Source organism: Abramis brama, assembly GCF_963993115.1.
Source record: "Abramis brama genome assembly, chromosome: 23".
NCBI lineage: Eukaryota > Metazoa > Chordata > Actinopteri > Cypriniformes > Leuciscidae > Abramis > Abramis brama.
Genome location: NC_139985.1, coordinates 4,129,708 through 4,192,894, shown reverse-complemented (window position 1 = coordinate 4,192,894; position 63,187 = coordinate 4,129,708). Strand labels below are relative to the sequence as shown.

At 37.3% G+C, this 63,187-nt stretch overlaps 5 protein-coding genes and 1 long non-coding RNA gene across 9 annotated transcripts; 2 read left to right on the top strand and 4 right to left on the bottom strand.

The window, feature by feature from the left end:
* Window positions 1-1,632: 1,632 nt before the first annotated feature.
* cldn19 (claudin 19) lies at window positions 1,633-13,702 on the bottom strand. Of its 2 annotated transcripts, none has more exons than XM_084100971.1 (5): window positions 13,010-13,702; window positions 8,468-8,632; window positions 7,915-7,999; window positions 6,986-7,129; window positions 1,633-3,016 (listed from the first exon to the last, which is right to left on the bottom strand). In XM_084100971.1, the coding sequence occupies exons 1-5, from the start codon at window positions 13,230-13,232 to the stop codon at window positions 2,980-2,982; spliced, it is 654 nt and encodes a 217-aa protein (XP_083957097.1). In that variant the 5' UTR covers window positions 13,233-13,702; the 3' UTR covers window positions 1,633-2,979. The 2 variants fall into 2 exon arrangements, with proteins under 2 accessions (XP_083957097.1, XP_083957096.1); XM_084100970.1 differs by having other exon boundaries at window positions 1,633-2,583; window positions 13,010-13,666.
* Window positions 13,703-21,240: 7,538 nt separating this feature from the next.
* Window positions 21,241-24,032, bottom strand: LOC311074403. The gene is made up of 3 exons (XR_014604292.1): window positions 23,956-24,032; window positions 22,538-22,687; window positions 21,241-21,363 (listed from the first exon to the last, which is right to left on the bottom strand). It is a non-coding gene; the product is annotated as an uncharacterized lncRNA (long non-coding RNA).
* A 3,720-nt stretch (window positions 24,033-27,752) lies between these two features.
* On the bottom strand, window positions 27,753-37,383 carry p3h1 (prolyl 3-hydroxylase 1). The gene is made up of 15 exons (XM_084100627.1): window positions 36,819-37,383; window positions 35,827-35,979; window positions 34,570-34,759; window positions 34,211-34,342; window positions 32,917-33,056; window positions 32,656-32,745; window positions 32,510-32,562; window positions 32,077-32,198; window positions 31,838-31,995; window positions 31,650-31,742; window positions 30,804-30,942; window positions 30,613-30,703; window positions 30,454-30,529; window positions 29,406-29,546; window positions 27,753-28,775 (listed from the first exon to the last, which is right to left on the bottom strand). The coding sequence occupies exons 1-15, from the start codon at window positions 37,272-37,274 to the stop codon at window positions 28,269-28,271; spliced, it is 2,541 nt and encodes an 846-aa protein (XP_083956753.1). The 5' UTR covers window positions 37,275-37,383; the 3' UTR covers window positions 27,753-28,268.
* Window positions 37,384-37,732: 349 nt separating this feature from the next.
* cUnh1orf50 (chromosome Un C1orf50 homolog) lies at window positions 37,733-41,625 on the top strand. Its single transcript, XM_084100548.1, has 5 exons — window positions 37,733-38,685; window positions 39,574-39,689; window positions 39,778-39,864; window positions 40,756-40,887; window positions 41,162-41,625. Exons 1-5 carry the CDS (start codon window positions 38,637-38,639, stop codon window positions 41,345-41,347), a joined length of 570 nt encoding a protein of 189 aa, XP_083956674.1. The 5' UTR covers window positions 37,733-38,636; the 3' UTR covers window positions 41,348-41,625.
* Window positions 41,626-41,698: 73 nt separating this feature from the next.
* ap5b1 (adaptor related protein complex 5 subunit beta 1) lies at window positions 41,699-45,377 on the bottom strand. Of its 2 annotated transcripts, none has more exons than XM_084100546.1 (3): window positions 45,258-45,377; window positions 44,969-45,130; window positions 41,699-44,494 (listed from the first exon to the last, which is right to left on the bottom strand). In XM_084100546.1, the coding sequence occupies exons 2-3, from the start codon at window positions 45,110-45,112 to the stop codon at window positions 41,834-41,836; spliced, it is 2,805 nt and encodes a 934-aa protein (XP_083956672.1). In that variant the 5' UTR covers window positions 45,113-45,130; window positions 45,258-45,377; the 3' UTR covers window positions 41,699-41,833. The 2 variants fall into 2 exon arrangements, with proteins under 2 accessions (XP_083956672.1, XP_083956673.1); XM_084100547.1 differs by having other exon boundaries at window positions 44,969-45,124; window positions 45,258-45,372.
* Window positions 45,378-46,357: 980 nt separating this feature from the next.
* Window positions 46,358-57,986, top strand: cdc42 (cell division cycle 42). Of its 2 annotated transcripts, none has more exons than XM_084100196.1 (6): window positions 46,358-46,432; window positions 52,168-52,310; window positions 52,461-52,533; window positions 52,937-53,046; window positions 53,319-53,516; window positions 56,605-57,986. In XM_084100196.1, the coding sequence occupies exons 2-6, from the start codon at window positions 52,206-52,208 to the stop codon at window positions 56,692-56,694; spliced, it is 576 nt and encodes a 191-aa protein (XP_083956322.1). In that variant the 5' UTR covers window positions 46,358-46,432; window positions 52,168-52,205; the 3' UTR covers window positions 56,695-57,986. The 2 variants fall into 2 exon arrangements, with proteins under 2 accessions (XP_083956322.1, XP_083956323.1); XM_084100197.1 differs by having other exon boundaries at window positions 54,599-57,986.
* The last annotated feature ends 5,201 nt before the right edge of the window (window positions 57,987-63,187 follow it).

Below are 63,187 nucleotides of genomic sequence, written 5' to 3'. Positions count from 1 at the left end.
ACCGTTCGTTTCCTGTGCATGTTGACAAACAAAAGTGTTATCACAACACTTCAGTAAAGTATGTGCACATTCAAGTGCACGCTCTTATTATTTCGGTCAAAATGAAATGGATACATTGGACAATTTCATATTTATATCTCCCTGTTTAAATGTTTAGCATATTGCAACAAAAGAAAGAGTAATGGGTACCAGTGTTGGGTAAGTTACTCTAAAAAAAGTAATTACTAGTTACTAATTACATCTTTAAAAATTTGTTCACTCTACTCTTTAAAAAGTGTTGGATTACCAATAACTAATTAATTTCTAAATCCCATATCAACCTCGACCAGTTGAACAATACAAGGACAGACATGAAACTGCACTGTTGATTCTTTCAAATAAATAATATAGCCCAATTGTGCATACATTATTCTTGAACTGAACAAAGTGTGTAAAGGGAGAAAGGTTACTTTAAAAACATACATTTTAACATTACATTTTGATGTTAAATCCATTATTGTTTTCTATAGAATTGTTGTATAGTCTATAGTATTTAATGCAATTACATCAGTAGTAAACTGTAATCAAATTAAGAGTAATTCCTTTACTTTTCAAAGAAAATTTAATTAAATTATTTAGTAATTAATTACACTGAAAACTGATGGTTAGGTGTGTAAAGGATATTTTATCTGTATTTTGCCACCGCAGAGATTATTGCCTCATAAACCGACACAATGTGTATGTAGTATTTTGACAAGCTTTTTTGCTATTCTTCATCAGCATGAAAATGCATACAAAATAAACATTCCCCATTACAACTTAGTGAATAACCACAAATAATTTCCACTATGAATCTTTAATTGATGCCTCCAATTTGGAGTTTTTGGAGTTTCCCAATCCTAATTATAACATTGCGGTAGCATTCGTGCATGCATCATCTCATAAATGTTATTTATATGACTATTTATATTTATAGACTATATGTAATGCTGTTGTCGGGATGCTTTTGTCAGTTCCTACTAAACAAACGCAAGACTCTAGCATGACACTATCATAAATGAGACTGGCAAAAGCATTAACCATCATCCAAACACCAGTCCGCAAGATTACATTAATGACTTCAAAATCAGGCCAAGCCAGTCCAAACAAAACAGACAGTCTTTTGCTCAAACTGAGCACCGTCAGGGGTCCAGACGCTCGGTCAAGCACGGGATTCATGAGGAAACGATCATCCAGGTGTAAAAAACAGGTCTGAATCGTGGTGAGATACTGAGATGGGGGTGAGACGTACACAGACATTCTCAGGGCTGATTTATCGTCTGGCTACACTCAGTTTGAGCTAGTCTAATTGTTAATCTGGTTTTATATGCCCCATTTAATTGATGAAGTGAAGTCAGTGAGTTTGGCCTTTTTTGTGATAATGGAGACGGTACAGGAACTTTTAAAGAAGACAGGATTGATGCAAGCACTAACCTCGGGACATTTTCAAAAAGAAACATGCATGAAAATACAAATTTGTAAAAGGGTTTGCATTTTGACTGTCCTGGTCAAAACAGAATGTGGCTAGTCATGTGACTTACAGTAGTCATGTGACAGCTAACACAGGTGTACAGACAAACAGCACTTTCCCCAAGTGACACACACACAAAAATATATCTTTGTATTGTTTATTTTATTTTAAAACAGATAAACAGAAAGCTTGATACATCATATGAGATGATACATACTTCAATATTAAGTAACATAACTGGTGGAACGTGAACTAAAATATTTCTAATGACAACCTACACACTCCGCGCCCACTTTAAAGACATTATTTGTGATAAATAGTGCCTTTTCAATGCAGGTTGAATACAATTCACCAAGACACATCATAAGTGCACTAGAGAGTTTCGAAGAGATTTAATTGGATCTGTGTTGCATCTGGGTCTCTTAAAACTAGATCAAAAGCGACAATCCCCTCATGGTTTATGGACTATACATTTTATGGAAAAAAAAGGGGGAAAAAAGAAAAACAATTGATTTTACCACAGGTAAAAGATCCATCTCAAATACGGCAAGATAGAATATAAACTATTAGCAAACTAAACGAGATTTGTGAGTCAAAACACAGTTATAGCTCAAAGTATATTACACTGCACATGTCGAAGATTTGCATAATTATTTAAATGCATTATAATGTACCCTGAATCAATGCTCTCCAGATGAGTGAAATAGTTTTTCGGCAAGTACAACAAAGTCCAACTGTAACAAAAACCGACTCATTCGTCAAACACTATGCGGTAATGCTGTTGTGGCTCACTCCTTATCAAATTTCTGACATTTATTTGTATGCTACAGTACAAAGTCATGTTGTTTGGAAATGCATAGCTTGGCTTAATGAACCTCTGCATTGTCTGTATTACAGGGAAACATATCAGCTGGATTTCTGTTTTTGACTAGAATAACTTCTATACAGTTTTTAATGTAGTTCTTCGCTTTTTTACCGAAAGAGAGTGTCTTGTCTGTTGCCAAAATCTAACAGCTTGTGACCCACGAAGTCGCCCTCTCACAAACTACAAGTACTGCTCGCCTTTCTCTGGTGGAGAACTTTTAACATTTGCTCTGCAATTTAAAAGAAAAACAAAACATGTTTGAGTTACAAAGGAAACGGAAATCGGGTCATCCACCGCATTGCAATGAAACAGTCCATGCTTTTAGGGTGTAGTCATTTACATTTTGCAATAATACATATTTACAAAGGCAGTTTATGGGGTCACAAACAAAGAGGGGTTTTGGGGGGAACGCACACAACAGATATGGGGAGACAATTTTTCGAACACGTTTATTGATCATATGTTGGAAAAAAAGGCACATGGATTTTAAGTATGTAGGGTGTAGAAGGGACTTTTGTCCAGTCATACAGACAAGTGTCCAAATTTGGATTCTAGGTGGGAGTGAGGGACACAGATACAGAGAGTGGAGCTCGGACAGTCCTCGAATAAAGGCAGGGAGGGTTGGTCAGTCAGGGAAACTAGTCTCACTCAACAACTCATCCCTGAATTAGAGAAGAGAAGAAGACAGTCAGAGAAGAACAGCATTAGAGGAACCTGGGATAGAGACAATTCACAAGAGCCTCTCGGAAAATTGGATGTTAGTACGTTAAGTGGCACCACATAAACGTTTGCTGTTTGTTAACATGGAAATGTTAGGAAAAATGGACGACGAAAAGTGCACAGACAGCTTGTTTGAAATGCCAACAATTTGAGAGAAAGGAAAGAGTCTTGAATTACATGTCATTTGCATGCATGAGAGATGACAATGAGCAGTAAAGCATTTGTTAATTAAGGGGTGTTAACTTTTTACCAGGTCCAAAAACTAGCACCTCATTGATTTTGGAGACAGGAGACAAAACTTAAACATGACTTCATTTTTACTTCAGTTGGCCCAATTACAGAGAATTTGAATCTAAAAAGGTGTGGGAACAAATTCACTAAATGGTTGCACATGTTATTCCGGCCAGAGTCCTGTACGTGGACGGGTGAACCGCTAATATTTGATGTGATGGATGGAATAATATTTACGTTGTCATTTGTGGTGCTGGAGCAGGCCAGGAATCAATAGGCACACAATAGACTGCGGATCCAATAACCAAGACTATTTCGACTCAATTCTGTACATGCTGATAGGCAGCTGCTTCCAAACGATCCTGTATTTGTGTTCACGCTCTGAAGACAATCAAAGGTTTCTATTTACGTTGCATTGAGCATTATAGCCAACAGCGCTGAACTGACGTTTTTGACAGCTTCAGTGATTATATAGGGATTTCTCTTTGCTAGCTTTCTGCATGTAAAAGATATGCAAAGTTACAAAGCTCATAGTCTCCCACAGAAGGGATTTATTCTGTCTAACAGAGAACACTGCTCCAGACCTGCCTAAAACACATTAATCAAAGTCAAAATATTACTTCTGCAAACGTATATGCATAATGTCAGCCCAAAGGTATAATCAAAGAAAGAAGGCAAGGCTTCAGTGAATTGTAGCATTGTATCCATGTCGTGGAGACGCTGTGTGTTTCGATGCGAAAGCTAAATCCCTTTCGATCTGCTTGATCATCTGCATTTTTAGAATCTGACATGATATGACAAAACTGACGACATTAATAACTGTTTGTGTTTACAATTGCTTTAGAAACCGTGGAAGCTGAAATGATTGTTACATTTCCAACACATGCATGAGGTGTTTGGCCAATCACAATGCACTGGGTCAGCTGGCCAGTCAGAGCACTCTTGGCTTTTCGGAAGGAGGGGATTTGTAGATACCGGAACTCAATCAGAGCGTTTCAGGCAGACTGGGAATAGAGGTGCTGCAATCATATACAGTAATTAAAAAATGATGTGTTTTTGAACATTAAAGCATGTCAACCCATTGACTATAAAAAAAAAGATGGACGACGTGTCTCCACTTGCTTCCACTGTAAAAAAAAAATGAAGCGAAAATATCCTAGAAATAGTCGTTGGTGATTACGTCATTCGGAGCCAGTCTGTGCAGTAGTGATCCTGAGGTGGAGCTGCGGTATCAAGGTCCTGCCCATATTCCCACTCCCGCAGACTCGATCGCAAGCACAGCTGTCAATCATAACATTATGGGCCCTATTTTACGATCTAAGCGCAAGTTCTAAAGCGCAGGGCGCAATTGCACTTAGGGCGTGTCCAAATCCACTTTTGCTAGTTTAACGACGGGAAAAATGGTCGCATGGTCTAAAAGGGTTGTCCCTATTCTCTTAATGAGTAATGGGTGTGTTTTGGGCGTAACATGAAATAAACCAACTAGAGTCTCATCTCCCATTCCCTTTAAAAGCCAGTTGTGCTTGCGCCTTGGCGGATTCGCTATTTACATGACGTAATTTGCAAGCGGAAAGACTGAACGTGTCTCCAGAGAGCAAACGGATCTGCTCGTGCGCAAGGTTAAAGCACCATAATTCCACCATAATTCCACCATATCTTTATGTACACAATATTAATCTTTTACATTGTAATCCTTTCATTTTTAATATTTGGCTAGTTTGTGTGCTGCTGCGCATCCCTGTGTTTTTAATAAGCAGAGTGTACGCGCGTTGTGGATTCACCTATAGGCGTACATTACTAACATGCTCTTTAAATAACAAAAAAATACTGCACCATTGACTTTAGACCAGGTTTCAGTTGGTCAATGGCGCAGTATATTTCAGTTGCCTCAAAATAACAATGTGCCTGAACACACCTCGTTTTCAGACCAGCACGCCCATGGGCGCATAAAAACGCCCATGGGCGCCACGCTTGGCGCTGCATTGCGCCGGGTGTATGATAGGGCCCTACATCTCATTTTATAGCATCAAATAACTAACTAAAACCTAACTTATTGGAAAAATAGTATCTGTAATAGTAGTAATAGATGGTATCTGTCCATTTACTTTGGCTCGGGTCCTACTTAATTGCATTGAGAGGGCAAGGATTATGACATATACTGAAGCCAGCCACCAGGGGGTGATCGAAATGTTTTGGCTTCACTTTTCAGGACATTGTGCGTCACACTTGTGTTGACCTATTCTAGTACACCCAGTAAACAAAACAATGACCTTTAAAAAAAAGAACATATGGCCTCTTTAATCGATGCTTACATTTTCTGATGATAGTGGTAGTAATTGTTGCCCAGAATTTCTTTTTTTTTTAATATAGTGTGTAAGTAAACGGCAGGATCAGTGTCATAACTCATCCTTAGTGAATTCCCCCATAGTATTTTAAACTCTGCTGGTGAGGTGTTTAAAAATGCCCAAAACACCACATACTTTAGTCTAAAACCAGCGTTGGACTTTCCCTCAAAAGTGCTGCTGTGTCTAAATAGCATGTTTACAGCTTGTGCTGGAAGTTTTTGACTCAAGTCAGCCAAATCCCAGTTCCCACACTGGAGCGCTGGAACTCAATGGTTTTACATAATGGTTCTAGTGGAATTCCCTGTACTTCAGCGGACAGTGGAAGTGTTGTAACTCCTGGTCTCCTCAATGTGGTGTAGTGTGACCATGGCTGACAGGAACACACATAGCTGGCACACAGAGCTCCCACCAGCCAATCAGAACAGCATGACACGTTTCTAATCTATAGGCTATGTTCGGAATGAAATACTAGTCTACTACTTGCTATATACTGTATAATGGTTATTTTACATTTATAATTTAATTTTGTACAAAATAAAAGTCTTAACATTTGGTGTCTGATTGAATAAGTGATGAAAGAGATGTTTAAAATCCTCCCAAGCTCATTGCATTGTGGGATACTGTATCTCTTTTATACTATATGTTTTGGAAAATGTAGTAGTCATCAATGTATTCCATGCATGCGGTTCACAGTATACTGCAGAAATCAGAAGAGTAGTATGCTAGTCTGAACATAGCCGCTGTATCCCACACTGAATCTTTCTATTTATTTCTCCTTTGACTTTATTTGCCTTTTAGTTTGCTATCAGTTAGACTTTGTGGTTATAAAGTATTTCCATTCACAAAACAGTTTGAGTGTACATGGAAGTTTTCCCTGAAACCTATGTAAATTAATAAAATAAAAAAACATGTCCAGTGTAAATGCTCTTTTACTGTGTAACTTCTTAGGGATTTCAGCTTCAAATTGGTTTATAAAAAAAGTCTCTTTTTGGCAAAAATATTCTTGATCAAAAAGCTTATTAAGGCATGTCGGGAATGCCGTTCATATCAATAAAGTACAGAATTTCCATTCTTCATTAAAATGAATAGTAAAATACATGCTTGTACAGTATCTCTGAAAAAAGTACACAAACCTCCTTGACCGTAGGCCTAGACAATGTAAGTGTTTGTCCATGTAATTGTTTAGTTTGTGTGTTTTGGACCTGGAGTAACGCTCAGTGCGAGTGAGAAGGTGTACTCATGGTGGGAAGAGCTCTGTCTCTTGTACCCGCTGCTCTTTACATTTACAGTTTCTCCTTTTCTGCTGTGCTTTTATTTTTTTGTATTTACACGTACTCCCTGGCTGTAGAGGGTTGAGATTGCCGGTAGAGCTGTCCTCTTCTCTCCTCATTTACGCAGGAGCAGCAGAGGAACGAGCCGCCCAACATCATCAAGATGGCAGCCGCCCACCCTATAAAGAGGGCGGGGCCAAACTCATACCTGAAAGACAGAGGCCACGCCTATATTTTAAAACAGGTATATATAATAATACTATATAAACAGGTATAAAACCAATATATATATATATATATATATATATATATATATATATATATATATATAACCAGGTGATTCTTATGTTAAGGTAACATTTCACCCAAAATTCACTGAAAATGTCCAGTACAGAATTTTATATATTTTAAATGTATAGATAGATAGATTAATTTTAGCCTAAGTAGAGCATATATATATATATATATATGTGTGTGTGTGTGTGTGTGTGTGTGTGTGTGTGTGTGTGTGTGTGTGTGTGTGTGTGTGATTAATAAAAAGAAATATTAGATTTCATCATGATTTTAACTCTTTTCCCGCAAGCGTTTTTTTAAAAAGTTACTAGCATTTTTTATAATTTTTTTCCAAAACTTTCATGTCCCCCAAAATATTTAGTTGTATGAATATCTGAACAATCAATATATCAAAAGAAATAACTGAAACTTTGCTTTAGAAAATGGTTTGTTCCAACTTCATGGATTCTTTTTTATCAACACTTAAATGTGGGCAAGTTTAATTTAAAAAAAGAAACATTTGGAACAGACTTTTTCACACTCTCCAACGTTTATAATCAATGCTTTTATCGCTTGTTTCTGTTCCTTTTTTGCCTGTTTTGATCAAGAGATTCAGTACTTGCGTAATAGCTCCCCCTTACCGTGTAAAATTAAAAACATGGAAAGTCGAAAAATGTCATCAATGGCGGGCAGTGAGTTAAAATCTATGAATGGTCCTACCTGGCGTTAATTGGCGTATTCGGATCGAAGAAATGGTAGGACACCTGTGTTGCGTACCAGGACACAGCCACCAGTGTGCACAGACCTAGACATAATAGAAATCACAATATTAGCACCGTCATTGAGTACATCTCTGTTTGTTTTCTTGTTTGAATGTGTGTGTGACTAGAATAGCCACTTCCTGTTTACTCCTGCATGTCAGATGGGTCAGAAGTGATCCAGCGGCCGAGGACCAGAACAGACCTCAAGAATGTAGGAATGTCAATTTATTTACCAAAACTAATTTACACTGAATGATTTACAGCACTGAGGTATATTGACCTAGATAACACAATGTGCTCATTCTTAGCACAGTTACACTCGTGTAGAGAGTAGTAATGACTTTGTTTATATTTTCTCTCAAGGGAAGGACTAAAGTTTCTTAGTAAGCTTAAATGACCTTAAGGAAGCTTAAAGGAAATGTTCATGTTTTATTAGAAAACTCACAGTTTTACAATTTCTCACTCAACCTACATGAACAATGTAAGGTGTTCAGTCTGCGTTGGAGTCTCACCTGAGAGCAGGAACAGACTCCCACCAGAGATGGCGATCTTGCTCTTGGTGGATGGGTTGTTGTCGCCCACCTTCGTGCATTTCATCCCGACCACACTCACAATGATAGCCATGAATCCCATCAGCACTGAGATCACCATCAGAGCTCGACACGTCTGAATGTGGACTGCAAAAACAAACATAATAGTTTAAGTATATCCTCAAAATAAAGGAATTTTAAACGAAACGACAAAAATTCCAAGGCACTCACATGGTTATGTGTAAAAAAAATAAAAATAAAAAATAAAAAAAATGAACAAAGTCATTAAAACATTAAAAGTGTTGATCAACATGTTTCTGCTTGACGCAGCCCTCTTCAGGATGCACAGTGTTGATCAACACTTTTAATGTTTTAATGACCCAGTTTATTAAAGGTTTTTTTTTTTTTTTTTTTTTTTACACATAACCATGTGAGTGCCTATATATATATATATATATATATATATATATATATATATATATATATATATATATATATATATATTGCAAAAATAGTTTTCTTGTGTCTTATCTTCAAATACAAATATCTAAACATCTTAAATCAAGAGACATTAACTTGAGATGCTAAATGACCTAAGATTTTTAAGTCTGGTTTTAAGATATAAGGTAATCTTTGTTTTCCCTTTAAATTAAGTTTTAATTTTTCTCACACCATTTGCATGTATATACATCTTTAAAACAATCATTTTACAGATGAATTTATTTATGCTTTACATTTTGACAATTTTTTTTCATCATGCTAAAACCCTCAGAGTAACCATTTTAGCACCTTTTCCCATCTATTTTGAGCACTTTTTGGTAGTGAGCTGTTCTAGCTGCTCTACTACATCAAAATTCCACAGATAACCCACACGGTGTTCGGTTCATGCATAAAACTGTAGGAGTGACATTTTTACATGCTTCACACAGAGGGGATTACTGTGACTTTTCCACAAAGGCGGATTTTTTTCGATGCTTTTGTGTGACAGCTACATGCTAACATGTCAGTTCAGCTTGGATAATGACTTCAACTTCAACTCAGAATCCCACAGTAGATGCAGACCACCAACCCAACTGTCCATGCATTGTTATGCCCACCTCAAAAGAAGAGTTCAACTAAGCCACATGTAATGGGAATCACCATTGTAGAACGATTTGCTTTCAAAGTGTTGCATCAAACATGAATCGAAGCCATATAATAAGTATAACAGCATCTCAAAGAAGTTGAGAACTGAGGAGATATTATCACACAACTTTTGATGTATGATTTATGTGCAAAGAGGCCGCTTTTGAAGCAGGATTTTATTGCTTTATAAGAGAGGTCTTATTTTCTCGTCTTTCATCCTTGTTTTGCTTCATTTCTTGATTTGTAAGGAGAGCGTTTCGCCGAGTAACACTGTGATCTCAAGGTCATGTTTGAAAGAGGGTAGTTAGACTCCGGGTGGAGGGGTCCTCCCACAATCCCTTGTCCAGTGCCAAGGTTGGCAGCGCCTGGCACGGACGAAAGGAAGGCGAGCACTAGCACAGTGGTGGAGAACATGCTTCAAGAGAAGCTGCATGTGAGGCTCAGCCATTGTCTATTGTTTGCGCTTGTGGGCTGCTTGACACGTCATTGAAAACATCTCTCAATGCGCTCCTCATACCAATCACTTATTTATGACGTCATAATCATTTTTGACGCCCTCGATAATCCTCTGAGGATTTTTTTTTTAAATGTTATTTTTACCATTAATATTTAGAACAAAGGACTAAAAAGAGAGAAAGTCTAGTTCGATATATAACCATATTTCACATACATTTTGTTTCCATTTCTTATTTTCGTGGTTGTCTACTTACATTATAGTTAATTATTTCTCAAACTCAACTAACAGGTTTAAATTAACCAACAGTGAAAGTTCAGAGTCTGTTAATGTTTTTCTTTAAAATCATTGACCGTAATAGAACATATTTCTCTTAAATGTCTATTTTTTATTTATTTTATTTGTGTTATAAAATGTTAAGATATATAGATATATGACAGATATATAGATAGATTATTTAATGTTTTTTTTTATTGTTTTTTTTTTTAATGCATTTGATGTAAATAGTAAAGTTTTCTTCTAGGAGTTCAGATTTAAACCCCAGCTTAGTATTTATTTATTTATTTTAACTTTTTTGGTCATGGTATATACTTACATTTTTAGATTGACACAACAAAACACTATCATTTTTGTCTGCATTGCATGCAGTATTCGTTTTAAAATGTTTACCATCCAGGTTTTTGTACGAACTTTGCATTAACGTGGCTCAAGTGTGCTTCATATAGATGTTTCTTTATCCTAAATACTATGTTTAGTTGACAGCACATAATAACAGTTATTCAAGAAAAGACACTAGAACTGCTGCAGAAAAGGGCAAACAATGCAAGTTTGTGGGAGGCTGTCTGTACATACAGAAGCCAGAACATTGCAGTCACTATCTGACCAGATGACCTAAGGCTGGGATGAGGGGGGGACAGTGGAATCAGATGGTCCCGTCACCCTTTGTGGGCCGAGGGTTACAGATTCCACCATGAGCAGTACAGTACTGAGTGCAGCCTTTGTGAACGAGTGGCGGATGTGTGTGATAGAGATGTTATGAAAGCCAAATGATATTCCACAAAACCTAACAGTAGTGAAGTAGAAAGTGGCAGCCGAGGTTGTGAAAGTACTTTAGACAAATGTTCTCTGCATAAATCCGTCAGATCTTACGTGCAAAGTTGATGCTTGATGAAGCGAAGTGGCCATAACACACATGTATTAATGTCAGTATTTTAGACAACATTGAGTCTTAAGTTTGCTATTGGCGACTTAAAGATACAGCAGTTATGACTATGATTAATGGCTCTCTTGGAAGTAATACGAAAAATGTAATGGTTTTCTGTAGAATTTTTGGTTAAACAGAGAACAATGTCCTTATAAAGAATCGTTTTGGGCTTCATATGGTTCTTGAAGTTACTGTATTTGGAGATTAAAAAAATTGGTTTGTGGTTTATGGTACAATTGGTTTATGGGTTCTTTAAAGCATCCATAGATGCTTTCAGAAGTTCTTTGTGGAACTTAAAGTTCTCCAATGACATCATGCTGTAAGAACTTTTTTGGTTCCATTTGGAACCTTTGCATTTAAACTTGATCAGTCAATCAGATACTTAGATCTGTAGACAATTGAATTTTAGCTATGTTTCTATAAGACCTTATATCTTAAAAATGTAGTCATAGATGTCAGCAAATGTTTGTTTGCATACAATCTCTTCTAAACGGTAATAAAGACGACCTGTGTGTTGTGTGGGGATGTGCATTCTGAACATATCTTTGGTGTTTGCCTAAACACTGGCCTTTTCTTCTCAACACAAATGCCATTCATCACTTCAAGACAATACGCTGTTATTAAAGCAATGAAGCAGAATAGAAGATGGCAAACTGTTTTCTCTGAGCCATGCCACATTTATATTACATTTTCTGCTATTGTTATTATGAAAGCGTCTTATAACCGCAATGTTTTGTCACTGACTGCAGTGTTGTAATATTTGTCCACAAATCACAAACAGATGTGGATGTGATGCGGTTTGTCTTGAAAAAATTATTGAATTATCCTAAACGCATCATCAGCCACCATTCATAATTGATTGTTAGGGACATCTTCCCGGGACTGTCCCAGAAATCGACGAGAAGTGACTGATTCTGATTAGACGTAACAAGTCACCATAAAATTGACAATGACAGTGGCGCTAAATGTAGATTAATCGCGATGTAATTGCATTCCACGGCATTTCGACAGTCTGCTAGAGTCAGCGCCTCAGTGAGGTTAGTGTCACATAAGACTTTCATTATAATATGTCAAAACGCACATATTTTAATTTGATCGATTAAACGAGTTGATTAAATCCATGTGCACACAGCAGCTCACAGAGTTGATTGCGCTTTTTTTTTTTTGCCACCAGCCTCCTCTATCCAAAAAATCTTGATTTAATTATTATTTCATATGAAGCTTTTTTAATTTGAGTCATATATCAGACTTGAACATACTTGACTGCACTCTTAAAAATTGGTATGTATAGCTCTATGAAGAACCTCTATCTTCCATTGAACCTTTCTATTCCACAAAGGGTTCTTTATAGTGGATAAAGTTTTTTTAGATTTGTAAAGTGTTCTTCACACTAAGAAAAAAAGAATCCTTTAAGATCTGTTCACAGGAAGATCTTTGGGGAACCCAAAATGGAACCCTTTTTGGAACCTTTATTTTTAAGAGTGTATATCACTATATCTAAATTAAACTAATGTTGTTCCAAACCTATTTGGCTTTCTTTCTTCTGTGGAACACAAAAAAAGATATTGGAGAATGTTTTTGTTCATACATTGACTTGTTAATATCTATTTTCCACTTTCTTCAATCATACAGGTTTTCAATGACATGAGGATGAGAAAATGATGTTAGAACTCAGATTTTTGGGCGAACTATCCCTTTAACCATGTGTCTGTGTTAACCTGTTGAACTGTTTAGTACTTACCATCCAGCGAGAGCAAGGAGTCAAAGATCTTGCACTGCACCTGGCCCGTGCTCTGAGATGCACAGGACATCCACAGGCCCTCGTACAAGCCCACGGCCATGATGATGGCGTCCCCTGCGTACGAGGACTGCTTCCATTGGGGCAGGACCGTAGTGGAGATGATCCCAATCCATCCACCCAGAGCCAGAAAATAGCCCAGGAGCTGAAACCCAGAGTTGGCCATAATTGTCCTTTTTAAACTATTGCTTTAGTGTTGAATTAGACTGAGTTCAATGAAGTTCTCCAGTTAGGAAGCCACCTGCAATTCCCTTATGAACGTGCAAAGAAATCCACCTGGCTCAGAATGAATCGAACAAGTCAAGCAGTTAAAGTCTGTCTGATTCTCGCCAACTCTTTGGTCACTCGCATATCCTTTTGTTGCTCTCGTTTGCTTCAGTTTCTCTCATTTGGTGGCAGCCTGTGACATCCCTTGATTCTGGCTAAAACTGGTCCCTCAAGTCTCCTTTGTGAAGGTACACAACTTCTGGAGGCTGTAGCGTTCAGGGTGCCCAAGGATGCCGTCAGGATGTGGTTGAACGCTGCTTTACTGTCTGCATAGCTGTTCTTGTCATACACCAGTGCGTCTGGATGGTGCTCAGGGAGCAGAGCAGTGGGAATGGGGGGGAAAAAAAGAAAGGGGAATACTTCACAGACAAAAAAAAAAAAAAACCTTGACGGAGTGAATGCATTTGGGGGTGGAGTGCCAAGCCGATGTTTACTCTCTGATTGGTGCTTTAGCGAAGAGAAACGCCTCCTGAAACTAGTGCAGGAGGGACTGATTAAGCCCAGATGTCACTTGTGGAGTCAACCCTCAAAAAAGTGGGACGTGCGATACGCCACAAAGCCCTAATTGCATAAAATTCTCAAAGTGAGCAAGTGTCTTCAAATCTTCACGTCTTGCAGAGTCAATGAAACGTAAATCTCAGGTTCAAGTTATGTGTCAGTAATGTGGCATCTGTTGGCTGAAGTTGTTTTCCCCATTTGAACGTGTTCCTGCACTGACCCTTTTGAAGCACCACAGAGGCGCATAAATCAGCGTTTAAACTGTGCTCGTTTGAAAGGAAGTGTCACCCGCACACAAAAACTCTTGCTTCTGGTGGAGATTTAGGGGTTGGCCTGTGACAGCTCGGAGGATCTCCATGGGAACCCGCTCGGTTTAATCACCGTGCGAGGGAAACACACAGCGGGTCTTGCTGCATGGAATGAAGGCGCCTTTCGGGTCTGGTCACAGAGCAGATCAACAGATTGTGAAGAACGTACAGTGACAAAAGTTGAAACTTTTATTTTAAAAATTGTAATTCATTTTTTTTTTTTTTTTAAGAAAATGTAAGTGGCTTTCCTTTGCAGAATTCGTTACTATGATGCTAGGGTGTTATGGCCTGTTGCCATGGTGTTGCCATGGCATTGCTAAGGTGTTCTGCACTGTAAAAAAAATAAGCTATTATATTTTATTTTCACAGATACCAAGAATTACTTTGAATCTATAAAAAAAACACATTAGACCAACAGTATTGCGCCAAATGTTGTTCCAACTACACTGAAAAAAATTGTGTAGAATTTACGTTAAACAGTTTTTACTCAATAAATGGTAGATAGTACATTTCTAAAACATTAAATAATTACTCAAATAAGAAAGAAAGAAACAACATTAAACATAACATTTTGAAGTAGAAATACTAAAATAGTGTTGTCTTGTAAAAAAGTACTCCACTAATCTTTTTAATGTTTTATTGATAATTTTTCCAGTATACTCGAACCCGTTCAATTTCTTATTAAACAATGTTATAGGGTTAGCATGCTCTGCAGCATGAATAAATTATGCGGCTGCTGTTTTGCTATTTGCTGACTTAATTTATACGGTTGTTGTTATTGATTTGTCTTTTTTTTATTTATAAATTTGATCTTTTTTACATTTGTTGATTGTCACCATTATTGAGGTTTGCGGGTTGAATGTGCAGCCATGTAAAACTACTTACCAGAAATTCTTGGTTTACAAGATTTCGGTATTTCTCTTTCAAAGGAAAAAATTGCAGAGTTCAAATACTGAGTGTCACTTGAAACTATGGGTAGTCAGAGCAACATTTCGTGTTCATTTCCTAACTATTGGTAAAACAGTGTTACCTAGGACAATCATTAAGACACTTGTTGAGAAAATTAAAATTAAATTAATCTTAAAGTGGATTGTCAAGTTGTTCAAAACCTGTATGACTTTCTTTCTTTTGTTAAACATTATAGAAGATATTTTAAAGAACCAAACTTGACAAACTTGAACTTGACAATTCAACATAAATTTTTGTTTTTAAATTACGCGTTTATTTGATTTATTTATTTGATTTACTGATCACTTTTTTACAGTGTACAGGTTTGAAACAACTTGAGGGTGAGTAAATGATAACAGAATTTAAATGTTTTGGGTGGACTATCCTTTTAATTCATGTTGCATTGATTTATACATTTCTCAAAAAAAATTTTACAGATTGCTGACTGGCCCAAGTCAAGAGTCCACTGCCAAGGATCAATATAAAAGCACACCTCTCTTCAACAAATCACATGAATTTGAGTTATCCTTCATGTATGTAGCATAAATGTTGTAGAAAGAGTTACGCACCTAAGTTTGGGGTTAGTGTTTTTTTCCAAATTCTACTAAGAACGAGTAATAGCAATAGTGACGCTTGCCTTATTATCAAACACCACTAATAGTAAAGCATATACAGCAAAGGGAAAGAACACAATTCACTGTCCTACATATTTGGCAATCATAGAGCTAAAGCTACATCAACAAAAACCTCATAAAATACTCCAGACCACAAACTGCAATCAACTTTTGGACTGATTTAAATTAGATAATTAATCTGGCGTCTAAAAACTTGTAGATAGCCATTGCACAACGCTGTTGAACAAGGACTTATGAAAAACAAGTCATTATTTCATTGACCTCAGAGAGGTGGGGCAGTTCTGTGTTTTCCAAAACGTCTCATTAGGTTTTTCTTTGAAGCATCCTCTCGAAACAGGATTAGCCCCCTCGGTCCATCCCCACATGGAGTCAGGGGTCGAATACGCACTCGGGGGCCCCTGGGATTGGTGTTATTACAATGAGAGGGGTTAATTATCTAGATAGCAATGAACCTTCTTTTTTTTTCTTTTTCTCAGAGACCACAAGACTGCCTGATCCATTCCTTCTTTCCATTCATCCACAACCCGTCCCATACGCGTCGCACACATACACAAGGATGAATTCACAATCCCTGCCCCCATCCCATGCACCGATCACCCCAGAGTTGCTGTTTACATTTGAGTGGGTCTCACTGAACTATGTAGCTCAGACAAGCCCTTTTACAAACAGCTCATCAGCCCATGTTTCTGCATGGATTAAAATACCATATAACCATGCTTGTATGCGGCTGCACCAAACCCATCACGGGTAACAAGACAGATCCACTGTTCACGGGGGTCAGCGGAGATAAATAGACAGATAGATAGAGTAAATTAACTTGAACTGCATGCTTCATTGATATTGTGTCAACGTGAATAATGTTGTAGTCCTAATTTGCATAGGTCATGGAAACAATCTAGTCTGTTGGCACGATGTGTGTCAAATGTCTATCGACATTTATTTCATTTCATTTCAGAGCTCCTTTTGCTCTCTATTGATTGATTGGTTATTTAAGTCATATGACTGAACTATAGATTCCGTTGACAATGTATCTTATACTGGGGGTGTGATTTAATGTGGGGAAGAACAAATACATATCATTTATTCCTGTTGGAATAGTTAAGCGTTTCCAAAAGATTTGGGCATTTTTAGAAAGAAAAATATGCTTAAAAGTTATTGATAAGTAAGTTAATTTAGTCTGATGGCATTGTTTCCCCCAACAGAAATGATGCGTTGCTGATTACTGTATCAAAATGGAATAATTTGATGTATTGTTTCTCATTGTTTCTCAGCCTGACCTTTACAAAAAGCTCTATTATTCTATTATATACTGGCAAAGTGAGTTTTTTTTTTTTTTTTTTTTTTTTTCTGATATTGTTGTTGTTTTGTTTTACAAATTTAAGCCTTGTAAAATGTTTTTGTAAAGCTGGAATATCATTTACTGTATAATTTACTTCAGCCATCAGGAGCTTCAGCCATTGAGTACGTCAAGGCAGTTTTTGAAGAATACTTTACTGCTTATGATGGGTAAAACAACATGGAGTACAATACCAGTCTCTTTCAGTCCATGACAGGCAAGTGCTATTCTGTTGCTTCTCTCCAGAGACTTTTACGGTTTCAGATAAAGGCACAATTAACACTGTATGGAACAAATAATACAAATAGTAAAAAGCATCATTTGAGACAGATTGTAAATTGAGCAAACTTTAGCTAATGTCATTCATCATCTACGTGCTAGGCAAAAAGCAGTATAGATACAGATGGAGGTAGAGGAGAAACTGAAGTGTATTGTAGTGAAAGTCCCCCCTCCTTCACAGGTCCAAACTTCAGCGGCTTAGAAGCTCTCTGGGAAACTCTGACCATTGAAAAGACCATCTGGTCAAGTTCACTGCTGGTTAATTAGCAATGAGACATTCAAAGGTTTTTTTTTTTTTATACCTCTGTAGACAGCAGACTTGTAAAAAAAGAAAGTTACTTGCAGTTCAGAAAAATAGATGGAACAAATAAGAGAAGAAGTGCACAAATGACAATCTGAGAATGCTGTTTTTATGTGAATGCTAACAACATGGACTACAGGATTCATGTTATTTGACTCCAACAATACACATGTAGAATTATGTGTTGTTCAGTGTGTTCAAGGTTGAAATGCCAAAAAGTACAATATTATAGTCAACTGCCAAGCTATTGCCAATATTAGGAAATTCACACAGCTTTTTTTTATTATTATTATTAAAATGTGTCCAAATTAGCCATCATCTCTCAAAAAGCTAAATCTGGACTTGAATATGGTGATTGGTCAGTATTAGTTCTTTGTAGGAAATGAAGAAATAAATATACCATAGATACGCACATTATCCAGCATGCTTTAGGGTCAAATCAGAGTAAATTTGATTTGAATACTCGCTAGGACTGTAAAAGTGTATTCAGAATGTCATGCAATACATTTTTTAAATGGTTACAGAGAAAAACTGGGCATACCACACTAAACTATTGAGGATCACACACTACTAGACTTCATCATTCCGAACACAACAAACTCACACAGAAACATTTGCCTTGTTGCTAAGAGACACATGACAAATGAAAACAATGTGTTTTCTAAAATAAGCTCAATATATAAAACATTTGATATTGATAAATAATCTGTGCCCATCATACACTGTGATTTTTCAGTGAAATTTGTCAACTCCTACTGCTCAAAATGTGCAGACTAGCTATGGCTTTCAGCAACTATGACGACTTCAGACTGTTAATCAGAGAACAAAGTAGTGTAGAGTGTTCCTGCCTTAACAAATATTGAATACAACAGAAGGGTTGTTTTCATTTTGTGCAACAGTCTGTAAATCACATGACCAAGTGTCTTCTCAGGAAACTGCGTAATGAAGTTGATGAACTAAACAAATTAGGGCATTCAAATCAAATTGTACAGTCTACTCAGGCACTGTTATGTTCATGTGGTTAGAAGGGTGGGAATCTTGCGATGATATCTAACTTGAAAATTGAATTTAATTCTGTACAAGGAGGGACACAGTATGGCAGAAGTTCTAGATGTGTTTGGTTGACACAATATATTGAGGCATTGAGCTGTCAGGATATTTCTAGTACTAAGAGTATTTCCCTTTCCAAAAGGCAAGCTGTCAAGACAGTTCGTAGTTATCTGAAGTTGTCACTTTGATTAAAGGCAGTAAAACTGGCCAAAATCAAAAGCTCTCTGTGATGTTGGATGTAGATTGGGGGTAAAATGAGTAAATGGGAACTGCTGTACTGGAAACAATTGTCAATGAAACATTTACACTGTGTTTGAAAATAGGAAAGAGAGTTTTGAGCATGATCAAAGAAGCCATCTCATGTGACAGTGCCTCTCCTCGTCATCATTCTGAAACTCTCCCATATGTGGCTGTATGACCCCGTTCCAGATTTGCCGTTGTCATACACTGAGCGCAAAATCCATCCTTGCATTAGGGAAGGTGGTCAGATCCTGTCTGTTTTTCCACTCCTCTTTTTCCAGGCCCTTACAACACTAAGCTGAGCTTAAAAGTCAGCTGACATGATCAAAGATACCAAGTCATATTCCAGCTAACGAGACCAGAGTGTTCCCGATGCATGGAGGAGACCTCCCAGAGGACGGGAACCTGCGGCGTGCTCTCCGACATGGGAAAGGACCGACTTTTGTGGCTCGAGCCCCATTACCGTTCACATAATTGCTTTTTCCATTGTAGTCACCCACTCTTCCTCCTTTTGCCTTTATTGTACGCATACAGCTAAGGGAAGCCTCTTGCATTCATCCCACTGAGATAGAGAGATCTTTTCTTTCACCCCCCTTCTATAATGTACATTTGGAGGGTTCGTGTTGAGCGCGCTTCTGAAGACATCAGAGTGCACTCAACGGCAGCGACGTCTGGAAAGGAATGAGAACAACGGGGGTCCCTTTTATTTGGCTATGCACTTATCTTGGTCCGGATGGGCTCTTTGTTGCCCATGGCCAGTGAATTGCCACTTCCACCTGACCGACAGAAAAACATCAGGCTGGAGTGGTGCCTATAGAAAGTTGTACTCGAGAGTTTCCACCTGGGCTGAAGGGAGGGAGACGGTCCCTGCGAATGAAGAGAGCGAGAGTAGCCAACGTCAACATGCCCTTCAAGGGGGCCAAGCCCTGGGGCAGAGCAGCTGAGTTGGACGAAGAGGTTTGAAAATGGGGGATTAGAAGGGGAATGTGTTGGGCTAATCCACCATTATGCCACGGGCCTCAAGTCTTTAGTGACCTCAAAGAGTAGAAGGGCATTCTGCCGCCCAGAGAAAACCAGAAAACTGTCCGAGCAATGCCTGAAGGTGCATCACATTTAACAACCTGTGAAAAAAAGTCGGTAGTGTAGAGATGTATGAAGCACAAGTCACTTTTAAACCAATCAGCTTTCTGTTGGTCAGTGCAGCAAATTCTTGTGACCAACTTGAACACGAGTGAAACTTGCATAAGGAACTTTATCACCCTCGTATGAAACTCCCAATCGTGCAAATTCTTAGGCCCTGTCCCAAATAGCACACTTCATATGCACTTAAGGTCTTGTGGACTTCCACATGCTTGTGTCCATTAGGGTGTCCCATTTGTCATTTTAGGTTTCAGAAGAGTGTTCACGAGCGCCCCCTTTGAGGCCGATATGAGCCCTCGATGCACACTGAAGCAAGCTCTGCAGAAGACTTCTACCCGACAGTCAAGCGGCATTACGGCACAAGAGTTCGTAGTCGGAGGAAGATCGCAAAGGGCTTAGGGCTTCATTTGGGACAGGGCCTTAGTGGAATAAAGGGTTTTCACTCACAACATTTCACAGAGCAACTGTAAATGTGACTTAATGCAGTGATAGTATTTAATTTCTCTTTTTTTTCTGTCTTTAACACAAGACAAGTGATGCTAGACCTTCCTGTTGTATCCATGACAATCCAACATCTTTGTTTGACAGATCATCATCCAACATAGACTCACAAGAAATTCCTCATGGCATCTTTCATGTAAATTCTGAGGTATTTTGACTGAAGTAGTAAGTTTTTGCTTTACCTAAATTACCTATAAATTGACTTCCAGACAGTTTCCAAACAAGGGCACCCGAATGATTCTCATCTCATCCACTGCGGGTTTTTTCTTTTAAAAGCAAAAACAAAAAAAAAGCATTCTGTGAGAACTGCATTCATTCTGTGTGAACACCTGACCTATAAATGCTAAATCTACCATTGCCAGCGCAGCACCCACTGCTTTCACAGGCAGATGGACTTAGTAGATGGACTGCATTGTTAAATGATAGACTGTCACAAAACTTTATTATTACATTCTCATTAAATCGCTGGAAAAACAACCATGGTGATGAAAAAAGTCACATGCAGTTTAAAAAAAATATTGTTGCCACACATGATTACTGACATCCATTGCTTAGAAATGACATTACATAAATTATATTGAAATGGGGAGCCACTGTTTTCAAAGGCAATTTCATTGACACCATGACTTTTCCCTTCTACCTCTTATCACAGGTCGCTTCTTCTCATATACCTGCACCTCCTACTGTTTGAAGACATTCCCTCCTCCAGCCAGTAAGGATGAGCTTTATGCTTCCCCAAGCACAATCGCACTCACTTGGAGACTGTCCCAGCCCGGCACCGGAGTGATCCAAGTCTTAGGGGAAATAAGACGACAGTTCATTGCAGCAACCACTGAAGTCATCATTCAGGCATCCATCAAAATATATCAACAATGCCACCCTCTGTCTCCATTTAGACAAGATTTGGTTAAGATTTTAAGCAACTTGGTTAAAAAATATGAGAATACATTTATGTGGATTTATGATTTATGATTTTAGAGTATGTGAGCTGTCAAGGGTTTAGGGCCTTTGCAGTTGAGAATTTCAGCTAGTGTTAACTACAGAAGCCCTATAGTCCATGCGTTATAATGTTTTTTCTGACTTGTCATTATCTTTTCTTAATTTTCACTGTAAAATTTTCATTTTACTGTGATTACAACTCAATCTGACTTGACTTGTCGACATAAGATTGTTTATTTAACCTTTTCAATAGTTTTTTCTTGGTCTCGTGGTAAATTTAACTGTCAAGCAGGATTTATCTAGTTAACTTTTATAATAATTTTCATTGGCTCAAATAACTACTTAAAGTGATAATTCACCCCAAAATGAAAGATCTGTCATCATTTACTCACCCTCAACACTGTAAAAAATTATATGATCAATAAGTTATTAGAACATTTGTTTTTTTAATTTGCTTAAACTCATCAAAATAAGTTAAGCAATTTTCAACAAGTTGTACAAGATTCAACAAATTTTTTAAGTCAGTTTAATGTAATTTAAGTTGAAATGACTTAAACATCCAAGTTGATTGTACTTAAAAATTTAAGACAGCAAGTTTTTCCAAACCTGTATGAATTTCTTCTGCTGAAAACGGGAAAATGGGTAACCAAACAGTTGATGGGCTAAAAATACTATGGAAGTCACTGGGCCCCATCAACTGTTTGGTTACCGACATTCTTTAAAATATCTTCTTTTGTGGTTACCAGAGGAAAGAAATTCATACAGGTTTGGAAAACCTTGAGGGTGAGTAAATGATGACAGAATATTCATTTTTGGGTGAACTATCCCTTTAAAACTTCCCTGTGTGTTTAGAGTCACTGCATTGCAACTAATTAGCACTATTAATAGAAATATTAAGAAAGTGATGTGACTATAATGAAAAGGATCAAATTCATGTCTAACTTTTGTCCTGTTGCTCTAGCTTCATGGAAACACTGGCCGATTCCATGTCAGATCTTGTTAAGTCTCCTGTTTTCTTTTCCCGGCTACCTTTTCAAGCCGTAGAGTTGGAATTAATTTCGTCAGGACGTGTCCTGCTGTGTCCGGCTAAATCCTGTCCTGGGAGAGACATGCTGAGTCTCCGGGGAAACAACCACTAATGGATACTTTCAACCTCCTCACTTTCAGCTAACGTTTCTTCTGTGAAGAGAAAACAAGAGAAACGTTGCCTATTTAGTCTCAACTAACACTTTTTTTAAAGGCCACATCATTGACTTCTCAGAATTGGTTGTGTTTCTTTCACTTTTACTCCTCTCTTTACAGGAAGGAGCAATTGTCAACAGATTACCATATTATGAGACCTGGTTTAGATATTTACTGCAGTGCCCTACACCTCACCTTACTGTAAAAATGTATATTGGCAGTGGGTTCCTGTGATTTCACTGACTCTGGGGACAGATAACTAAATCATTTTGATTCACAACGAAATTGTGCCCGCTAATATTGTTGTTTATTTGCATCGTGTGCTGTTTGCATTTGATTCACTATTCAAATATGCAAATCAGGTAACTGCAGAATATGTGCTTAACGTAATTGTTGCAGGTGTTATGTGCTAGGTGAATAGCGCTGACATTTGTGTGTAAGACGTAATCATTAATAAGCCTGCATAGACATTTAAATATTTCATTTAAACACTAATGATTCAGTGCTATTTCAGCTCATTTAGTGCTTGGTTAAGATAAATTGAAGGTGGTTATTGAATAGGGATGGGTCATGATGGTATTTTTAGTTTTGATATTTTAGCTGTGGTGCTTTAATCAGCATACTGATAGTGTTTTAGCTGGGAAATAATTTTTTAATTCATCCCCTATAAAGTCCTTGCACATTCAAATAGACATATTTTGCTGTTGCGTTTCATACAGCTTTGGAGGGAGTTTTGCATCAGCATGAAATGGTATGAGTCACTATATCTATTCTCTAAATTGAGTTATTGATCTTACTGGAGTGTTATTTTAGTGAGATACTATCTGTTTCACTCAGATGTACTGTACGTTACAATATGCAAGAAAAAACCTGTTGCTACTTCCTTTAAGATTATCATGGTAAAAAATAATCACTTTTTTTGCCACACTTGATCCATTTTTGAACGCAACAACATGTCTTATGTGAAGTCTTCCTGAAAGTTGTCCAATCGTACCAGTCTAATTATACATGGTTTCCTAAATACCAATTACTCAACTGATCGGTCAGACAACCCAACAACTAATCGATGCTAAAAAAAATGTTGTTCTGCACATCCCTTTTAGTGAATAAGACACAGGTTGTTTAGTGAATTCACCCCTCTGTGTCCCATAAGGCTTAGGGACAATTGCCATTATAAACGTCTCATACTTACATACTCCATGTAAGACAAAAGAGCTTGTATATGAACACAACAGAACAAGTTTCATACCGCTTAGTATACGCACCACAGATTACTTCTGAGTGAAAAGGCGTAAATCCATGTAGTACTGTATTGTATGCCAGTCACAGTGTTAAGGCTTTGCTTTTCTATTCTGTCCGAACAATAGCTAGCCACATTCGCCACAATCCCTGAAGCAGACAATGTGGTCTGTGTCTGCTAGAGTTTGTATGACATGGCGGGCAGCCCAACACAAAGACGGCATACAGTGAAGACACATGCCCGAGAAAAGGATGGTAAATGCTCTCGTTCCGCCGTCAAACATGTCAGAATGCAAACAAACTTCATGTGACTGTTCCTTCATGGAAGTCTCTACATAAGTCATGCATTTTAGTATAAAGTGACATGCGTCACAGTTTGAACTGACCGACAACAGTGCTAATTGACCCCAGCCCTTATGCACACAAAGTCCATGTCCTCATGTAAAGGTCAGATGGACACGTGTGGGGTGTGTAAATGACAAAAGAAAAGAGGCAAGACTACAGAAAGTGCTTCCAAAGCCATTATGGAACTCTGAATTACTTTGCATTTGTTTTACATCTCATCAGCTCAAACAAAAGACAATGGATGTGTGGTAACAGTAAAGGTCTGCACCAAGCATCCGAACACCCAGCAATCACAATACTGTAAACTCCTAAGGTATGTACAATCAAACATATTTCAAGCCATGAATGCATGAGAGTGTGTGATCATTACTAATGGCTAGCCTTTTTGCCAATTTCAGGGTGGCTTCCCATAGTCACTGCCAACAAACGCTGTTACACTACCAACATCATCTTATCATGTGCAAGGGGTAATGCAATGTCTATGTATATTTTATAAATAAATACAAATTAAATTACAGTTTTAGTTATTTTAGTACATCAATGTAAATGAAATGAAAATGAGAAGTGTTACTTTATAGCTGAAATAAAATAAGTTCTGCATTATATACTGCATTATATTATATTAGAAGATACTACCTTTTGCATGTTTGAAAATCCAACTAACACCATGCAGTTTAAGGTGATAGTTGTGCTTTAAAACATGGTAGCTTGTTTATAGCTGGTCCAAACTGATTTAGGTAGTCAGTGGCATCAACAAACTATCGGGCCCTATTTTAACGATCTAAGCGCATGGTCTAAAGCTCACGGCGCTAGTTTAAACGATGGGAAAATGGTCGGCGCGGCCGCCAACGCATGGTATATAAAGGTTGTCCCTATTCTATTAATGATTAATGGGTGTGTTTTAGGCGTTACATGCAATTAACCAATCAGAGTCTCATCTCCCATTCCCTTTAAAAGCCAGTTGCGCTCGCGCCTTGGTGGATAGCTATTTACATGGCGAAATTTGCAAGCGGAAAACTGAATGCTTCTCTAGTGAGGAAACGGATCGGCTTGTGCGCAAGGTTAAAGCGTGCAAGCAGACCATCTACGGGACAAAGTGTACGCACGTTGTGGACCCGCCTATAGGCGCACATTACTAACACGCTCTTTAAATAACAAAAAAAATATATTGCCAATCAGTTGCCTCAAAATAGCAACCCTCCAACAATGCACCTGAACACACCTCGTTTTCAGACCAGCACGCCCAAGGGCGCACAAATGGGCGCAAATGCATTTTTATTTAAACAACGTGGTGCAGGACGTGAAAATGATAACTACGTCGGACTGAAACTGGCTAAAAACAAAACCCATCTTGACCACCTTAAGCTGCCATGACCTGTTTTTCCAGCAGAAACCTTGACCTAGGTCCTCGGTGGCATCCTAAATGGATGGCCATCCCCCTAAACCACTTCAGACCAGCTAGAAACCAGATAACTGTTCCAATGGAGATAATGCTAACTGAAATACACAACAGAATGAAGTCTTCTACCATAAAACTTATACTGACACTAATATCATTGGTGTTACAGACATCTAAAGTGAAAATAGACCATTGTACCCATCGGTCCCTGGCATTCTGCTCATGGCTAGTTCTGCCCACTCCTCAGCAGTGGGAGGTACACAAGAGGAACTGTTTGTACCACTAACAAGGGGAGGTAAATGGACATGAGGGGTCTCATTGCTGCCACAGGTCACCTTTCACGTTCACCTCCACTATTCAGCTGCCAGCACGCTCCAGGTGGACTATTCAATGCCTCTTTGCAAGCTGTGGCCTAATATGTAAGACCAAACCACATTAGAATGAATTGTAACAGTTGCACTCATGCTGTAAAACTTTGTGCATTGCACATTATATAAGAACTCAGGCCTTACTCCAAAACAGCTAAAAACAGCCTATGCTAATTGGTTGGTCTTAGTTGGTTTAAGCTGGATTTAGCTGGTTTAGGCTGCTCAAGCTGATCTCCCAGCCTGCTCAAGCTGGTGTTTAGCTGTTTTTAGCTGGTTGGTCAATCTGGTCTCCCAGCTTAACTAGCTAAAGAAGTGGTCAAAACCCCTTTAAAACCAGCTTGCTAAACCAGCTATATGACCAAGCTAGAAGGCCAGCTAAAACCAGGCTGGTTTTTGCATGTTTTTTTCTAAGTTTTTAAGATGCAAATGACTGCGGTGATCTGCAAGAACATGACGTATTTCCTCACAAAAGATTATGAGTAAACCACCAAAACAATGGGGTTTGGTTTTCTAGCCAATTCCTTACCACAAAACTTGAATATTGGTTAATGGTTAGCATGGAAATGCTAAGTATGCTAAATAGCCTTTGCCAAATATGTGCAAAAAACAAGTAGGATTACATAATGTCCTAGTAAAATTTGTTTAGCTACGAACCATGATTTGATAATTGCTGCTATTTAGGTGAAAGTACATCCTCATTCAGAGAGGTTTTTATTAAATTAGATACGAGTCAAGATCATCAATATTTTTAATTGTTTTCCTCAAAGCGAAAGGCTGTAAATTTTAAATGCTGAAAGCTTAATGCTAAAAGGAAATTTTGTTAACTTTGAAGAGATGATGACCGCTAACAGACACGAAAGATTTCACATAAATAAATGACTGATCACTCCAACACCATGATCGACTCACTTGATTCATATGGAAATACCTGATTGCCAATATTGCTAATAGCTTTTTGTGATCTTGGTGGTTATTTTCCTCAGTTCTTCTGCAGCAGGTGCCAATATCTTTGTTAGATATGAAAAGTATTTTTGCCGCATAGATTATCTAATGATGTCTGATAATTGTGCAGTTAAGTCATTAGCCTGATGATATTTAAATGAGAGTGTAGTCATCTTTCTTTTGCATCATGGTTGTGTGGGTCTGGATCTAATCACATGCAAAATCCATATGGCACGATATGTTAATAAAAGGACTTCATTCTTATCTATTTGCAGCAGTAAATGACTTTGTCAGGCAGATGGAAGAGGACACTCTTTGTTAAGGAGTAATTGTAGGTGTCCTAAAGAAATCTTTGAATGTAATTGCCAATGCACTTATCCAGAAAATTGCTTTGGGTGGACCGATCATGAAGAAGAACAAACAAAATACTTGAAATAGTGAAGGAAAAAGTGAAAGAATAAGTATTGTGAAATAGCCATTGTGCCATTTCATGATTACTGTTTTATATAAAAATGCCTCAAACCAGTACAAACAACCTTGTGTTACTGAGGGAACGTATTTGGAGAATCATTACAGAAAACACACGGAACACCCTTAGCTCTTTGCTGCCACCTAGTGCAGTGTTTCGTCAGTGCACATTCATGAACTAGTGTTTGTTAAAAATCACTTTAATATCCTTTGAAAAGTTATGGCTGAGTAATACCTGAAATTGTGTGGCTTTTTGAAAGAAGAGTGTTTTGCTTGGCAGAAACAAAACAAGTAAAACAAGTGGGAAAAAATATAACATGTTTATTAGGCTACATTAAAGAAGAAACCTAAGCCATTTCCAGGGAATATTTTTACTTGCCCAGAACATCAACTGCATTAGCAACATCCCACAACACCTTAGCATTGTGCCTGCAAGTTTTGCATAGTCAAGCACCGCTCAAAAAAAAAAAAAAATTTTTTTTTGCAGTGTTATATTTAAAAAAAAAACATGTTGCTTTTATTCAGGAATTATTATGGGAATGCAAAGTGGTAAATGCAATCTCTGAAAGCTGCCATATTCTTTCCAGGAGTATGAAATGTTACTACCATATTTCGGTTCCTGAGACAAGGATAGATTTAAATACAATTCAGGCAAAACAGAAAATACAACACTCAGCTTGATTGTCACCCACACCGCACTCTCATACGGCTTTGATTTCAAAAGTTTTAGAAAAATGTTCAAAAACTGATCCATCATCACTGCTCCATCACTGATTAAAAAAACCTAAAGTATAAAACAGAGAACATCTTCTGAGGCTCATAACTCATCTGTGAGTTTTTCAGCTGTAGAGTCTTTAGGTTCTGTGATCTTCGGCTTTGTTTTCTCATCATTTGCAGTATTTTTAACAGTTGCTTTGCCTGTTTTCTTGCCCGGTGTTTTCTCTTTTTCATCTGACATTACAGGTTTTGTCTTGTTGGCTGTTTTTGATTTCTTTTTTTCTGCTGTTGTGGTTTTTGTTTTGTCTGACTTTTTGCTCTTTGTTTTGTCTGCTGTAGCTTTTGTTTGGGTTGGCTTTTTTGATGCTTTGGCCTTTGGTTTTTCGCTTTTCTTGACCACTTTGCCATCAGTTTTGTTGTCTTCAGTAGCTTTGCCTGGTTGTTCTGCAGGCGTGCTTGTCTTTACTGTGTCTTGCTCTGTTGTTTTAGCAGGAATTGTTCCATCATTTTCAGAAGGTTTCTCTTTACTGTCCGTTCCTGTTTTCTGGACGTCAGCTTCAACTGGGGCGGAAAGTTTATTCAGAAGTTCTTCAGCCTGTAAACGCTCCTGTGGAGCGGACCCAACAAAATGCAAGGTTAGAAAATGAGGAAACTTTTTTTTGGTAACATTATAAATGTCTTTACTGTAACTTTTGATCAATTTAATGCATCCTTGCTAGATAAAAGTATTGGTGTCTTTTATTTTATTTTATTCAATTAACAAAAAATATTTTAATAGCTTTAGCTTACAATAACAACACTGGAACAGACACACAGTATTTCCGGTCCCACTTTATATTAAGTGGTTTTAACTACTATATACTAACATGGAAATGAATAATTTGATACAATGGACTTATTGTGTACATACATGTTTTTACATTATACTTGCATGTAATTACAGCTGTAATTAATTTATGTAATTACATTTATAATTACACTGTTGACCCTTCCCTTACACATTAACCCACCCTTAAACCTACCCATATCACCACACCTACCCCTAACCTTACCCGTATCACACCTCAATAGCAGCAAAAGTGTTTTACAGTACAACATGAACACAATAAGTACATTGTACTTATTTTTTGATGTAAATACATAGTACTTAAAGTCACTTAATATAAAGTGGGACCGTATTTCCTATTTTACTGCTTTATTTTCCCATTCACAAAAGTGCACTGAGAGTTATACTTGCCTTCTCATTGTGCTGAGGGTCCAGAGTGAACTGAAGCACTAGAGCACACCTCTGGCCTTTGGTTACGGCGGTGACTCCATGAAGGTTCTCCTGTCCAGCTCTGAATCCCACGACTCTGCCGCACTGAGGCTTCACCAATGCCTGGAGAGATAGTAGAGTGAAATAATATCCGTTCTAGAAAATTCATGGACAAATTTTATGGACATTTAGTAGAGCATGCTACCTCATAGATTGACTCTACTAACTCTAAAATGACTCACTAAGTGTTGCTGGGGAAGCTACAATATACGCATAATGATTTAAAGTAGAGACAACTTTTTATAAATTAATCACAAACACAGAGAAAAATAGAAGTATTTATTTAATGTAATGCAAAAAAGTAAACACTAAATCAACCATTTTTTTTTAATTGGTTCATTGAAATGAACTGTTTGAACAACTGATTTGCTAAAATGAATTGACTTCCCAATGCTGTTTGAGAGGAAAAGCATATTCCTGGATTAAGTGCTTGGTTAAAGCTACGCTAGTTTTAGCAGCTGAGCTAGTATCACGCTACTGAAAAATATAGATATGTTTGTAGTCACTTCTTTTAGTTACAGGTGAAACTCAAAAAATTTGAATATCGTGCAAAAGTTCATTTATTTCAGTAATTCAACTTAAAAGGTGAAACTATTACAATATATTATATAGAAAATGACATGCAAAGTGAGATATTTCAAGCCTTTATTTGTTATAATTAACATTTTCAAAATTTCTGAGATTTTGAATTTGGGGTTTTCATAAGCTGTAAGCCATAATCATCAAAATTATAACAAATAAAGGCTTGAAATATCTCACTTTGCATGTAATGAGTCTATATAATATACTAGTTTCACCTTTTAAGTTGAACTACTGAAATAAATGAACTTTTGCACGATATTCTAATTTTTCGAGTTTCACCTGTAGTTAGTTAGTTAGTTAGTTAGTTAGTTAGTTAGTTAGTTAGTTAGTCCCCAAACACAGCGCACTAGTTTGAATGAAAATTATGCAAAACATTTAGAGATCTTACAGAGACTGTTTTGGCGTCTGGCTCAGTGAAGATGAAATCTCCCCCTTCGAAGTCATCATTGAGGTACAAAACGGCACTACAAAACAAAACAGAATGCATTAGTGAAAACACTATAAAGTAAATAACCATAATGCTTTACTGGCTCCTCAATTGGCAAACCTGTAGCCTTGATCGTTGTATGCTGACGGCTCTCGGATACACTCGTTGAGCTCAGAGATGAGCAGACAGTCCGCCCGGTCTTCCTGTTTCTCTGGATAGAAAGAGAGACCAACATGCTTGCTTAAGAACTAAATAGGTCTGTGTTCAAGATGCAAAAATAATGTATATTTTTGCTTAAAAAGTCAGTTTACCAATGGTGGATCGGCAAACCAGGTTTGAGCTGGAGTAGTAAAGGGGTGATTCCAGACCAAAGTAGGTTTCCAAACCCTTATGGACCTTCTCATTGAGATCGAAAAACAAATGAGCGCCCTTCAAGGGGACTAGACCCTCCTGGGGCAAAAAACAGAAACAATTAAACATTTAATGATGAATTAAAATACAACATACCTGAAAGAGTATCACACTTTTATTTACAATACAGAGTCTACATAATCTAAAATCAGCTCCATACCTCAAGCTAATGTTTTAAAACAAAAGACAAAAGATTTTTTTTATGTTAAAGAAATTAATACTTTTTTATTCAGCAAGGATGCATTAAATTGATCAAAAGTGACAAGTGAAAATGTTTGACAGTTTCCACAAATTAAGCAGCACAACTGTTTTCAACATTAATAATGAGAAATGTTTCTTGAGCAGCAAATCAGCATCTTAGAATGATTTCTGAAGGATCATGTGACACTGAAGACTGGAGTAATGATGCTGAAAATTCAGCTTTGATCGCAGGAATAAATTACATTTTAAAATATATTTAAATAAAAAACAGCTATTTTGAATTATAATAATATTTAACAATATTACCGTTTTTACTGTATTTTTTGATCAAATAAATACAGCCTTGGCGAGCATACGAAACTTTAAAATGTAAAAAGTCTAACCCGACCCCGAACTTTTGAATCAAGCCCAACAAAAATAGAAACTAAACAAGTGTTGCTTTATCACACTGATTAGAACACACTGCAATTATTAGTTTCTTATTATTAGTAAATTCACTGAACTCAAGATGATTTTTTAAACTTCTGTAGTAAAGTATGTCTCACCTGCAGAGCTTTGAGAACTGTGATGTCCTGAAACATCTCACTCGCTGAATGAGGGGACGGTGTTGCTTTAAAAGCATCTTGAAGAGCTGCTGCCTGCGAGATTTCATTTAAGCAACATAAAAAGAGAGAAATATTTGGTTGATTGCAGCAAACAAACATCTTTGTTCACTCTTTTGGGAAAAACGTACACCGGAGAGGCGATGAAGTTCCTGACACTCATCAGACGTGGTTACGCCATCCAGGACGACTCGCTGTGAGCCGTTCAGGGCCGTGGATGTCATGCTAACCCTGATGTCACCAAACGGGAGTTTCTTGTCAGTTTCTGGAGCAGGTGCTGGTTTGATATCTGAAATAGCATCACTGAATTAAGATGTGCATGTAAAAGTGGAGGAATTGGTCATGTGACTTGTTTATCCCTACATCTTACCATCTTTTACTAAAATGGAAATGTCTGATGATTCTTTAGTCTTCTCTTCCACGAGTGTCTCGATCTCTTTCATCAGGTTCCCAATCTCCTCTGTGATCCTCGCGGCTGTTTCTCGGTCCGCCCTGAGAGCACGAGAGGAAACCAACGTCAGGTCACTTGAACCATTTCATGGTATAATTACTTCTGTTTCAAATAAATATAATGTTGAACTTTATATTCATCACGGTTTCCACAAAAATATTAAGCAGCACGACTGTTTTCAACATTGATAATAATAAGAAATGTTTCTTGAGCAGCAAATCAGCATATTAGAATGATCATGTGACACTGAAGACTGGAGTAATGATGATTTGCATAATAGGAATAAATAACATTTTAAAATAAATTTAAACAGCTATTTTAAATTGTAATAACATTTTAAGGATATACTTACTTTTGTTTGTCTCTTAGTTTCTTTGGCATGACATTCTCAGGGGTCCATGTGTCCTGAGATGGAATGAGAGCAAGATTTTATCATAACTTGTCACTGAACACAAATAAATATGAGAAGTACAGCACTGCACGCATGTTAACACTTACTGGATCAACAAAAGTTTTACCAAACATCTCATAGCCGAAGTAAAGGAGCTCTTTTTCCAGCAGAGACCTCTTGATGTGCTGCTTGACAACCTGCATCAAGAAGAAGAACACGATGATGTTTTGTTCATAGTGAGTGAAGTCTGCACAACGTAACTCCATTGATAAAAACATCATTTTCAATTTATTTTCAATCGACATGACTAATAAACGTGCTGTCGATCAAAAGCATGCTTGTGCATCGCTGCTAAGTGCAGTCGGTACCTCTCTGGCTGTAATGTTGGCGGCTTTTTCGTCTCCCAGCACGGCGGAGTAGTACGCCAAGTTCTGAGCCATGACCGCATCCTCAGGGTGGAACAGCAGGAATGTTTTCGCACACTCAATGGCCTGCTCGTATTTCTCACCTGGGAGAGAGAGCACAGAAATAACACATGATGCATTTACTCCAGTGCAACTAACTGCCATGCAAACTTTGGCATACTTAAATATATCTTCAAAAAGTGTTATTTGTGTATTATTTATAAATGATTATATAGTATTTATTACAATTTTAATTAGCTTGTTTTTTTTTGGCTTGTGTTAGTACTTTTGTCATTTTATATATATTTCTATATAGCTTTAATTATTTTTTATTTAAGTTTTAGTTTTAGTAATTTTAGTACTTCAACTTATTTCAGTTAGTTGCAAATGCAAGATTTCTAATTTTCCATTATTTATTGATTTTTTTTTATCTGATTTTTATATTTATATGTATTTAAGTGCTGAAATTTTGGTAACACCAAAAAATAAAGCCTTTATACAGTACTGTGCAAAAGTCTTAGGCATGTTAATACCTGTAATCACAGACGGACTCGACGATGGTGAGATAAGATCAGGCTGTTGTCAGACTCCTTGTGTATACAGAAATCTCACTGGATTATTACAATTAATGGCAAAAAGAATGTTTGGAAATGTAAACTGATATTTCCTACTGACACACTACAGCAAAAGATATAAATAACTGACTTAAAACCATTTTTTTTGGTGTGGGGGGGGGGGGAATTAACATGCCAAAGACTTTTGCACAGTACTGTAATTATAAAAAGATCTTCTTTGGTGTTCAGCAGAGGACAGAAATTAATACAGTTTTGAAATAACTTCAGGGTGAGTAAATTATGACAGAATTTTTATTTTTGGGTGAACTATCCCTTTAATTAATTATGCCTTGTAATGCACCTTATAAAGCATTATATTGTCTCATGAATAGTTGTAACCACAATTATAATACATTATAATACTCATCTAATAATTCAACTCATCTTTAGAAAGTATAATGCATTAAACACATGACAAAAACAAGAGATTTCTGATGTAACAATGAATCTGAAAATATGGTTACAATTATTTATGAACAGATATAATCCATTATAACGTACATATGAATACCTTTATAATGCATTATGCATCAAGGCTTTAAGTAAAGTGTTATCCCATTTTTACTAGTTTTGCTTTTAGTAAACAATAACAACACTGAAATCTGGTACTGTATCTCATTATGCTGAATAAGAGCGTATCGTACTGTTATAATATGAGAACTGAAGATAGTTAAAGTGTGAGGGGAGGAAATCTTCAAAAGGCGTCTCTCTTCCAGCGGTGGATGCCAGCTCCACGACACAGTTCTGTTTGCAGCTCAAAACGTGAAGGTAATGATCTGTGATCAAAGCAAATATAGGCATGAATACTTCAAAAATCCAAATTTATGAAATATTTAGTGAAACAGAAATCCATACAAGGAAAAAAAAACCTCAAATAAGACATCAAACACCATGAAATTTCAAAATGACATAAATTATTAAATCAAAGAGAATCTTCTCCATGAGAAACAAGCACAATCTGGTGTTGTTAGCTCAAAATCAGAAGCATCAGAATCCCACATGCCTGTCATAGATTGAAAGAGGTCGGCGTGGTACTCCATGTAGTTGTACCCGTCATAATCGAACGCTCCTTCGCAGAGAACTCTGCAGTCTTCATAAGCACTGAAGTATTCTTCAACAGCGGCCTCGAAGTGCTCGATGGCTGGGGCAAAAACTTCCACACTGTAATGTTTCTTGCCTTCTAAAAATTCAGCCTGAAAACAATTACAGTGACAGTCAATTATACTAAAGCATTATAAACTATCTATCTATCTATCTATCTATCTATCTATCTATCTATCTATCTATCTATCTATCCATCCATCCACATACTGTACCTATTCATCCATCCATCCACATACTGTACCTATTCATTCATCCATCCATCTACCTATTCATCCATCCATCCATCCATCCATCCATCCACATACTGTACCTATTCATCAATCCAACCATCTACCTATTCATCCATCCATCCACATACTGTACCTATTCATTCATCCATCCATCTACCAATCCTCCATCCATCCATCCACATACTGTACCTATTCATCAATCCAACCATCTACCTATTCATCCATCCATCCACATACTGTACCTATTCATCCATCCATCCATCTACCTATTCATTCATCCATCCATCTACCTATTCATTCATCCATCCATCTACCTATTCATCCATCCATCCACATACTGTACCTATTCATCAATCCATCCATCTACCTATTCATCCATCCATCCACATACTGTACCTATTCATTCATCCATCCATCTACCTATTCATCCATCCATCCACATACTGTACCTATTCATTCATCCATCCATCTACCTATTCATCCATCCATCCATCCATCCATCCATCCACATACTGTACCTATTCATTCATCCATCCATCTACCTATTCATTCATCCATCCATCCATCCACATACTGTACCTATTAATTCATCCATCCATCTACCTATTCATCCATCCATCCACATACTGTACCCTATTCATCCATCCATCCATCCATCCATCCATCCACATACTGTACCTATTCATCCATCCATCCATCTACATATATATTCATCCATCCATCCATCTACCTACCTATCCATCCATCCACTTACCTATTCATCCATCCATCCATCCATCCATCCATCCATCCATCCATCCATCCATCTACCTATCCATCCATCCACTTACCTATTTATCCATCCACCCATCTACCTATTCATCCATCCATCCATCCATCCATCCATCCATCTCTGATCTATTCAGATTAATAAACATTCCTCGTACCATGTGCGGTCTCTCCTCCAGGTCCTTGAAATCAGTCTCATGCACCCCAGCCATCATCCTGTAGTACTCTAAATTCTGTTTCATCTCGACATGTTCAGGGTTTGCTATGAAAAATGTATTTGCTGCTGCCACTGCCTTGTCAAGCTTGTTTATCTGTAGGTACAAAGAGAACAAAAATATTCAGATATTGGTTAGAAAACACTCATGCTTTTCAAGTTATACTTTAGAGACAAAATTGTTCCTAGAATAATAGCTTAGCTAGCTAAGCATGACAAACAAAAAATATTAAAAACATGTATATGTATATATATGAAATATTACCATTATCACCATGGATATTGAAGTCTAAGTCATCATTTTCTTTTCAGTTCAACAGCTCACTCTAATTGTTATGGCAATAATAGTATGATCTTTTTAATGCAAAACTTACACACACACAAACTTATTTTAAAATGTTTATAAATATATATATACACATTTCTTATATTTTGTTTGTCATGCTTAGCTATATTCTAGCAACACTTTGGTCTCTAAAGTATAACTTTGAGAGCATGATTTTAATGCAAGAATGCATTTACATAAAGCCTAGTGGTCTGAGGCTCACAGGCCCGATTGCATATATGATCGTATATCTCATTTTAAACCATCATTTTAATAGGAAGTTGTATTTTAGAGCCTCTCATGGGAGTTCTGGAAGCATCTGAAAGGCTCCACCTAAAGACGTGGCACAGTGAAGAGAGTTTGGGGGGGTTGGGGAAACGTGGATGAGCTTCTCAAACATTTAACCATTCAATGCTATCTGCGCTTTGAACACAGTTATGCACATATGATGCACATTTATGCATCTGATACAACTCGATGTCCTCTGTTTACAAAAAGCTCGTCCAATGAGACGCACTGATTTTGTTCCCATTCCGGTTTACTTTTTAAATGCCTTTGCGTTTTTATAAAAAGTTTGTCATGCATTTCATTCATGTTTGCCTCTTTTTTACCTTAAAGTAAGCCACTTGCAGATAATTGTAAGGCGTCCTCTTCTTGAACTCCTGCTCTATAGTTTCACTAACTTTATGAAGTGTCGGTGGTCCCAGTTTCTCGCTTTCGCATGCATTCACACAGTCGGCCCGTTTGAGAATCGTCTGGAAAAACGCTAAATCCCCCACGGGTCCGGTTCCTGGCATCGGGAAACCTAAACCTGGATAAGAATCCCCAAAAGCGGTGTGATTCGCGCAGGATAAGCGGCAGTGCGTCTGGATTTTACGAAGCGCTCCTTTATTCCGCAAAGCTCTTTCCATGTTCAGGATCACAGCCAGCCAGTCCTGCTTATAATACGCCTCCACCGCGTTGTCAAAAAGCAGATCGTATGGCTCAAATATTCCATTGATTTGGGGTTCACACAAGGTGAAATGTACAGTGGAGAGGATTGAGATCAGGGACAGTGAGGTCCACATCTTGGAGACTGTAGGCCATGTGAGGTAGAACTCGGTTTTGGAAACTCCAGTCTCCGAAAGTCTTTAGAGAGGGTGGAGCTCCAGGACTGTGTGAAAGCCTGGGTTGGGACCTATTTTGGTTGGGACATTTAGGGAAACTATGTGAATATGATTCTAGACACAGATTTGAGTGACAATTGAGGCATTTTGAATTTGAACTAAGATTATAAAGTATGTATTAGTGCTGTCAAATCGATGAATCGCATCTAACATAAAAGTATTTGTTTACATCTAACATAAAAGTATTTGTTTATATACGATTAATCGAGTGGACAGCACTAATATATAGGCTAGGGCTAGCCTACATAAGTATACTTAAACTGCGTGATCTGAGTTGTAATTTAAAGATTACAATTGGGTCCAGTAATCTTAAAGTGTCTATTTCTATTTTTACATTTCATTTGCTTTTCTTTATCAGTAGAATAAAAAAAACTAAGCTACTTTACTAGGCTTCTTAACAGATCAGCAATTTGTGTATATTCTCATATGAATAGACTATAAAATGCAGTAAAAAGCATACTGTAATGTATTATTTTTTATTTTATTTTATGCAAGTTAAAATATCTGGGTTCTTTAAACCGTCATCAATCCCCTTGGGGATTAATAAAGTTTATAAAATGGCACGTTTTTATTCAAAAACAACTTTTAAAGTTTTACTAAAATTAAAAATTTCATCAATTTGTCTAGTAAAAAATCTATTTAGCAAGGCAGTACATCTGGGATATACCAAAAATTACACTTTTTTCGCAATGTGTTGTTTCTTCTCATTGTTGTGAGAAATCCTAACACAAACCAGCCTGAAATTGTTTAAATTAACTTTGTACAAAATAAAATAAAAACAGCTTGCATAATTCAGATAACAGGAAAAGTCCAAAAGTGGCGTGCAAAACAAATGATAAACTTGTACAAACTTGCAATTTTTGGTTTTATAATCTTCAAACTCAGATCTTTCATAACTGCAAAAAACTCACGTTTCTACATTTGTAGAAACGCGATACGCGAAGGCTGCCTCTAAACATGCACAATCGCTTAGTGTTTGAATACTCGAATTATAAATAATGATATTTTTTATAATATTTAAAATTATTATCATAGAAATATGTGCTATATTTTAACCCCTCATTAAATATGTGTGGAAATTATTAATGACAAAAATAGAGGAATCTTTATACAGGCAATTATCACGGCTACTACTCGAGGCAACAAACACACTAGGACCCCAGAAACGCCTCCTCCGTGACTGGTTGTGGCAGATTTTTTTTGTGAGACCGGCGAGAAGTCTCGTGTTAATTTGCTCAGAGTTGAGGGATAGTTTATTACAAAATGGATAAAACTGTCAGTCTGCCACACCAACCCAACAAAACCACCACGGGTAAGACAAAGGCTTTTAATGTTAAATTCAGAAATTATATGAACAAGTCATATTATAGCGTATTTTTTTTTAGTTAAGGTTGTTGTCTGTTTTGTCAGCCAGTGATTGATTGAAATGTATTGATTGAGTTCATCGAACCATATTGTTAGCTATAAGTTGAAAACATATGTTAAATGTCTTTGCTTAAAAGTATTTTCATTGACAAGCAAAGTTGTTATTATAAGTTGACATAGCTTTTGTAATGTTATTAAATGTCCCATTATTGGCTCACTGTAAACACAACATACATCAGAGTGATAATTAGAGTGAAAACAGCGTTTTCAGAAGTTATGATTGTTCAATTTCATTCACACAAACACTACATTATTAGCCTGTAGGCTTTTGGTAACATTTGGAGTCAATGTGGAACTTGGCAAGTAACAGTAAAATATTAATAATTAAATAAGATCATAAAGAATATTTGCTTTTTTTATATACGGAGTCCCAAAATGTATTGTGCAGAAGTAGTTTTTTAAAATGTTAAACTCTCTGCTCTGCCCCTCATGAGGTGTTTTTACTCTTGAGAGCTTATCTAACCGGTTGCATAATTACCTTACACAATTCACCATAGTAGTTTCCTAATGAATTACTGTGGTATCTCAGGTCTCAGTGCAGGAAGTTTTTGAAGTCTTTCTGTCTTTATTATGGAAGTGATGGTTACATAGAAATTTAATATAGTTATTGTAGTAACTATTCCATTTTTGCTGAACTATGAAATATGGTTACCATAGTACAGTTTTATAAGATTATTCTTTGAATTTTATACATAATTTTTACTCTAAATACAAAAACATGTCTTTACTATGGAACAGGATTTTACATGTGGACATTAATATGTTAATATTACAGTAACTTTGGTGGAGACCAGCAGTAACCCAAGTGGAATAACGTTGGTGAGTCCCTACCAGACTAACCGGGTTGGGGATCCCATGAATTTAGTTGCTCTGGCACAGCAAGTACAGAAGGTAAGTGATGCTTTAGATCACACTTGTGAGTGATATACAATTTTATCATCTTTTAATGATGGATTTTTTTTGTGTGTGGGAATTTTAGGGAGATGAATTTATCAGAGCCAATGCTTGCAACAAACTTACAGTCATTGCTGACCAGATAAGATACCTTCAGGAGCAAGCAAGAAAGGTGAGATTGAACTGTCAAATCAAATGACCATTTCTATTATACAGCAGTCTGGTAAATGTCACTGGAGTTGCATTGGGAGCAGCACTGCAATATGTGTCTTAAAGGTAGGGTATGCAATTTCGGAGAGGCTTGCGATAGCAAGCTAGTTTTGAAAGCATAAGATCCCACCCTCCCTTCAGAGCACTCTCTCTCCAAAGCCACGTCTCCTCCAAAACACATGAATGCATACACAGCCAGAGAAGATTCTGCAAAGCGTCACGAGAGATGGTGTTAAATTATCTCATGTATCAAAGCACATAACATTACAATAATAATAAACGTTAACCACTTACAGAGCGCTTACTTGTACCACGTGACTGCTGCAGAGTAATTTCGGCATTGATAGTGTTGCCAGAGAAACGCATATTTTCTCGTGAAGACCTCCTGGTAGAACGTCACAGATTGGCATCTTGCAATTACGGGTACAACACGGCGTGAACGTTATTTTGGTTTAGGAGGAACTGTAAAAGTTGCCTGCTGTTTTTTGCGGCGCTCAGTGACTGTCTGTCTACAACTGTGCATCGCCTCATGCAACGCGCTGATGATATGTGACGTCTGTGCAAGCAGGTGCGCGGAGGTATGGAAATACATTTGTTGACAGGCTGGTAGGACATAGTATCATTGGATGAATGTTTTTTGGTCTTACACCTTCCACAGAAGATATATGTACATGTTTTACTATTTAGACCACTTCTTTTATTTATTGCTATCAGGATGTGAAGAGTTTCAACCAGCATAACAAAGTGTTTATGAAAATAATTGCCTACCCTACCTTTAAATATATGTGCCCATATAATAATCTGAAATGTGACAAATTAATAATGGTTAAATCACTTCCTATTTATACTTCAGGTTTTGGAAGATGCCAAGAAAGACGCTGAGCTTCACCACGCCGCCTGCAATGTTGTGAAGAAGCCAGGAAACATGTATTATCTTTACATGCGTGAATCCGGACAGAGATACTTCTCGATTCTGTCTCCTCGGGTGAGTCGATTGCCACATTATGAGTCTCATTAGTTGTTATGAGTGAGAAGTGAGGTCAATCTGAATTGGTTGGTGCCAAGTAGTAATGATAGTGAAACAAAATATTTAGTAGGCATTACTATAATTGCACTATAACATCGGGAATAAGGAACTGTGCAGTGTTTAGTAATGAAAGATGTAATAAAAGTCACTAGCACAATTATTTATTGTTTTCTTAAGCACAGTACAATATTTAACAGCTAATTTAATATAATATTATTTCAAACTCTTGCAGGAATGGGGTCCCAATTGCCCTCACAAGTTCCTTGGCGGATACAAACTCCAACACGACATGTCTTGGACACCACAAGAGGAGGTTGAAAAGCGGGACGCTGAAATGGGCATCATGGACAAACTGTTGAACAGGCAAATCGCTCTACCAGCCTGCACAGAGCCCAATTTTGAGGGTATTTCAGAGTGAAAGGGCAAAGCTCACTCATGGACTGTCTTATCTGGTCATAGAGGCCAACTGGTCTTAAAAGACGTTAACTGGTTGTTAATATACAGGATAAATGGAATTAAAATTCAGTTTTGCAGACTTGATTACCTTGTTACTACTGCTGAACCTGTCATTCAATCATGCATTTAATGTCTTTATGGTCAGATTTTTCCATTTTAAATGCTGCTGTCTCAAATGTATCTTAATTTAAAGAACTACATCTTTTTGCCATTTGGTTTTCATTAAATGGTTCAATTACAGTGCCTTGTATTGATTTTGTGTAAAGCAGCAGAAAAGCACTGCTTACTAGTATACATGAAACAACACAACATATGTGCTCCTGTATACTTTATTAAATGCATTACTCAAAGATTTTATATACAAAAACAAATGGTGTTATATCAATACAAGGAAGCAATAAAATAAATTGAATTGGTTAAAATCAACTATGTAAATGAAAATCACCATTTAGCCATCTGTTCCTGTTGAGCTACAATGATCAGTAATGTTTTGGAGGTACGAGTTCACAAAGGGTAATAGCTCCCAGTTGTCCGTTGCAATGCTGACCTGAACTGCGTCCTCAGCCTGTGTAATCATCAAAAGGACATGGCACATTGGTGGAAGAAAGAACAAGACTTTCCATGATCCTTTGCTTTTCTCGTCTGTAATCAGGTAACCCTGAAAATGTGCCTTGATCAGATCAGCTAGACTTCCATCTCCAGTTTTGAAACAGAACAGACTAATGGCAGATTTGTCAGGACTCCCAGAGGCTGCGGCCTCCCAGATGCGGTCGAACACTTCCTCTTTACATGCATGTGATGTATTTAGCGGTAACGGCAGAGGAAGGAATATCTCAGGGAATGAAACGCTCACGTCAGGCAGTTGGCTGTGCCAAGAGCGTCCATCTTGGGTGGTGAATATTGCACTGACGCATAAAGTAGTGGGGTAGGGTTGAAATGGTCTGAGCTTTACGTTGACCTCAGGTGGCTTTCGGTCTCTGAACACGCATGGTACATGTATATCGCTTACCTTTGCATAGTTTAAATCTTTCAGCTCGAAATGCAGACAGATTGTAAAGACTCTATTGAATAAAGTGTCAGCTTCATTTGCATGAGTCAGATTGTACCTCAAAGTGACCTCCGACCCAAAACCTGGCACCTGGAACTGTTCTTGATAAACCTCCAATAAATTCTTAGTCTCTTCTGTTGCCTCCAACGACTCTGAACTTTCCGAAGAGCTTTGCAAGGATTTTTCCTGCACCTTGACGAGTCGCAAAACATGCCGCTCAGTTTTGCGTACAGTCAGGTTACTGGCGATCCCCTCGCTCTCAGCCATTGTGGCAGAATGCGACCGCTCTTTGGCACGGCCTCCATCGGGACCTTTGGCGAGAACCCCCGTCAGCTTTTCCCATGAAAGATTGGTTAGCAATGAGTAGTAGAAGCGAGCGTGATCCTTAATGTCCGTGTCGTCGTAATGAACCGATATGTATTGCAAAAGATCGGCCAACTCGATAAACACTTGATCGATGGAAGGGTGCTCCAAAAGATTGCGACAAACCGCAAGAACTGCGTTTCCAACCTGCCATTTGCCTCTTTCACACAAGTTGGAGTTGATGAGAACATTGAGAAGAAGGTAAATGGTGTTCCTCTGGGTAATCTGACCCTCTTTAGCCACTCTTTTCAAGACTTTCAAGTGCCAGCTCAAATTATGAATTGTCAATTGCAATGGAGGCATTTCCATAATGCATTTCTGAAGCCCTCTCAACAACTTAACAGACCAGACGTGGTCGCCGAGACACTCCTGGATGCGATCCACGAGGCCAATCAAATTTGGAGCTAGTCGGCATTGTCGGGAATACATGTCGCATAATTTGTCGATCAGCTTCTCAGAGAGTTCTTCCATGCCACTGAAGTGCATGAGAAAAATATACACAGCCCTGAAAGAGGTCACCACCACTTCTCTGCTACCATCGCCGTCTACGATTTTCAAAAGGGCCATTATGTGATCAAACAGGTAGTCGATCCCTTTGTCTTCTTCGCCCTCATCTGCTTCTAGGTACACCAGACAAAGAAGGTTTAGTCTGCAGAGCATCGTAGCACTATCGTTAAAAACCGTTGGAAGAAGAGATGCTGCCAGACGTGGCGTAACCAGCACAGGTAAACTCTCTTCTCCGCTGCTGGATATGGGCCGGTTCTCAGGGAAGTGCAGGATGCAGTCCATGTAGAAGAGCTTCTCAGGAATTCTTAGGAGCGGATGCTGGGCTGTGCTCACAAGACGCTTCAGCAGGAAGTTCTCATCCTCGGCGGTGAAAAGGCTGTCTGTGAACGTTTCTTTCATGAAGAGTGTGGCATGCATGAGCTCGACTTCTGCAGTTCCGAAGAGTCTCAGAAGTTGCGATTTGAATAACGTTGGAGAAAGTCCCGGCACCATGGCGACAACTTCTACAAGCTCCCTGAGCAGGGCAGACTGGGAAGTGGGCGTTAGCAGGTAAGACTCCTCCAAGAGTGAAGACATTACAGATTTGAGTTCCTTACAATCCAGTCCAGGTGGCAATCGTGGGACTTGCACCATCATGTTTATTGGCAAGAAGGTCAAGCCTAACTGATTACTTTTCCATGCAAACCCTTCATTTCCTCCTAAGATGCTCTTAAACTCTAGGTCAGTAACATCTTTTTGGTTCGTCAAGATCCGTATGGCGTTCTTCAGCCCTAGTGTATACAGCATACAGTAGGACTGATGCAGAACTGTAGTTTCTTGCTGTTTTAGAAGATACAGGGCCTCTAACTTTTGAGAAAGAAGACCGGGGCTACAGGTTTCCATTTCTCGGAGGCAGTCGCAGGCGGTGGCCCTTAAAGGCTGCTGGGAAAGCCCACATCTGTAGTCATTGGTGTCCTGAATTGTCTGAAATAGAAGGTCCAGCCAGTCTTCAGCCATCTTTGTGTGGGTGGCCAAGCAGGATGTGCATATTATCACGTTGGTGATGGCCAGCATGATATTGCACTTGAGGCTGATGGATTTCTGTGGCGTGTGAGAGTAGATTGACAGCAGTTCAAGGGCCGTTTCTTCTCCCACAGAAGTAGAAGGGCAGAGAATGGTTGGATGCTCCAGTAGCACAGACACGAGAAGTATCTTATAATAAGGAAGAGAAATAACAATATCAAACTAAAGCGTGTTAATTACATGGAAAATGCACATCATTTCAAAAAAGCCATACAGGTTATTGCAAAAGCTGCAAACATTGTGGACAGAAATATAGAATGAAGAAAATGTGATGGGAGCATGTTTGTTCATTTGAAATATACCATACTGAATAGTGAGCTGCGCCTCTGGCTAATAAACAGACATGCAACATAATAGAATGTTCAACATTTTATATGAATTCATATTTATTATACATTTTATATATTGTCATTTTATTATGAAACATATAACTAAACATTATAAAAGAACAATAATATAATATATTTTTATATATTAAAATGTTTAATTTTGAAATATACACGCACGTATATATATATATATATATATATATATATATATATATATATGTGTGTGTGTGTGTGTGTGTGTGTGTGTGTCTGTCTGTTTGTCTGCTTTCATTACCTTGAGTTGATCATTGGCCTTATCATTCCGCAGTTCGTGTATAAGTTCAGCCAAGAAACTCTCAGATGTGGTGGTGGCCAAAAACTGAGATGGACTCAGTAGAAAGGCAGGTATTCTCTGATCCCAGAGATCCGCAATAGTCATTCTGGAGATAAACTGTGACTTAAGATCAGAACAGAAGAATTTATGTTCATGGCAATGACGCTATATTGATTTAATAATGTACACAAAAATTAAAATAAAAAGTGCATTCTTTTTTGCATTCGTGCATTCGAGTTTAACTACTCACCTATCAGATAACACTTTAAAAACATAAAAAAGCAAATTACTGTGTTTAGTCCATCTATTGACGTCTCTGAAAATCATGTGCTCCCTGGCTGTCATATGATAAACCAGGTAGTGACAGGAATCTGTATACTTTAAAATAAAAGTCAAAGTCGCCAATAATTCAATATTCTATAATAACTATGTCAGGTTGTTTTCGTTATCTTATCTAATTGTATAGTAATTATATAGAAAATATAAAAACGTTTTTTTATTAGAATTTTCGATTAATTTTACACATATTATTTACGCTAACATTACTGAGATTAAACAGTGGACTTTTATTTTGACACGGTGATGTGATCTTGTTTTTTGTTTGACTGCCATCGTGTGGTGTTTGAAGTATTTAGAGAAATAGGTCAAAAAGCAACCCGAATTAAAAAATTAAATAAGTACTTAGAAATTATAAAATCATACCCTTTACAATTAATAATGATGTCATGGTTAGTAAAATAAGGTGATATTCATCTTATATTGAAAATGAAGAGTTTATTGCTCTCATTACATAGTAAGAGTCAAAGTCAATATGTGCAAAACAATTTAAGGAATAAACGTAAAATATATATGGTAGCAGAATATAAATGTATATGAAAAGAAATGTAGGCCATTCTAGTGATTAATACTTAAATATGTAAATTATTATTATTTTGACATGTGCCTATCAATGCTGTATCCATATTCTCATCATATCTTTATTAATAATAATATTTGATATACATGATTATCAATGTATTTTTTTTTTTTTTTTTGTAGAACAAATTAATTAACTAGTAAATGACACATGGATGTTTCTTTCCCTTGCATGGACAAAATCCTCATTTATCTTTTCTACCTCCCATTTTTAATTAAATATTAATTGAATCCTAATCCAAATAAAACTATCTGCATAAGTGGTATACTGTACATATAAAAAAAAAGAAGTGACAAAACTTTACATGTAATCTGTTAGCTTTGCATTAATTTGTATCTTGAAAAAAATAAAAAAATAAAAAATAATAAATAATAATAATAATTTCTTAGTTGTAATGAAGTGTGATAGAGTGACGCAGCGCGCGACTCGCCCCTGCTCTTCAGTTCTGGAAACCCCAAGCGCGCGGATCTGCCAACGCCCGGCGCAGAGAAACAAACAGAAAGGATACGGTGAGTGCCAATGACGCTCAAAATATTAACCATATTTCTCTTCCTTTGACCAATATTAGCGTTTGATCTAGTGGAATATCGAGTTATGTATATGTACGGTATGAATAGATATATTTGGAAGGAGTATTTAACGAATTAAACGTGTTAAATGGCACCGGACGACAGTTAGCACAGGCGGCTAAACGAGGTTGAGGAGAACCGGTCAGATTTGACCATAGGCAGTTTTACAATCTTCGTCGTGTTATTGTATAACATGTTTAGTGTATGGTTTAATGTAATAATTGATTTATATTATGTTAGTATTTAATATAAAGATATTTCTGGCTTTCAATCTGTCATCCGATGCAGTCGCCTGTTGACGACGGATAACGTTAGATGTCATAATTATTTTATATTTTCATATTAGCACGTTATTGCTAATTTATCTTAAATACAGATGGATTTATTCTCGTTTATATAAAGGAATTGTGCTGTCCATGTTTGCCCAGTTGAAAGGTTGTGTTTTGATGGCCTTCAGTTGTACAGCATCATTGGAAATGGAAGTAATGTTATGCTGCGTTTATCTATTTTTAATTATCCTGCGTTGAATCTGAGTTTGTTTGTTTAACATGGATGATATGTCAGAATTTTGTTATTGAATTTTGCAAACTTCACTGCATTTCAAGCTACACCATCCTCGATAGATAGATAGATAGATAGATATTAATAGTTTGAGTGATTTGTGGTTCTATTGGGGGTCTATTGGTAGCTGACCATTGTTTCCTGCTGCCAAACATCTTTTGTGTCAGGGATGTCTCTCTAACACGTATTAATTCTATAGTTTCATGTGTTTTTAGCACTGCTATTGATTTATCTGCAGGTTCTGGGTCTTGAAAATTAAAAGTGAAGCACTCAGCATTAATGGTGAATATTTGCATCCTTAGTGCTGTTTTTGGTTTATTTCTCCTTCCTCTCAAATAAATTTGAGTTAGGGGAGGACACAGCATACATTTTACTTGTATCAATGTGTATTTTGCAACAAGTTCTCTTTCGCTTCTTGTTACTGAGGAAATGCTTTTCCTGCCACAAATGAATTGTTAAACTATCACAGGAAGAAGGCAGGACTTGAACGAGAAGAATGGGCAAATCTAGCCTTGTAGATGATCATTCAAATCATGTTTAACTGATATTCTCGTTGTATTGGTTTAATTATGTTCTGTTGACAAATGACACCATTTTGTGCAACCAGCAACATAATTAAAAATAACATTTAATATGTAGTGTTGACCATTACTCATGTTCTTACATAACTGCCATTTCTCAAGTGAGAAATTCGTTGCTAAACAATTAGGTAGGATAGCAAAACAGCATGGCTCAAATATTATTTATATTGTTAATTTATTATTGCTTATAACTAGGAGTTCACCAGTGTATCGGACAATAATCGGTATTGATAGAAAAATAGACGATGATCAGGTCTAATTATATCCTGTCGATCAAAAGGGGGTGGAAAAATTATTTTAAACTTCAATTCAAGAAATGTGTGTTGAAATTGTCTCTTGTGTTAAATTTAGGGCTGTTGCATGCGTCAATAACGCATTAACAGTTTAAAAAATAGCGACGTTAAAGCAGACTCTATTTGACCATATGACTCCCCTGTAATTCAAGTCAGGGTTGCCAGGTTTTTCTCTACACCAAACATCTCCCATCCAATAATCGCAAAGCTTTGTGCTTTACTTCTGATATGAAATCTATCAAATTCTGTCAATTTTATTTAAAAAAAAATTAAAACAATAGGCCTAAATGCTGTTTTGGCACTCTTAAATGTGATGCTGTAGTTCCTCAGTTCAAGCGGAGTGTGAATCTTTTCTTCCACATTAATACAAGTTATAGCACAAAAAACATGCATGAATATCAAATGTAATGCTGAAAGATACAGTACAACTAACCAAAATGTATCATGTCTCGTAATCGCTCAATCAGTGTTTCAAAAGTGTGAAAGATGTCAGTGAAACTACCTTGTGTACAACTGAGTTGTATACAACATTTCAGTTTTTGTGTGTTTTTTATTATATCTGAAAAAAAAAAATAGCAGTTAAATAAAATAGTTTGTTCTGTTGTTAATTGTACCTCTAATATTATAGTAATGTACCAATCAGAGGAGTGTCAGTGCGTCTCTGCTAATAAATATATATAGTTCATTTCTATTACAAACCTCTTTTATTACGTTATATTGTCAGAAGTTGAAATAAAACTATTCAGAATTGCTTCTGTATTTCATTTATAAGACTGTTCATTAGACTTGTCAAACATAGTGTGTTGTAATATCATTCATAAAAAAAAAGCAATATTGGTCATTCACTTCTCTATACCCACAGCACTTGTATGTGTGTATGTGTGTCAAGTCTTATAAATAGTAGTATGCAGTCAAATTTTTCCCATTTTTAAAAATAAGGGTGGATTCAGGGAGAAAATAAGAATTATAGGTGAGATTGATTCAAAGCACAGGCTTGTCCAAATGTACCCTGGTTTTAAAGAGTGGGGATTTACTGTCTGGGTATGCACATGGGTCTGGATTATATTGCTTTATGAAGTCTATCGCTTGAAGTGAGCTGAAGTTTGGCCTTAATACAGTTATTTCCAGTACAAAACTTTCCACTCGCGTTTGTCCGCATGGAAATTTTCTGTTCAGGATGTCATTGGCGTTTTAAAATCATTATATCATACAGTTTTGAGCATGTGAGTTAATCCAGGGGAGACTTTCCGAGAATGTTTGTAAACCCACTATAACTGCAATCTAGTTTAACAAATTACATTTTTGATTAGAGTTTGTGTTGGACAGGTGACAGGACCTAACAGATCCCTGCACTTTGATTGTGTGTTTTCCACTGACAGTAGAATGAGGTCAGGCCTTGCTTCCTCTGATTTCGGTGTGCGAGGGGAAGGAAACAGCCGGGATGGGCTTCCATCTCCTCGTCCTGACCATCTGTGAGCTTGAAGGCTCAGCTCTGCAGAGGCTTAGCTTCTGCTCAGGCACGGCACACGCAGTAGGAAGTGCTTCTCTCTGTCTCACGCTTCAGTCACGCTACCCCTCCGCACACCAAAGGAAAGGGATATTGCTGTATTATTTTATTTTGCCCCCATGTCTCCTCTCCACAGGCTTGGGCTCTGTGTTGTGTGAATAGTGGTTTAGCAGCAAGCTGACCCGCTGTAAGCGATGTGCTTAAACCAATGACGTTATGCTTGAGTTTAAAGCCGCAGTGACCCACAATCAGAACAGGGGAGGGGCCGACTGGCCCGTCAGAGAGGGGGGACATTTGAGTGTTTTAAATGTGAAAGATATCCGAGACTAAATTTAAAGAGGAAAGAACTTTGCTCTGGAGCTGTATGCATAAACTCTTTCTAGTGCGTTTGTGTCGAAATACAGTTGAGCAAATTGAGGTTGGATTTAGTTTGTCTTTAGTACACTTGCATGCGAGAAGAATATGGGTACGTAAACGCATTATTTAAAGTTTGAATTAATCAGAGTTTGTAGATGATGCTGTGTCAAACTGCAGTGTGTGTCTGTCGCTGCTGCTCTTCTAGTAGGGATGTCAATTTACATTTACGGTAACACTTTACAATAAGGTTCCTTTATTAAACATTAGTAAATGTATTAACTAACATGAACTAACAATGAGCAATACATTTACTACTGTTTTTGTTAATCTTTGTTAATGTTAGTTAATCAAAATAAAGCTGTTCATTGTTTGTTCATGTTAGTTCACATTGCATTACCTAATGTTAACAAGATTTTAATAAAGTATTAGTAAATGTTGAAATTAACATTAACAAAGATGAACAAATGCTGTATAAGTGCAGTTCATTATTAGTTAATGTTAACTAATGTAGTTAACTAATGAACCTTATTGTAAAGTGTTAACACATTTACATTCCCATGATCGTTTAAATTAACGATCAATTAATTGATTAATCATCCCTATCTTCTAGTGTGCATACTTCTGAAACAAACCAACAGATTTTAAATTTAAAAAGCACTGGAAAGCTTCCCAAACACCGGTTTGCCTATATATATTTTTCTTTTTTTCTTATTTTTACCATTTTGTGCAAGTCTGTGTAAAAATTACAGCAAGTATTTCCTCCATGTTGATAAGAACACCCTGCTGATATGTGTGTTAATGTAAGAATAATTGTATTGTAAACTGATCTTGTAGTTTATGCTCCTAGTCTGCGATCAGAACACAATAGTAGACAAAACACTAGCTGTGTTTACATGAGCCCTAATAATCTGATTGCAATCGGACTGGTAGCACATTTGGAATAAAAAGTCACAGGTAGCCACATCAATTGGAATTAATTGACCAAAGCCGATATTTAAACCTTACGTTTTCCAAATCCGATCTCTATATTTTTCTAAATATAAAGTGCATTTTAAAACAAAGAAAAGAAGAAATGATTGGAGGATGGTTAGTATGTGCCAACAGTGGGAAACTATATTCCTGCAGTGTGCACGTGTCAAACGATCAAATCCAATTTGAAGCTTGTGCCATATAAACATGCACATCAACCCGATTACTTTCTAGCGTTAATTTAACCAGTATGTTCGTATTTATCAGAATAAGTTAATTCCAATTGAAACAAAAGGTGTCCGTGTAAACGTAGCTACTGTTAACATTTTACGGGTCTGTTAGTATGCACTTAGCTTGAATACGATAAGTTTCAGGGTTCAGTTGTTTCCATTGTTAACCCTGGGTAGGTTGGTCATATAAAAGCCATAATGTCTTAGTTATTGCACAAACCATTTAAGTGGATGCATATAATGTGCAACATCACCAGTAACATGTCAGACTAATTAAAGGAAATGTATTACTGTGCGAATGTAACTGTCTGTGAGGCAATGAAGAGTGTGTAATTGATTTGAATGATTTATTCTGTCTTCTGCTGCAGAAAGTGGGGACAGATTAATTTCTCACATTTTGAGTTGATCACAGCCAAGACTCTCACAGTTTCTAATGTGGGTGTTTTATACTTGCAGACCAACATCACCTTTGGTATCTAACGGCATGAGAGATTCTTCCAGTCTGTTTTGGTATTATACAGACACATTTAGATGATTAGATCATAAAAAAAGGGTTTCTGCGCCTGCCGCCACTGCAATTTATTACAAAAACAACTGTTGCATTTATGAATCTTTAGCTACACCTTGTCATATGGACAACAGTAAGTGAGTCTGATGTTGATGTAGTAACCATTCATTCTGGATTCATTGTAATTCATTCAAAGTACTGGCTCATTTGGTCGTGATTCAGTCAGCACTGCTTGCACTGTATGTTTGTCTTGTGGTGCAGGAAACACTGATTTAAATCATATGGTCAGTTCAGATCATACAGAATAGGAGGCTGAATAGAAGAATGATTTGTGGCGTAGTGGTTAAAGCTTCTGAAGCTCTTTCTGCTCTCCCTTTAAATAAATGTGGTAAAATCCAAGAAAGATTAGATTTTTTTTTTGTTCTTTTGTCTACATGAAGCAATTAATTTGATTAAAAGTAAAGGTACATTTTGTGATGTTTTCTGTTGCCTGCACATTACTCTGCACACATGATATTAGAGGACCTGGAGGTGTTGTGTAATGCACATGTGCTATAGTGTCTCCATTTACACCTTTTGAACTTGAGAATGACACGCCATTGGAGAGCAACTCTGACTGAATAAAGTTCAACATGTGTCTCATGTGAACGCTTTTGTCTTTCATTGCAGATCTTGAATGAGAACAGTGGACTTGTAAAAGCACAGCTATGCAGACGATTAAGTGCGTCGTTGTTGGTGATGGTGCAGTGGGTAAAACCTGTCTATTAATCTCCTATACAACTAATAAATTCCCATCTGAATACGTACCAACGGTGAGTAACATTTTCCATTTCACATTCAATTATATAAAGTCATATTTCCTGCTGCATTTCAGTGGCTGTAATTCTTTTATTGTATTTGAAAACTTAAAAAAATAAGGTTTTCCTGAATGTACAATGGAAATTTTCTTTGCTTGCTTCCAGGTCTTTGATAACTATGCAGTTACGGTTATGATTGGAGGTGAGCCGTACACCCTTGGGCTGTTTGATACTGCAGGTACGGTACAACATTTTTCTCAACATCTTAAACTTTCATATATAGCCTAGTGATTAACATTCATTATCATTAAGGTTTATTGAATCGGAAGTAAATTATCTGGAGTTTACAATGTCTGTATGCGAGGGTGGAGCTCATATGCTGATGGGGAAAAAAAAAACATTCATGATCGTCATTGTTATAAAAATTAGACCTCAGGAGCTTTGGAGAATTCCACGCATTCCTGTGGAGGGTGGTTGAGCTTGGAACTGCTATTTTGGTGGATTGTGGGACCAGAGTCTTTCGCTGTGCATGTGTTCAAGTGCAACATTGACCACATGACTGAATGACGTCCGTCGGCTGCTCAGGATCGCAAACTGCATTCTTAGTTTTAATGTATCCTGTTATTTCCATGTCTCTGCAGGTCAGGAAGATTACGATAGATTACGACCCCTGAGCTACCCTCAGACAGATGTCTTCTTAGTCTGTTTCTCAGTTGTTTCACCTTCTTCGTTTGAAAACGTCAAAGAAAAGGTGAGCTTGAATCATTCAAACCAGCCAGAAGCAGACATTTTGTTAGTTGCATTGTCTATTTTTTGTGTCATGCAATTTTGTTGATTAGTTATCGGTCTGGGCTGTTTCTCAAAAGCCTTGTAAGTTGATCTTAGAGATCATTGGTACCAATGGTTCTATGATCTACTTAGGCTTTTGATGCTTTTGAAAAACGCAGCCCTGGTCAGTATATTAATCAATTACATGAGTTAATTGGGAAAAAGTGGCCTGATCCTTTATGCTTTGTCCTTCAGTGGGTACCTGAGATCACCCACCACTGTCCAAAGACCCCCTTCCTGCTGGTGGGGACGCAGATTGATCTGAGAGATGATCCTTCTACCATTGAGAAGCTTGCCAAGAACAAACAGAAACCCATCACTCCGGAGACGGCAGAGAAGCTGGCCCGCGATCTGAAGGCTGTCAAATATGTGGAGTGCTCCGCTCTGACACAGGTAAGGGGGTCTTAGGTACGGCACACCTCATATATGTTCATGAACGTATATCATCTACATTACAAACAGAAACTGCCTTTTTAGTTGGTCATTTAACATACTAAAATATCCTAGACGCTGAAATCCATAGATCTAAAGAATGGTATCTCTTCATTCTCATGGGTTAGAAGTGTCCTGATAATATAGTGTTAATATTTTACATTTGATTGTTGAATCAAAGCTTCCAGGTGTGTGTTTTTTTTTCCCGTATTATGTACCTTAACAAGAAAGTGGAAGCTTCATGGCAGAGGCTCAGAGACATTGGTGAATTTTTATTTGTTTTTGAAAAAAGGATTACGGATTGACCTTTGGTTCAGTTGGTGATCAGAGGTCGATCTGTCATTGACCAGCTGTTCTCTGCCTGGTCATGCGTGCATATTGGAATATAATTCAATATGCGATAGGTGATTCTTATCTGGTGGGAATATTCATATTATAGGCAACATAAAACAGCACATAGAAAGTGGGCCTATGATGTTATTGATTAGTATTATTTTGCATCCATGTGGCCTTGTCTATGTCAGCAAAATTAGTGTTAAGTGGTGAAAGTTAAGTTTGTTTTTTCTCATTTAGTATATATATTAAAGTAATTATTATGATTTCATGTTGTCTTTTATGTTTGGCTGGATTTTGATTTTTAGGAAACAAATGTACAATTTTTTTATTTATTTTTTGGATTGCTATAGTTGACTTAATAAATGTCTTCTTGCAGTCTGTTTTAAAAAGGAACAGTGGTGAAAGCAATGCAATACATCTTGCAATTGGCAACCTAAATCTGATTTTTGTTTTTAATTTACCACACCAGTGTATCCATTTCCTTAATTGTTAGTGTCGTCTGTAGGCCTGCACGGCATCTGCTCCTGTAGATTTGTTTTAGTGCAACATACTCTTCAACAAGCAGCCTCTCTTCCTTGCTAGCTGCTCTGTCCTCTTGAAATGTGCTAGTTCCTCTTATATCTCACCTCTTCTCTCTCTTTCTCCTGTTTTCTGTCACTGCTAACATTGGTGCTCTATTCTGTTTCCCTTCCCTTCTGTGTTCATAGCGAGGTCTGAAGAATGTATTTGATGAAGCTATCCTAGCTGCCCTCGAACCTCCTGAAACGCAGCGAAAACGGAAGTGCTGTATATTTTAAACCTCTCTCTCTCTTTCTAACACCCCACTCTTCCCCAGATGTTTGCTGCTTCCTTTAGTTACCTCTTGCTCCACAGAAAAGACAAGTATCCCAATCTCTTAAGTGACGTCATAAATATGTATCTTCTTTCAACAATACTAAAGGATTTGCTTTTGCTATTTTCCTTTTTCTACTTTATGTTGTCTTTGGAGATTGCTAAAGTTAGACCCAGTTCTTGGGAGTGACATTTTGTCTCCTTTCTACAGATTATTATTATTATTATTTGCACTTTGATTTTCAAATAAAAATGTGGAAGTTTACAATGAAGGGTTGCATATGTAGTTTTTTGCTTTTAATACTGATATGTTGCTTCAGACATTGGATCATTTAAAGTTCATGGTCTTTATTTGATTGTTACTGTTATTTAAGAGCAGCGAAAGGTAAAATAATTCAGTTCTTTGCTGCTCAGTTTATTTGCATTTCTAAGAATCATTCCTTATGTCAGTGTATTTATTTTGTACTGCAACAATTGTATCATATAAAGTTAATTCTAATCTTAACTTATGGCTACAGTTTGCAGTTTGGTGCCATTCTTATCCATACAACGTCTTGAGAGTTTAAATGGCTTAATATAATCCTGTGAAATATGTGCCATTAATAAAGGACAAGCTGCAATTGCCATTACTCAATGCGTCTCTCTCGTTAATTATGCATTAATGGTGTTTTTAAATGGCCAGGGTCAGTTGATGCCAATGTGTTTGTGACTGGCTAATAACTCAAGGATGCATATAGCATACTTTGAACACTATTAAACATTACCCACACTGCCTTTTTTACACAAAGCGCAATCCACATCTACCTTCCACCAGTTGTTTTCTGATAAATCCTTCTCACTATAGCTCACACAGTGGGGTTTTGTCACAGCCTTCATCTGAGACATGCTAACAGCGCTGGACTGGACAATAACTTCTCAGACTGCTCTTCTGAGGACGATTTCCTCGAACAATGTCTTACTTATTGTTTCCAAGCACCCAGCACTTCCTCCTTGCCCCTAATCTGGGCATGTGCACAGAAAAGCGCATTGTACGTACTCTCCCCTGCTTTAGCTGTCACCTGACCTGTCAACAAACAAAAGTGATCTGAAATTTCATGAAAGTGTTGTTCTTGCTCATTACACCCAGATATGGCCAGTCTTATAACACTTGCATTCTTTCGCAGATCATTTGTCTGTTTGTTATTTCACCCAGAGGCTTGAGTTTCTGTTTGAGCAGCCCTTCACCTCACCAACCCTTCAGTCTCTGAGCCTGTGTTTGCTTGCACTTCCACTTTCTTGTTTGACACCTTGTGTCTGAATGACTGCTCCGCATGGCTGATTCAGTTGATTTTCAGTTCACTGGTTCTGATCTAAGTAGTTGCAGCTGAGATATAGAGATGTGTAAAGTTTATGGAATTTTGGCCAACCAAATGTATCTTTGCAGGCTAATTATTGAGTAGTTTGGCTAATTTTATTACTCTTTCAGGTACCAATAAGACTAACTCTCATGCTCAATTTGAAAGTGCATTTTGCCATTTTTTTTAAATCCATTTAGCAGATTTTCTTCCAAATTAAATACAGAAAATGCTCAAATTCTGTGTGGACCTAGTTATGAATAAACTTCCTAATTGATTCCTTTGTTCTTGTTTGGCTTATTCCCATTTGCTTGGTTCCTCTTTAAATGTTACTTTATGGCACATGCATTCCCTACGCATTTAAATTAACTTACCCATTATTTCTATGATGCTATTATATGTTGCATTTTAAGATGTCCAAAGTCATCCAACCATGCGTCTGTGAACGAAATGATTTAGTTTCCAACCCACCCATCGATTTACTTTTCTTCTTTTGTCTGTGTTGACCCATGTTGAGTGTCCATCTCTCCCTTGCTTTGTGTTCACAGAAAGGCCTAAAGAACGTATTTGATGAGGCGATTTTGGCAGCCCTGGAGCCCCCAGAGCCCAAGAAGAAGCGTAAATGTGTGCTGCTATGAGCAGTTTCCCATCTCCCCCTCCCTTCTTTGCTCTGCTAAGGCTGGTCCACAGCTTTACACTTTAAAAAGCAATGTGTAAAAGAAGTGAGTTTCAATATTTGCTCTGCAATAAAGATATAAAGAGTACCCACCATACACATGCACATATACATATACACATGAAAAACACACAACCCACATGCCCATTAATATACAAACCTAGAGGGCCTTTTCTAGTTTTGATTCCAGGAGTCTTACTTCTGTACTTCATGGTGAGATTTAGAGATGCTGCCTTGGTTTGCCAGCTGAATTTTGACGTCTCAGTGGGTTAATGTAACGCATACAGTAGTAATGCTTCGCAGACACTAAAGTCTTGAGGAGATTCAGGTTGTATCCATTTCCATTGTGCTGTGCAAACATTTTGTACAGCGTTCAAAATGGCAACTGAATCACTCTGACCTGGTCTGAAACGTCACTAGCCCAAGAAATAAAACTGTAGAATTATTGTACTTTTGAGACGCGTTCGCAAGTCTGCCGTAATCCCTATTCCACCCTTGAACAACAACACCTGAAGTGCTTAGAAATAGCTCCTTATTCTTTGCCAATATTCCCATTTAATAGGCATTCGAGACAAAAGCCCTGTAAATGGTTCAGTTATTTTCCGTGGATAACTTGGACTCCATATATAAAGGAAATTGGTCTATCTCAAGCAGGGATCTTTCTAACAGTGTTAGCAGAACAAGTGGGGTGTTCTAATGCGTTGCTAGGGACCATGAAAGCATTTTTCCAGAACTTGTGATGCATGTTGGTAAGCCTCCAGGTTCCTTTGGATAGGTTAACATTAAATAATAATAATGTAAGCTGACAAAAGATGTTGTAGGCTCCAGTTGTTTTTATTTTACCAAATGTTTTGTTTTTCCTTTGTGATTTATTTTTTATTTTTTTTGTTTTATCTCATATTTGTTTTCCTCAAATGTTCATTTCACTCCTTTTGTTCAGTGGCTGGATCCCAGCAATTCTCTGATCCACCTGTGTGGATTTTTTATTTTTTATTATTAAGCAAGCAACCGTTTATGTGGTCGTGCAAGATAACCTCTCTCACAGACATTCAACTCTGAACAGAACCAAGTTTACTAGTGCAACACAGGTGGATCAAAATTGGTTTGATTTCCAGTCTTTCCCCTTCCCTAGTTATTTGTTTGTTTTGTTTTTGTTTTGGTGGAAACCAAATGCTCTGTATGAAGTCTCTCCTTTGTACTGTATATGCATTCTTTTGAGAAAAAAATATTAAACTTATACCTTAATTGCCTTTATCATGTTCCAATCCCTTCCTTAAGGTGCTGCATGCATTGTAAGCTGAACACAATCAATCTACCCAATGGAACATCCTTCCTAGAATGCCAGTGTATTTTTCACTTGTTAAATGGCAATTTCTTCATGAATTTTAGTTTTTCCTCAGCCGTTTTTGGACTCAACAAGACTGCTGTTGGCCAGTGTGGTTTAACACAGCTGCTCTTGTGAGTCTTTTCTGCCAGCAGGGTGTGCTGAATGACCAGATAAGTAAAAGGCAGTCTCTTTGTCACCCTAGGTGTACTTCTAGGCTCTTCTTTCAGCCAAACACAGTCAGTTACATTATAAAATATCCTGTCTCTTCCAAGCGTTATAATGGGAGTGAATAGTGCCTGAGATTTTGAATCCCAAAAAAGCGCATCCATCCATCATAAAAGTAATGAAACATTCATCAACTCACACATCAGTTGTGGTAAACGGAAGCTCAAGCACGTCCGCTTGAGGTGTGAGAACCAATGAGGTTCATTCTTGTTACGCAGCACGTTTGAGCTTCTGATTATGTCTGTTAAGATGCCTTTTTTTTTTTTTTTTTTTAGTCTTTAGATTACAGGTACAGATTACACTTTGCTGTTTGGATTCCATTGCATGTCAATTTAATTACCATTTAGATGTAAATGTGAAAAACCATTTGTAATTTAAGAAGTGCTGGTGGATTGATTTTTGTGAGGGGAAATTCTTTACGTTATCCCTGTATAAGATGGCAAATGCCATAAAAATTGCACTGATTGCAGTTGGAGAAATCTAATAATACAAAATCTTGGCTTTCTTTTCATGTTGAAATACAGTATATTATTCATACCTTCATACAAAATAAGTAAAAAATCACTTTTTAGCAGAAACTTTTTTTTTTAATGAGACTGTCCACAAGATTTACAAATGAATCATGGGTGGATGAGTTAACACATTCTTCGAGTGTTTTACGTGATGGCTGTCACCGTACACTTGTGTTAAACAGCGCAGAAAAGCATGAATTATGAAGTGAGGAATGGCAGGCATTCCTCTGTGATGTTGGTGGGGGTGTCCACCTGCAGGACTTCACTCATTATCAGCTTCATTATCAGTGTGCAGGTTGGACCTACTGACAACTGTGCCAGAACTCTGATACAGATGATTATTGTTATGAAAACATCACCAGCTGTGCTGCCGTCATCGGGTGAATCTCGGGTAGCTGCCCTGCTCATATTTCACTCCAAAAAATCAAAGAATGAATTAAGGTTTTCTTATTATTATTTCTACTACTATTATTTATTTATTCAAAGATTAAGTCTTTGAAGTCAGTTAAGTTTTTTTTTTTTTTTGCATTTTGCATTTTGTGGTAGGCTTATTATTTTCACCACAATTAAGCATGTTTTCTAGTTTTTATTACCATTACGCTAATAACAATAATAATTCAATGTCTATAAGTTGAACAAAAAATATAAAAATGAAAAGTAATGTACATAATGAAAGTATCTGTTGTACTGCCTTTATACTGGTTTTAAATTTAAAAAAATCAGTCATTTATTTATTTAATAATACATTTGTTTTTAATAACCATACAAGTTCAATTAAACCATCAAAATACGAGGAAGAATAAAGAACAAAACACTAAACTTGGTCAAGGTATTGATTGACACAATCATTTGGCAAAAAAAAAGGCAAACCACAGCTAAAGTTATTTTACTATGCCAAAAATTAACAGGAAAAAGCATACATTGACTACAACATAATCATTTATTAATTTTTAATTGGTTCTCTCTTGTTTTTGCATGTGCTCATAATTTCTTCATTTGACAGCATGGCCCAAAATTAGGCCGTCACAATTTGCCATGTTTCATTGCGTTATCACAAAGCGATCGACTCAAAGACCAACTGCGCAATATACTTACAATATCTTAATGCATTTTTAATAATGTTTGATTAAAGGGGAAAGATGGTGTAAATTTTCCTAGGCTGGACATTATTTTTGTTTTGACCACTTCTGTATATATATGTAATTCTTACGATGCAAATTTTCCCGAAGCACCTTCAGTTACATGTTATGATGCCAATCCAATTTTTATAGGTATATCCTTTCATGTTTTCTTTACTTGGTCTTAAGTTCTAGTTTTCTTGTGTCTTTTAAGAAGACAGATTTGTTTTTTCTTGTGGGCAAGCATTTGTACTCGATGACTTGTACAGGTGTATCCTCAGAGGTGTGATCTGAGGTCGTCGTGATCCTATGCAGGTTTACCCCATCACTTCATGCTCTGTACTCGCAGTTTCCAGGTGGATGATTCTGAAATGTTAAACTTTTATCTGAGAATAGGGGTGATTTGTCATCTGGGCAGGACTTAAACAGATTGTCCAAACTGTCCAGTGCTCTTGGATCTCTCCTGTCCCAAATGCTGATTCTCATCCAAAGCAAACATTAGGTTTGACATGAGCTCTGCCATGCTCTTCTTGGAGAGTGTTGTGATGTCTCCCTCAGGATGGCATTTCTCTTCATCATGCCTGAAGGGCCAATTAGAGCCAAAGGCTAAACCTGGAAGGCCACAAGAATCACGTAAGCCTCCAAAGACTCATAAATATTAGCGGTAGAGGTGACAAATGCAAGTCCATGTCTTTCAGTGATGGTGTTGTCACTGAGGTGTCAAGCGTAAGTCCGCATGTGGAGCGATGAAGCCGCAGATAAGCCAGGAGAGGGCTGGGTTGAAGCCTCAGATGTGCCAGTCAAAGCCAAACACGTTTGGGATGTGTTGAAAGGTTAGGCCGTGGACTGCAACAGCTATGAGCGTTGAAATATTACCGAGTCTTAAATCAAAAAGCCACATCCCCCTGCTCCCCGCCACCCTTTGGCCATCTGTAACGTGGCAACAAGCAGAGCTTAAACTCAAGTCTTGCGCACATACCAAGTCTTTCTTTATGTTGGATCGTCTTTGGGAATATGTTAGTCTCGCACTGAAATACAGCTAATATTGGTCTTTGCTGCTACTTTTTATGTTTAGATGGTGATATTTATCTATAAATCATATGATCGTGTTTATGTTACTCAACTGCACTCCAAAAAAAATATTTAGGCCTAAATTTAAGATTTGTATATTTGAATTGCACCTAAAATGGATTGCACAGCTAATACATCTGTAAGTGTACTTAAACTGAATGCATTTTAAATACACAACCAGGTTTATATATTTATCAATCAATCCAAATACTTTTATTTTTGAGTGTATTTTTGAGATGAGCATTTCTCATCCGACTTGTGAAATGTTTCATTTAATGACATCCCAACATTTGACAACTTTTATTTAATGTATTGCATTTGAAGTATATCTTATTTGTATGTTTTGCCTGGGGAAAAAATGCACATGAACTTGATATTTGCTATGAGATTTAAACACTTTTTTTCCCCGAATAAGCACCATAGCTCAATAACAGGGTTTCAATCGGAATGTTTTTATGCAGATTAGGGATATAATAAAAAATGCTAGATGGAAACATCCAGGTGAAGCAAGAATTTTCAAATTGAGCATTAAAGTCACCATAAAATGTATATTTTTTTAACGGAATATTACAGTGTTTAATATAAATAATTTATCTGTACACATTCTTATTTTTTTTTATTTTTTTTTAGTTCACGTACCTTTATCAAAACTTGAATAAAAAAACATGACCATTTAATCAGAAAAGTCATGCCATTTCACTTGGATTTACATCACAATCCGGGAGCAAGAATCACAAATTCCATTTCACAAATTTCCATTCCACTTTAAAAAAAAACTTGTTTTGGGTGGATAATTTTTTTTATTCAATAACAAGTTTAAATGTATTTACAGAATAAATTCCTAGATTTGCACCAAAATAGTCATGTGACTTATTAATTTAATGATTGTCCCATGCTATATCCTTTCAGGCATTTGACACCGAACATAAGCTATAAGCTATACACCGAACAGTATACTAATCATTGCATGCTCTTCCATCATCTATGCATGTGTGCCATATTAACACCATGAGGATTCATCGTTTTTAATATTTTGTTAAAGTCATGCATTTTCTTCATTACTTTTGGGTCTATAGCTGAAAGTAAAGAATTTTTGTGCATGCCCCTTATCAGTATTTTTGGTAACACTTTTTAATAAGCTCCCGTTAGTGAACTATTTAATGCATTAACTAACATTGAGCAATGTGTTTGTTACAGTATGTATTAATGTTTGTTAATATTAATCAAAAATATTGCTAATATAGTAATTCTTAGTAATTAACTAAGATTAATACATGCTTCTGAAGTATCTTTCATTGTTAGTTCATATGTTAACAAATGGAACGTTATTTGTAAAGTGTTGCCATATCTCCACAGTGAATGTTTTGAGTGCAGAGAGGCCAGCAGTGACTCCTCTAATCCCTCAGTTTAGTTTATTGTGACACGCCAGTTCTCTCGCGGTGTTCAGATACATGTCGCGTCCATGGGCCGTCTCCTTCGGTCACCACCGAGTGAATAAGTACCCCTCAGGTGTGTTAGATTGTCCCATCTATCCATAAACCCTTAGCTCATCTGTTGACAGCCTGTCCCGCCTGCTGACCATGCTTCCATATCATGATGCAGAACAACCATGTCCAAACTAGAGATACCAGCATGCAGTTGCAGCGCAGGTGGCTGTGAGATCTCAGTTGGTACGACGGCATGTCTGCGGTTGATAGATTAAGTGTAAGGCCTGTTTACGGCCATATCCTCTTTTTTATTTTGGTATTCATGATCTCATGACAGTCCCTACACCTGTGTCCGATCACAGGGTCTGATATCTGGCCACATGGAAAGCACCTCTATGGTTTTAGTAATTGCATCAGCACTGAGATATGTGGATACAGATTTAGATTCCTGACTGCCGGGCAGAGAGGGGCTTGCATCAGGTTAGAAGGCCTTATATATCTCTCCATGATGGATGAGCCACTGTAGAGGAATTCTCTGTGGTTCATACTAAAACAATACTTGCTATTGAGCCGCTGCCCCAACGTGAACCTTCAAGTCATTCATGCTGTTCACAAAGACGACCATTAGCGCTTAACTCCAAATGGGGGTTGCTGAGTGTAAAGGTGCACTAAGTAATTGCTCTTTTAGTCTTAAATGCAACTGATTCCTTGCATGAATGCAGCCATCATTTTTAGTTTCCTAAGGGTTCCCAACATTTTCTACCAGTGAATTTCT

Excerpts from the sequence above, each read along its gene's own strand:
- cldn19 (XM_084100970.1), bottom strand. The coding sequence starts at position 13,232 with ATGGCCAACTCTGGGTTTCAGCTCCTGGGCTATTTTCTGGCTCTGGGT. Across the intron at positions 8,633-13,009 it reads CTCCTTGCTCTCGCTGGATG|TCCACATTCAGACGTGTCGA; the intron begins GTAAGTACTAAA and ends TTGTTTTTGCAG. Across the intron at positions 2,584-6,985 it reads CAACCCTCTACAGCCAGGGA|AGCAAATGTTAAAAGTTCTC; the intron begins GTACGTGTAAAT and ends TTTAAATTGCAG.
- p3h1 (XM_084100627.1), bottom strand. The coding sequence starts at position 37,274 with ATGTGGACCTCACTGTCCCTGATCTCAATCCTCTCCACTGTACATTTC. Across the intron at positions 34,760-35,826 it reads TGGAGGAGAGACCGCACATG|GCTGAATTTTTAGAAGGCAA; the intron begins GTACGAGGAATG and ends AATTGTTTTCAG. Across the intron at positions 30,943-31,649 it reads CAGTTCTCAAAGCTCTGCAG|GAGGGTCTAGTCCCCTTGAA; the intron begins GTGAGACATACT and ends TTTTTGCCCCAG.
- cUnh1orf50 (XM_084100548.1), top strand. The coding sequence starts at position 38,637 with ATGGATAAAACTGTCAGTCTGCCACACCAACCCAACAAAACCACCACG. Across the intron at positions 38,686-39,573 it reads ACCCAACAAAACCACCACGG|TAACTTTGGTGGAGACCAGC; the intron begins GTAAGACAAAGG and ends TTAATATTACAG. Across the intron at positions 39,690-39,777 it reads TGGCACAGCAAGTACAGAAG|GGAGATGAATTTATCAGAGC; the intron begins GTAAGTGATGCT and ends TGGGAATTTTAG.
- ap5b1 (XM_084100546.1), bottom strand. The coding sequence starts at position 45,112 with ATGACTATTGCGGATCTCTGGGATCAGAGAATACCTGCCTTTCTACTG. Across the intron at positions 44,495-44,968 it reads AGGCCAATGATCAACTCAAG|ATACTTCTCGTGTCTGTGCT; the intron begins GTAATGAAAGCA and ends CCTTATTATAAG.
- cdc42 (XM_084100196.1), top strand. The coding sequence starts at position 52,206 with ATGCAGACGATTAAGTGCGTCGTTGTTGGTGATGGTGCAGTGGGTAAA. Across the intron at positions 52,534-52,936 it reads TGGGCTGTTTGATACTGCAG|GTCAGGAAGATTACGATAGA; the intron begins GTACGGTACAAC and ends ATGTCTCTGCAG. Across the intron at positions 53,047-53,318 it reads TTGAAAACGTCAAAGAAAAG|TGGGTACCTGAGATCACCCA; the intron begins GTGAGCTTGAAT and ends TTTGTCCTTCAG.